We start from the raw sequence: 72,089 nt of genomic DNA, 5'->3' as shown, positions 1-72,089 counted from the left end.
GTAATGAAATTCCCCAGAAGTTGGTATTGGAACTCTCTTTCTTTTCCTGATGTAGATTAACAACCTATAGATCCTGATGTACAGGCCACAATTTCAATTTGCACTCCTGTTTGTAGATAGGAGACTTGGCTGCATAGTAAACTGTGAGGAGAACAGCATTGAATTTCAAAAGGACATGGGCAACTTATCAGAATGGATGGACAGATGACGGATAAGTTCAATGCAGAGAAATATGGCATGATTCATTTTGGTAACATGGAGAGACAATCTAAAATAGAGAGTACAACTCTAAAGGGGATGAAAACGATGAACAAATTTTCTATATACGAGTGTAGGTCATTAATCAAGGCAGGATACGTTGAGAGTGCATTTAATAAAGCATTTGGTGTTGGTGTGTTGAGTACATAAGCGAGCAGGTTCTGTTGTACTTGTGAAACTCGCTAAGCCTCATCTAGAATTTTCAATCTATTTCTGTGCATTGAACTTCAAGAAGGATGTGAAAGCATTGGAGACAGTACAGAAAAGATTCATGAAAATGGCTCCAGGAATGAGGAACTTCATTGGTGATAAGAGACTGGTTGAAGTAAGGCTGATTTGTTTGGAGAAGGGAAGGTTGAGAAGAGACCTGATAGAGGAATTCAAAATCATAATAGGTTTGGTCAATAGATAGATAAGAAACTGTTACCACTTATGGGAGAATTGAGAATGAGACACTACAGGTTTAAAGTAATTGACAAAAGAAACAAAAAAAAAGCAATATAAGAGAAAAACAAAACTTCTTCCTTCAGCATGCACTTAAGGCTGGGAGTTTGCTGCTTGTGAGTGTGATTGAGGCAGGTTCAACTGAAGCATTCAGAAGGGAATTAGACTGTTACTTGGAAAGGAACAATATGCAGGGAACATGGGCACAAGGTAGAAGAATAACGCTGATTGAATTATTCATTTGGAGAACCGATGCAATCTTAACAGGCTGAAAGGCCTTTTTCTGTGCTGTCATGATTCTGTAATATTTAAACCTGTGACTTTTATGCTTTTCAAAAGGCACACTGGCTCATGTTACTTTGCCTGAAATTTTTTGCTTTTATCAGCTTGTGATGCATTTGTCAGCTGACATGGAGGGCATGAAGATGGTGAATATGGTAGCAGACTGGTTAGAAGGCTCACCTTTGTTTTTCCAACACATCAGCCCAGCTTCTAAGGCTCTGTAAAATTAAATCCTAATCCACACTTTACCAACCCATGCCATTCAAATCCATGCCACTCCATACCCACTCAAACCATTGCATCTGATGCCCACCTTGAACATGCATTGCACTCCATAACCCATTAGATCACCAAGTGACCCCATGACACCCTTGGCCAACTCAGAATGTCCATACCATTTCCATGTTCCCCATATATCCTCCATAACCACTCAATTACTGTCCATTGTGTGCAGTTCTCATAAGCCATACAATAACCATATGGAAGTAAATGGACTGGTTCAGAGCATTATTTGTTGTGTGGAAACTGGATAGGCGCAATACTCACTAAATATACTGATACTTGTTAATTGCAGTGATATTGTTGATTGAATAGAACAGTTTCAATTATATAAAACTGTTAATTACAGTAAATCTGTTGAACTTAACAAGACAATGAAAACCAAAAAGGTGATCACAATGAGGTCTTACATCACTAATCCAATGGATGACAATTTGAGAATATGCTAACCAATCAACAACTGAACATCCATGTAAAAATGAATCCACGTCCAGAGATGTTTAAATGAGCCTTTTTAATGTACTGCATTCTGTGTGTAAACTCTAAGAAGGCGCCTGCAGGAGAGCTTAAGAAAGAAGACAGAAGATATATATATAAATGGCAAGAGTCCTGGTGAACCAAGCAGGATGATCTTAGTCATAGATCACTCAAAAGTGAACTTCAGTCATATCTGATTGTCCACCTGAGGAGAAACTGCATGATTAAATTTAAACTTTTGAGTTAGATTTAGTATGAGATTTTGTCCATCATAATTCTTGGTTTCCAAACCACCCACAAGCAATGCAAAATCTTTTGAGATTATTGGAAAGAAATAAACCTCTAAAATAAAACCTAGAATTTCAACCTATCATTGATGCTGCATAGGAAAGAAAATCTATACCAGTATGAAAAATAATTGTGAACCTCTAAACACCTAACAAGTTTGTAAATGAATAAGAAACATGTCAACAGCAGTTTCTGTTTGAAAGTGTCAAACATCCTTCATCAATATATCAGTAGCTGAGCTGGTTATTTTTTAAACCTACACAAGCATTCATAATGGCCACAGCTGTCACAATATTGTTTGAAACTGATAAACACAATGCTGTCCGATTTCCATTTCAAAGCAGTGTGCCTTTCAATCCATGCGGTGGGGGGGGGGGGGGGGGCAGATGCAAAGATTATTTTCAACTTTCAAGAGGAGAGTTTTATGTTTACAGACAGATCTATCAATTGATTTGAATTACATCACAAACCATGACAATGGACATGATTTGGAGAGCTAGTGTGCTTCTAATTAAACCTGTTGAACTAATACCTGGTGTTGTGTGATTTTTAACTCATGACAATGGAGGCTGACAGGACTTGTTATTTTACATTGTTAATGCATTACAGCACTTCTGACAATAGGAAAACTACTGTAGTGCATGTCAACTATGCACAGTGCTGGTCAATGTAAAAGTTCATTTCTGTGACGCATCCCTCTGATGAATCTTTGTGTTAAAAAAAAATCTATATTACAATACAGCAACTAATCGTGACAGTTGGAGCTCTCAAGATACTTTCCACTTACCTGTCAGAATATTTTAACTGATTCCTGAAGAAGGGCTTATGCCCGAAACGTCGATTCCCCTGCTCCTTGGATGCTGCCTGACCTGCTGCGCTTTTCCAGCAACATATTTTTCAGAATATTTTAACTGAACATCAGGTATTGTCCAGGAGTCAGGACCTCTCCAAGGAGACATTATTTAACATTTCCAAAACTTCACATTGTACAAAATGGTTGTGCATAGGGAATTACCGTTGTCCTGTGCTCCTTACAATGTAGATATGAACTTTGGTTTAAGCGCCTGAGTGTTTTACACATCAAGCCTTTCCAATGTGCAAAAAACCTACACAAAAATGGCAAGAAGTACCAAAGCTGACAGAAATTGCTTTTCTTCTAACACAAAATGAATTTTGTGCCCTATGTCCTGCTTCCATTTGGAGATGAAAGTCCAACTTCTATTCTCTAAAGCTTTAAATTAAAGTGATTTTTAACTGATGAAAGTTGTTGTGAACCAATTTTGGTAGCTACTTATTCCAGGTAATAGTTCTCCTGAATCCTTGGGTCAAAATTTTAACAGGAAGCTTGCTTTAACACCTCCAAGTCTGCAGTCCTTCCTGCACCAAAACAAGCTCACATTACACTTTAGGCGGTAGCTGGGAGAGAGGGATGTTGACAATGGAATGTTGAATTTGGGCCTGCTGCCACTTCAGAGACAATCATGGAGGTTGGCAAATGTTGAAGTAGCATATCTAAGTAGCCTAAATTCACCACAGTTCTCTGAGATGCTAATCTTTGTTCATAAAAGACTGTTAAAGACCAATATCCCTCAGGTGCCACCCATAACATGGCCACCATACCTCTCACGATTTCCCTGTTAGTGCTGTAATTCCCATGCTACCTTCATGGTCACTCATACCACCTCATACCACTACTCAGCTAGAATGCACTATACTTGAAAATGCGTTGCTGGTTAAAGCACAGCAGATCAGGCAGCATCCAAGGAATAGGGTGTGGCACCACCACCCCCCCACCCCCCCTTTTCCTCCGCTACCTCGATGACTGTATCGGCGCTGCCTCGTGCTCCCACGAGGAGGTTGAACAGTTCATCAACTTTACTAACACCTTCCATCCCGACCTCAAATTCACCTGGACTGTCTCAGACTCCTCCCTCCCCTTCCTAGACCTTTCCATTTCTATCTCAGACGACCGACTCAACACAGACATCTACTATAAACCGACTGACTCCCACAGCTATCTGGACTACACCTCCTCCCACCCTGCCCCCTGTAAAAACTCCATCCCATATTCCCAATTCCTTCGTCTCCGCCGCATCTGCTCCCAGGAGGACCAGTTCCAACACCGCACAGCCCAGATGGCCTCCTTCTTCAAGGACCGCAGATTCCCCCCAAACGTGGTCGACGATGCCCTCCACCGCATCTCCTCCACTTCCCGCTCCTCCGCCCTTGAGCCCCACCCCTCCAACCGCTACCAAGACAGAACCCCACTGGTTCTCACCTACCACCCCACCAACCTCCACATACAGCGTATCATCCGCCGTCATTTCCGCCACCTCCAAACGGACCCCACCACCAGGGATATATTTCCCTCCCCTCCCCTATCAGCGTTCCGCAAAGACCACTCCCTTCGTGACTCCCTCGTCAGGTCCACACCCCCCACCAACCCAACCTCCACTCCCGGCACCCTCCCCTGCAACCGCAGGAAATGTAAAACTTGCGCCCACACCTCCTCCCTCACATCCCTCCAAGGCCCCAAGGGATCCTTCCATATCCGCCACAAGTTCACCTGTACCTCCACACACATCATCTATTGCATCCGCTGCACCCGATATGGCCTCCTCTACATTGGGGAGACGGGCCGCTTACTTGCGGAACGCTTTAGAGAACACCTCAGGGACACCCGGACCAACCAACCCAACCACCCCGTGGCTCAACACTTTAACTCTCCCTCCCACTCCACCGAGGACATGCAGGTCCTTGGACTCCTCCACCGGCAAAACATAACAACACGACAGTTGGAGGAAGAACGCCTCATCTTCCGCCTGGGAACCCTCCAACCACAAGGGATGAACTCGGATTTCTCCAGTTTCCTCATTTCCCCTCCCCCCACCTTGTCTCAGTCGGTTCCCTCAACTCAGCACCGCCCTCCTAACCTGCAATCTTCTTCCTAACCTCTCCGCCCCCACCCCACTCCGGCCTATCACCCTCACCTTGACCTCCTTCCACCTATCACATCTCCATTGCTCCTCCCCCAAGTCCCTCCTCCCTACCTTTTATCTTAACCTGCCTGCTACCCTCTCCTCATTCCTGATGAAGGTCTTATGCCCGAAACGTCGAATTTCCTGTTCCTTGGATGCTGCCTGACCTGCTGTGCTTTAACCAGCAACGCATTTTCAACTGTGATCTCCAGCATCTGCAGACCTCATTTTTTACCCGTAGAATGCATTATAAGCCAGTTTCAGGAGTCATGCGGAGATGGAAATAAAAGCTTCTCACAACCCAACTTAGCTCTTGCTCATTGATATCTGATACAGCCAAAAGAAAAACCTCTCACTTGTGATGGTTGTCAAAGATTTTAAATTCTATTAAGTGGCCAATCTGTGATAAAAGTAAACATACTTCTATTTAGTAACCACATGAATGGTAGTTAACCCAATAATAGTTTCTCAACACTGTTGATAAAAATGTAAATTTAGTCTTCCTGCTGAAATATGTGGATTTGGAACTTCTTAAAACCAGTCAATCTTTTACACTGGCCTCAGTGGTAACAGAAATTCCATTGAAATTGCAGGAACAGATGGTGATTTATTTCATGTGACACCGACTGGTTTGGCAATCAAAACAGTCCAACAGGGTGTATTTCATTTTTATTCTAATAGATGAAGCTTATCTTTTTTTTCTCTCATTTATAAAGGACTGGGGATTTAAATAACTGCTGATCATGATCATTAACAGACCTTCCCCTTCAAGAGTCTTTATGTCTCCTCCATATGTTAATGACTCCCTCGCTGCAGGTTCAGGCTCTTGGAATAGTGTAAATTGGGTCTGTTTGAACTCAGCGCTATTTAAATGGCCCTATTGAGCTTGGTTTCCCATCTGTCTGATTCATGCCCTGATCTTTTCCACTCCTGGCCGACTGAGTTGACCAGCTCCTCAGAAATCTGACCCTATATTTTAGTCTATGATGGTGATACACTGGATAAATTGCCCAGAAGGTAAAATGACAATAATTTCTGACAGGAATGGTGAAGGGTGATTAGCTGTGTCTGATGGTTCTTGCCTTGATGCAGTTGCACAATACCATGGTCTAACACAGAAAGCCTAATGTTGGTCTTCCAATTCTCTTGAATCAAGTGCACTATTCTGGGGAAACTAAAACAATTTTCATTAATGATAAGGGCATTCAAGAGCAGGTCCAGAGTTAGATAGGCACTGATCTAACTTGTAAACACCCCTTAGCAAATTTTAATGTAGAATATATATCAGTATTACGTATGCAGAAAATGTACTTATTATTCTCTAGCTTCTTTCAGAACATTAATATTTATATAATATTTAATATATTCGAACAAATTCAAATATTTTATGATTGGACATTATTTTCAAATCATGCAGTAAAACACTGGCATAGATTAATAAAGCATTCTGAAAAGGAAACAGGGTAACTTTTGCATCAAAATGTATTTGAAGATGTAATGGTGTTATTAAAATATAAATTAAACAGAGTGGGGAACCTTTTCCAGTTATGAAGTTTATGGCAGTTAATAGAGGAATATTTATCAAAATATACATAGCGGAGTGTGCTCTACTACACCAAATATGAGTTAGTATTAGTCCAAATGTTAAAACAGACATGCACTCTATATATATGGGAAAACAAAGCTCATGGGGATAATTTTAACCGAGAGCAGTATGTAGAATGGGTCAGGTCTTTTTTCAAAAACCGCAAACATTGATCCAGCCTACCATGAGCTCACCCACTTCTGGTTGAATACAGGGGGAAAGGGTGATGGGCAACCAGCTTGCTCTCAGAAGATGGATAGTTTATTTAAATAATTCAATTAAACAGTTGGGTGGCATGGTGGATCAATGGTTAGCACTGCAGCCTCACAGCAGCATGAACCTAGGTTCAATTCCAGCCTTAGGCAACTGTCTGTGTTGAGTTTGCACATTGTGTTTGTGTGGGTTTCCTCCCACAGGTCAGATGAATTGCCCATAGTGTTAGGGAATGGGTCTGGGTGGGTTAACTCTTTGGAGGACTGGTTGGGCCGAAGGGCCTGCTTCCACACTGTAGGTAATTTAGTCTTAACGTGCATGATGTTGGCCTTTCTTTCTACATTTTAATGCATGTTTTTCTTCATTGAATCTTCATTGGCTCAACTGTGGAAAGAATATCTCATGCAGAAGAAGGTCATTTGACCCATTGTGACTAAGCCAATTCTTTAAAAGAGCTAACAATTTGTCAAAAGCCCATGATTCTTTTCCCACAGCCCCTTTTAAACTCACGACCACCTTCTCAAAGGCAGTTAGTAATTACTGGCTGAGACTGTGATACCGATTTGCTGAGTAAAGATTTAAAAGGAGCAAGTTTATTTAGAGTCATAGAGATGTACAGCATGGAAACAGACCCTTCGGTCCAACCTATCCATACCGACCAGATATTCCAACCCAATCTAGTCCCACCTGCCAGCACCCAGCCCATATCCCTCCAAACCCTTCCTATTCATATACCCATCCAAAAGCCTCTTAAATGTTGCAATTGAACCAGCCTCCACCACATCCTCTGGCAGCTCATCCCATACAAGTACCACCCTCTGAGTGAAAAAGTTGCTCCTTAGGTCTCTTTTATATCTTTCCCCTCTCACCCTAAAACTATGCCCTCTAGTTCTGTACTCCCTCACTCCAGGGAAACAACTTTGCCTATTTACCCTATACATGCCCCTCATAATTATGTAAACTTCTATAAGGTCATCCCTCAGCCTCCGACGCTCCAGGGAAAACAGACCCAGCCTGTTCAGCCTATCCCTATAACTCAAATCCTCCAATTCTGGCAACATCTTTGTAAATCTTTTCTGAACTCTTTCAAGTTTCACAACATCTTTCTGATAGGAAGACCAGAATTGCGTGCAATATTCCAACAATGGCCTAACCAATGTCCTGTACAACTGCAACATGACCTCCCAACTCCTGCACTCAATACTCTGACCAATAAAGGAAAGCATAGCAAATACCTTCTTCACTATCCTATCTACCTGCGACTTCACTTTCAAGGAGCTGTGAACCTGCACTCCAAGGTCTCTTTGTTCAGTAACACTCCCTAGGACCTTACTGTTAAGTGTATAAGTCCTGCTTATATTTGCTTTCCAAAAATGCAGCACCTCGCATTTATCTGAATTAAACTCCATCTGCCACTTCTCAGCCCATTGGCCCATCTGATCAAGATCCTGTTGCAATCTGAGGTAACCTTCTTCACTGTCCACCACACCTCCAATTTTGGTGTCATCTGCAAACATACTAATTGTACCTCTTATGCTCACATCCAAATTGTTCATATAAATGACAAAAAGTAGAGGACCCAGCACCGATCCTCATGGCACTCCACTGGTCACAGAACTCCAGTCTAAAAAACAACCCTCCACCACCACCCTCTGTCTTCTACGTTTGAGTCAGTTCTGTATCCAAATGACTAGTTCTCCTTGTATTCCATGAGATCTAACCTTGCTAATCAGTCTCCCATAGGGAACCTTGTCGAATGCCTTACTGAAGTCCACATAGATCACATCTACTGCTCTGCCCTCATCAATCCTCTTTGTTACTTCTTCAAAAAACTCAATCAAGTTTGTGAGACATGATTTCCCACGCATAAATCCAAGCTGACTATCCCTAATCAGTTCTTGCCTTTCCAAATACATGTACATCCTGTCTCTGAGGATTCCCTCCAACAACTTGCCCACCACTGACATCAGGCTCACTGGTCTATAGTTCTCTGGCTCGGCCTTACCACCCTTCTTAAACTGTGGCACCATGTTAGCCAACCTCCAGTCTTCCGGCACCTCATCTGTGACTATCGATGATACAAATATCTCAGCGTGAGGGCAAGTAATCACTTCTCTAGCTTCCCACAGAATTCGAGGGTACATCTGATCAGGTCCTGCATTTGAAGACATCCAGCTCTTCCTCCCCTGTAATATGGACATGTTTCAAGATGTCACCATCTATTTCCCTACATTCTATATATTCCATGTCCTTTTCCACTGTAAATACTGATACAAAATACTCATTTAGTATCTCTCCCATTTTCTGTGGCTCCGCACAAAGGCGGCCTTGCTGATCTTTGAAGGGCCCTATTCTCTCTCTAGTTACCCTTTTGTCCTTAATGTATTTGTAAAAACCCTTTGCATTCTCCTTAATTCTATTTGCCATAGCTATCTCTTGTCCCCTTTTTGCCCTCCCTCTTAAGTATACTCCTACTGCCTTAATACTCTTCTAAGGATTTAAGAGAAAGGATTTATTTGAGAGAAAGATTTTAAAAAGGCATGTGGGGCAGTATTTTTTTTTTACAGAACAGCGGTTTGTGTGTGAAATGAACTTCCAGGGGAAGTGGTGGTTGCAGGTAGAGCTACAGTGTTTAAAAGACATTTGGATCTGTATATGAATAAGAAATGTCTGGAGGGATATGGGCAAAGCGCAGGAAGGTGGGACTAGTTTAGTTCGGGATTATGAGCGACATGGACTGGTTGGACCAAAGGGTCTGTTTCCGTGCTGTATGACTCCATTAAGAAAATCCTACCCTATTAATGAATATTAATACTAAAGTCCCACCTAAATAAATGCAATTGCCCCAGCAACATGTCAGCCTGGCTTGCCCTAGAATGCACAATTGGAGAAGAAGCATCTGTGAAAGCACCAACCACTTTGAGCATTAGCAAGTGGAGAATTTGAATGCCAAGTGCAAGTAGTGAAAACAGTGCTCACAATCCAGAGTCTCACCCGCCTTCCCCCTTTCAAATACCACTAGTCCCTTTTGTAGCAGAGTTTGCAGCTCCAGAATGGGATTAAGCAGCCACTGCAGAACCCACACCCACTCAGAATGGAAGCAAGTCACATTCGATCCTAAGGGGCTTTGTCAAAGAAGAAGCCAGTGGTGTCCACATTGCATGAGTGAATAAAGTAAATCCAGTTTTATTAATGAATATCATTACTGGTCTCAAACTGAGTGGTTTGAGAGAGCCCTGATAAATCTCCCACTGACTTGCCAGTGATCCTGTGGCAATGTGTTTGAAGTCAATGAAGACAAGACTGAAATTGCTGCATTATCAATTCATTATTTGTAAAGTTCAAAAGGTCACAGCACGATGATTATACTGCAAGTGGTTTAAATTGGAAGTCATAGCTCCTTTCTGTTTAAGTCTACTCATCCACTTGAACACAATACAATAAAGGATTTATGTGAAGTCTTACTGACTCTGGGGATGTTCTTAGACTCAAAACTCAATATATTTATGGAGTGTATGATCAGAAAGAGGCTAGACACAATATGATAAGTTGCTAAGGCATTTTAAATATGTAAATGTTTATAAAGGACACAGAGTACTTGGTGGTGGTAGTTTAAGTCTAGACTATTCTCCCTTCTGTACACTTGATATTCCGTAAAATATAGTTATTTATTTCAATAAAAACAAGCCACTACTTGGTTTCCCATAAGACTGCTTTCTTCTTTCTTTAATAAATACTAAAGGGTAGCTTTTCCAAGTTTATTGCAAGGCTTTATCTTTTCATAAACTCCTTTAGATGATTCTTTTCCTCTAAACTCACTTTTTACAACAATAACTTGTACTTACATAACATAATGAAATGTCCTAAAATTTGACAACAACTTGCATGGGTTGCTTCAGAAATAGTAGCCAAATTATTTGTCAAAGAAGCAGGTTTTAAAAACCACCTTGAAGTAGGAGTAACGTAGCAAAGAGATTTAGGGAGGAAATTCCAGAGCTTAGAATTGTGCTCGTTAAGGTGGAACAATCATAATGGAAGAGAACCTGGTCATTAATGGGAGTGAAAAAGACTACAGAAGTAGTGAAGGGTGAGGCAATAGAGGAAGCAAGCACAGGGTATGGAGAAACGGACTTGATGTGAGTAGGATGCAGGAAACAGAGTTCTGGGTGAACTCATATTTGTGGAGAAATTGTAATAGTCAAGCCATAGCAAAGATGATATGATTTCAGCAGCAAATGAGGGCAGAGTTGGGCAGAGAAGGGTGGTATCATGAAGAGAGAAGAAGGCTGCCTTGGTAATAGAATAAATATGGGATTGGATGTTTATATGGGACACTAAAATAGCAAACAGTCTGTCTCAGTATCAGGTTGAAACACAAGCTAAATCATATGTTTGAGGCAGAATTGGGTTTTGTTCTGAATGACATCTAGGATAGAACCTTTTCTCCTCTTTAGCTTATTTCAGTTCTCATCCTTAACATTACCCTCAGTGAGAAGTCCCAACTCCCCAGATCTACCAGAATGTCTTTCCTAACCTTGGAATCCAGGAAAAGTAACAGTCCTGGGTTCACCAAACACAAAATGCAGTTTGTTCATCACATCAATTACTAGACTGAATGTGTATCTCACAGCATCCCTCTTACTTCCAATTAATGATTACAACATGACAACTGTAAATCTGGTTCAAATTGTCAGTTTGCTCCTGGACTGCTGTGTGTTTTACCTGAAATTGAATATGTTTGGAGAATTTGTCCCAGTGGAACTTTGCTGTTCTGAAATGTAGGTATATGTTAATGAGTCTCATATCATATGTCTAGAGGCACAGAACTGTAGGAGAGAAGAAAAGGGATGTTATCCTCAACTGGTACCAAATCTTGGTTAAACCAAACTGAAACCACACTGTGTCCGGTTCTGGTAATCATATCAGAATGTTGATGAACTTGAGAAGTTGCAGCAAACATTTACAATGATGTTACTTGAAATATCTGGGTTTACAGATCAGGAAAGGAATGACAAGATGAGTTTACCTTCTCGTTTCTGAAGTGAAGGCCTATTGAAGGTTTTTGTAATGAAGAAAGGTTTTAATAGAGAGGATACTGAGAGAATGTTTCCTTTTGGGGGCAGGGGTGGGGAGAGCATAACTGGAGAGCATCAGTACAAGATATTGACCAAGAAGCCCAATATGGAATTGTGAAGAATCTTCTTTAATTGGAGAATGTGGAGCTCTCCATAATGGGAAGCAGTTAAATGGAATAGTATTGAAGCACTTAGGAGGGAAAGCTAAACAGAGGGAAGAGGGAGAAGAGAATAGAAGGTTACAGTGGTAGATAAGGAATGATGAGAGCAAAATCCAGTGGAGCATACACATATCCAGTCTTAGGAGGGACTAGGAGCCAGGGCACAGCCTCAGGGTAAAGGGACGATCCTTTAGCACTGAGATAATGAAGAATTTCTTCACCAAAAGATGGTTAATCTGTGGAACTCATTGCTAAGAGGTTAAGAGTATTTATGACTGAAATAGATGGATTTTTGATTAGTAAAGAAATCAAGGATTATGGGGAGAGTGCAGAAAACTGGAGTTGATCATCAGCCATGATCAAATGGTGGAGCAGACTCGATGGGCTGAATGGACTAATTCTGGTTCCTATATCTTATGGTCTTATGATCTAAACACTAACATGAACTGGTTGGGTTGAATGTCCTGTTTCTGTGTCACACATAATTATGCTCAAAATCCAAACAGTGTTATTTCTGCTTGTGCCTGGTGCAGCATGGCATTAAGCTGAAAGTTAAAATCAAATTCTATCAGACTGGTTTGTCCTTCCCACCCAGCTGCATGGTGCAGAATCCTAGGTCTGATATAGGACGAGAGCAAAGCCCTGGGACCTTCCAGTAAACACAGTTGAGGGCCTTGCTGAAAATTTGACAGCACAACAAGTTCACCAGTGGTTGGGCTTGCCTTCATACTGGGCTCAACAGCATGGAGACCACCATCTAGAAGATTCAACTGAAGTGAGCAGACCATATCTCCTACATGGATAATTACAGAATCTCCAACTGGACCTTCAATGGGAACTATTCCCAAGTAACCAACATCAGGACTGCTAGTACAAATGTTATGAGGGGACCTAAAGAGAACAGCATCTGCATTACAGACTACTCTTCCTAGAAAACTCAATGCGGCTGAGCAGCCTATATGGAGACTGAAATTGGATTCAACAATTGGATTCACAACATCCAGCCTACACAGAACACGGCCACAGGCTGCAGAAGATTTCCTAACACCAACTACAACCATTGGAACTGCTAGTGCTCGAGCTGATCCCACTTTAGATTTTTCAGTCATGACACAGTCACAGAAGATGATTCAATAGACATATTCTAACAACGAGCAGTATTCTCTGGTTGGGGTTAACTGTAGCCTGGATGCATCACTGCAGTGCTGTTAATGAAGCCAGTGAAAGACAGACTGTTGTCATGAGCATTATTACCTGCTGTCTGAAACCAAAAGAGTGTCCATCTCTAATTGCCCTTTACAAGGTGATGGTGCACACTGCCTTCTCAGGCCAATGTGATCCCATTTGTTCTAGATACACACACAAAGCTGTCAGGAAGGAAAGGCTAGGATTTTGACCCTTGTTATCTAATACCTCGAGTGAACAAAACAGAGAAAGTTCCCTCATTAGGAAACCTCATATCATTCGTAAATATCTTTCAAATTTCAATTCAGGTTGAATTATTGAGTGCATAACAGTCTATGAAGTCTGTATTGCAAAGTGACCCTAAATCTACACGAATCCCACTTTCTAGCACTGGGCCATAGCCTTGAATGTTATGACATTTCAGGTGCTCATCCAAATATTTTTGAAAGGTTGTGAGGTTACTTGATCAATTACCATTCCAGGTTGTGTGTTCCAGAGTCCCATCACCCTCTTAGTGAAAATTTGTCTGCCAATCGTGGAGTACTCCCTTGTCTTGTTATGTCTTCCAAAGTACATCACCTCATGCTTATGGTTAAATTTCATTGATCTGCACAACTGACCAATCTGTTTATATTCTTCTGCAAGTTAAGACCTTCTACCTCCCAGACAATCTTCATGTAATTTGCAAACATATTTATCATTCTCCCCCAAGTTCTCATTTGCATTATTTGTGATATACATAAACAATAAGGGACTCAGCACCAAACCCTCTGGTGAACTACTGGACACTAGCCTCCAGTCACATAAACAGCCTTCTATCACCATCCTCTGACTCCTGCCACAAATGATCAGGGGTATGGGGAAAAGGCAGGAGATTGTCACAAATCCAAAATGCAGATACTATTATTCAGATGGCTTCTTTTTGCACTGTACTAGTTCAGTTGCCAGGAACGGCATCAAGACAATTGTGAAAAATGGGGTTGTAGGTGCTTCCAAAGCAATTGGCTTCAGTCTTTCCAATGTTATGTATGGCAAGTGAATCAAATATTGTCTTTGAAAATAAGCTTATTTTTACACCTCCAATGTTGGTGTCATCTGCAAACTTACTAACTGTACCTCTTATGCTCACATCCAAATCATTTATATTAAATGACAAAAAGTAGTGGACCCAGCACTGATCCTTGTGGCACTCCACTGGTCACAGGCCTCCAGTCTGAAAAACAATCCTCCACCATCACCCTCTGTCTTCCACCTTTGAGCCGGTTCTGTATCCAAATGGTTCGTTCTCCCCGTAATCTATGAGATCTAACCTTGCTAACCAGTCTCCCATGGGGAACTTTGTCGAATGCCTTACTGAAATCCATTTAGATCACATCTACCGCTCTGCTCTCATCAATCCTCTTTGTTATTTCTTCAAAAGACTCAATCAAGTTAGTGAGACATGTTTTCCCACACACAAAGCCATGTTGACTATCCCTAATCAGTCTTTGCCTTTCCAAATACATGTACATCCTGTCCCTGAGGATTCCCTCCATCAACTTGCCCACCACCGACGTCAGGCTCACTGGTCTTTAGTTCCCTGGCTTGTCTTTATCACCCTTCTTAAACAGTGGCACCACGATAGCCAACCTCCAATCTTCCGGCACATCACCTGTGACTATCGATGATACAGATATCTCAGCAAGAGGCTGGAAGACTGGGGTTGGTTAAAGTGGTGCCACTATTTAAGAAAAGAGATAAGCAAAAGGCAGCGAACTATAGGCCAGTGAGCCTGATAGTGATGGTGGCCAAATTGTTGGAGGGAGTCTGGAGGGACAGGATTTACCTGCATTTGAAAAGGCAAGGACTGATTAGGGATTGTCAACATAGCTTTGTGTGTGGGAAAACATTTCTCACTAACTTGAGATTTTTTAAGGAGTAATGAAAAGGATTGATGAAGGCAGAGACATCATGTACTTGTTCCACAAGACTTTTATGTCCTTTGGGAATAATGACAGCAGCCACACTTCACCAGCGACTATCCAGGACAAAAGACCCCATACCCACAAAATTCAGGATGAATGTGATATATAAAATACCATGCAGCAACTGCGAGAAACATTACACATGACAAACAGACAGGCAACTCGCCACCAGAATACAGGAGCATCAGCTTGCAACAAAATGACATGACCAGTCCTCCCTTATATCAGTACACGCTGACAATGAAGGACACCAATTCAACTGGGGCAACGTCACGATACTGAGACAGGCTAAACAAAGACAAACTCGGGAATTCCTGGAGGCCTGGTATTCATTCACTGGTTCCTTAAACAAACATGTTGTAATAGACCCCATCTACAGACCACTACATTACAAAACTGGAAGTAGAACCACCTGCCCACAACAGACAGAACCGTATAAATTCAGGGCAGAATCACAATGACAGCGCTTCATGTGGAGGCCACAAGCACTGAAGGTGTCACCCTGGAGGGAGACAAAACATTTGCAAGAAAATCAACTGACTTAGTGAACTGTAATTATTCAGCAGTGGCACTGAATTACCTCAGCCTTGCACCTCCCAGTTTCCTATTCTATTTCCCAAATTTTATTACACTTTGTGACTTAAACATTAGAATAAACACAAATTCATTGTAAAAATTAATATAAAATCATAGAAATCTGCACTTTGTATCTCCTCTGCATTCCAAACTTGCTTCTGGTCAAACCGGTGCTTGGTTTTGAATCACTGTTTGCAAGAAGGATTGAGCATTGTACGAATGATATTTTTATTTAAGTTGTTGTGTATCACAATCAGTTGAATTTCCTTGTATTATTGATACATTACGCAAATCACACTGATTCATTACTAACTATTGCATTATTACAATAAAAAACCATAATTGCCTGGATTTTGTTGATCAAGTTCAGATCACATTCAAGTGTCTCAGAGCTACAGCAGCTTATTCTTCAGATTCAGCTCATATAATGACCAATGGAGGGCCTTTTTTTTAGCCCCTCTCCTATGTATCTGTATTTAGAACATCTAAAGATTTTCATTCTTTTAACCTGTGATTCATTCTTTATCCAAAATTTTTTTAAAAATGTAATTATAATAAATGAGAGGATTCACTTCAAACTTTTCCAACAATTACATGTGCAATGAAATGAAACAGGTGAGGAAAATGCTGAGCCTGCAGGATTGTTATTTAACATAGGATTTCTTCAGGGCTGGATCCTGTATGACACAAAGTGCAATTGTTCCTTCAGCTCTTTTCCAAATATACCTTGCATAAAGAAAAGATAGAAAGGTTGAAATGAAATGAACATGCACTCTTTATCTCAGTGCTGAGAATACAGCAAATTGCTTTTTATTTCTAGAACATGGAGAGCAGGAAATTGCAGGAGTTGACTGATCTCAAAGAACAAAGAACAATACAGCACAGGAACAGGCCCTTGGCCACCACGCCTGCCACCAACACATGGTGCCTTTCAAAAGTAAAAACCTTTCGCCTCTCTGCAGTCTGTACTCCTCTATTCCCTGCCTGTTCATGTATCCATCAAGATGCCTCTTAAATGTTTAAACAGTGCAACTGTATCTGCTTCTATCACCTCCTCTGGCAGTGCTTTCTCGACAGTTATCACCTTCTGTGCAAAAAGCCTGTCTATTACAACTCCTTTAAACGTTCGACTTTTACCTTAACCCCATGTCCCCTAATAACTGATATTCCCATCCTGGGGCAAAAGACACCGACTATCCGATGGACTAAGTTTGAAAGTGGGAGAGTTTGGACAAGAGAAAACTGAGGCCTGCGAAGGTGGGGAAGCCTGTTGGATCTTCTCACAATCAGGCAGCTGATTGGTTGCCGGTGAGCTACAGGAATTAGGACCTGCAAGAAGGAAATGCTAGCTGCCAAGAGCTGCTAGCCCATTGACGGCCAGCAGCTCTGTGCCTCCCACATCAGATTCCCATAGGAAAAGTCAATATTTTTGAGAGGGATGGGGAAGGATTCTTGGGTTAGGGGTCAAGAGGAGGGAGTGAGGAGTCAGAAAATTAGGGCAAGGTCTGACTGACTGTCTGCAGACGGCCCCCTTCCCTAACTTCTGCCCTTCCATTGTGCAAACATTATGAGGGATATCCCCATCAGTTGCTCTCATTGGTTAACCATCAGATAGGCCAAAATAATTGCAGACCAGGCAGATGGGGCCCTTCAAATGGTCTTTAACTGGCTTCTGGAGCGTCTTAACTGAAGATGGGGTGAACTTGGGTCTTAATACCCAAAACATAATTACATAAAATCACCACCGCCATCACATCTCACTCAGCTCACTTTCCACTTCCATGGTCAACTATTTTTGTAGCAGGAGGTGCAGGAATAATGAACCAGTAGAAATGCAACTGAGAGGTCTGTTTTCTCTAGTTTGTGATACTGTGACTGTTATAATTGTACAGACCTAACTGTCTTCAGCATATGCACTTACTTAGTATTTAATGGGACGAGAAAGCTATCTCCAGCAGTAAGTTTGGTAGTCTTGCCATCGATCACCACAACAGATTTACCCTCCTGAAAAAGAGAATAATTGAAAAACCATCTTTATGTAAAAGTTATGATTATGCTTGGTTGTGATCTGTCATATATATTAAAAATATATAATACCCTCATGACACACTGTCAAGGCCAATGAGCACTTGTGAACGCGTGACTTTCTAGTCTCCAAATCCAATCTCTGCTGAAACAAAATAAATCAACTGCATACAAAATACAGTCAAGTGTTTGGAAATGGCTTGAAATCATTCCAACTCAGGCAAGCAGAGGAGTTGCTTAAAACATGAGCCATTTCAAGGTTTGTGTGACTGTAGAATAGCAAGAGCGACCTCAGGTGGTCAAATTGTGACTTACAGCCCATGGTTAACTTATGTTCGTAAATATTGTAGTGTGCCAGCAGAGTTCAAGGACACATTTCATGACTCAGTAAGTAAATTCTAAGATCACAATGCTTTTTCATTTATTTACATTTCCTATCACCATTCATTGGTAGAGTGACAACCATCACCATGTCATGCTTTGGTTTTCTTTCTCTACTTGGTTTGCATCTTCTCCTCCTCCAAGGCCTTGTATTGTTCCACCCACTCTTCTTTAAAATCTTCATTTTACTGCTTCCCAAATCTCACCTAGAATCTCTCACTGCTGAACTGAACAACTCCTCAGTGATCTCAACCTCCATCTCAGCCCATCTATTGGAAACTGCACTCCAACATTTACTCACAGCACAACTCCAGCTTTTCACAAACAGTGAGCTTCACCAAGCCGGTACTGCCATTGGATTTTCCTGAGCTCCAGTTTTGCTCAGTTGTACAAAGCAAATACAGTGGGATTTCAAACCCCCACTCTCTGCTGTGCTGGACTAATTGTGGACTGGCTTCTTTTCAGCCCTTCACAGCTTCTTGAACCTCTCTGGGCCCTCGCTATGCAGAGGTATCCAACTGCTCTCTGACTTCTATGTACCCAAATAAACAGAGCCCATGAAGTTCAATGGACTAATCATTAATTGTGTGCAGGCATTACAGAGCTTCGAAGTCTTCCCTGAGGCCTCAAAACACAGATATTCAACTCCTTTAGGATTCATGACACAGCAGTACATAAAACCCATGTAGGTTCAATTGCTTTAGCAGTCCTGCCTAACATGGATAAAAGTAAAATATTGCAGATGCTGCAAATTTGAAGTAAAACAGAAAACGCTGGAGAAACTCAGCAGGTGTAGCCACATTTGCAGAGAGAGAAACAGAGGTAATGTTTCAAGTCTGATATGACATCTAACATGGAATCTGCTTTTCCATCACTCCCACACTGTCTTCTAGTCTCCTTGCTGGTCACCTTTCAAACTCCTCTTCAGTGAACCCTGAACTGTCCTGAGTGACCTATTGAAACGTCTGCAACAGATCCTATCGCTGTTGCTAGGCAGAACTGAACATAACTAATACTTTGGAAGTCAAATATAGCATCTTTTGAATTGCGTCTACTCCTAATGGTGCAATGTTCACTGAATTTTGGTTCCTGCAGCATGAATCGATACAGCAGAAAAAAAGGATTCATCACAATATTCAACCAGATATGAGTCACATATTGTAGACCATTAATGGAAAGTCCAGCGAGAGGTGAAACAGTAGGACAGCATCTCTATTTAATCTTCCAGCTTGCCTGACCAAGGACACTCCAGATATCAGCTACAGATCACAGACTTAAATGCCTTTCGGATGACTTTGTAGAAAAAAATTGATTTGTTTATTTGGGATGTTTTAAAATAGACTTGTGCAATGAGTAAGTGAAAAAAAAACCTCTCAAGAAAATGAATGAACAATTTAGAATGATTGAAAAATTAATAATGGAGTGTGAAAAACTGACTGGAAGTGTGGAAGGAAAAGAACTACTCCAATGCACGTGGGATTTTCTTTTTTGTCTTTGCAACACTTTTTGAATAAACAGAAGAAAAGCCCTAAGGATGAAACTTGTGAAGTTGTGCCAGGTATTCATGTAAACATCGCAAGCCCTTACTGAAGATTTGACATGAAATGCACACTGTAGCACACATGCTACCAGATGAAAACTGAGTATAAAGAATTGGGCAGAAACGTGCCTAAGGCAGGCACACCTCATTTCCCGTCCCGCTGTAAGTAAAGATGCAGGTGCAGCAGCTGTGAAGAAGGCAAATGGTATGTTGGCCTTCAGAGTGAGAGGATATGAGTATGGGAGCAGCAATTGAGCAGGACCTTGGTGAGACCACATCCGAGTATTGTGCGCAGTTTTGGGCTTCTTCTCTGAAGAAGGATGTTCTGGTTCTGAAGGGAGTGCACCAAAGGTTTACCAGGCTGATTGCTGCTATGGCAGGACTGACATATGAAGACAGATTGGATCAGATAGGGCTATATTCACTGGAGTTTAAAATAGTTGGGGACAGGGGGTGATTCTCATAGAATCCTAAGTAATTCTTACAGACCAGACAAGATAAATGCAGGAATGGCATTCTCAATAACTGCAGAGTCTAGAAGCAGGGGTCCTGGTCTAAGGATACAGGATGGCTATTTAGGACCAAGATGAGAACATAGTTCTTCACTCAGAGAGTAGTGAGCCTTGGAATTCTCTGTCAGTGGAAGTGAGGGGTGGCATGGTGGCTGAGTGGTTAGCACTGTTGCCTCACCAGGGACCTGGGTTCAATTCCAGCCTCAGGCAACTGTCTGTGTGGAATTTGCACATTCCCCCCGTGTCAGTGTCGGTTTCCTACAGGTGCTCTGGTTTCCTCCCACAAACCAAAGATATGCAGGTTGGATGGATTGGCCATGCTGCACCATAGTGTCCAGGAATGTACAGGCTAGGTGGATTAGCCATGGGAAATATAGGGTAGATGGTTCTGGGGGAGATGCTTTTCAGAGGGTTGGTGTGGACTTGATGGGCCAAATACTTCCACTCTGTAGGGTTTCTATGGTTTGAGGCAAAAAGTTTGAATGTTTTCAAGAAGGAAATCCATTTAGCTTTTGGGCTAAAGGGATCATAGAGTATGGGGTGCAAGTGGGAACAGGGTACTGAATAGGATGATCATCCTCAAAAGGGCTGAACGACCCACTTCTGCTCCTATTTTCCATGTTTTATGTTGATTTTTTTTCCATGCTCGTGCTTTGCTCATACAGCTGATGAATACCTTAGCTGTAGCTTTTGAAAGTCGTGCCAAGATGACAGTGATTTCATTCAGTGTGGACCATATGATGCCAGCCATTTGTGAACCATTGGCATCTAGACAAAGATATATCTTTAAGCTGCAGTAGCTCTGCCTGCCAACTATAATGCAAAAATTAAACCTTATTCTGAAAGCATATGGAAGAACTGAAAACTAGATTTGATTCATGCTTAAGAATGTCAGAAAAATATTATGAGGTAAACATTAAAGCCTCTTACCAGCTGCCATATCCAGGTGTCTGCACTTTGCTTTTCCTCACTCTCTCCAGTTGCATACACTACTGTCTGTCAGAACCACACAAACAGGCACATCATAATTAACAGGCACACATTGATGATAATATAAATTATTGCAACCAAGCTCAACAAATCTCTAACAGAATTAAACTCTTTCTTTCACCTTGGTCTCAAACTGATCACCAAACATGTCAATAACACACTTTTCTTTAATATCCTGATTGTGCTGGCAGAGCCAATCTTGAAGTGAAAATGGCTTCATAACAGTGCTAATAGTGTTTAGACAAAATGGAAGTTCTTTCTGCAACTTGTCTGTGAATCAAGCAAGAGATAAAGTTACAGTTAATATTGATAATCTTTATTTACCAAATAATAGTTAAATATCACAATTATAACATTGTGACAGAGATTCATTCCAAATCTTGACAAGTACTCAGTGGTGCTGTTAAGTGCAAAAATGTGAAGTCTGCTGTGTTCTCCATGCACAAATCTTATGCTAGGTACTTTACTTGCATGAAAAAAATCAAATAAAAACAAACATTTTAAAGTCAGATGTTATCAATAGTGCAGGCTTGAATTATTTGGATACATTCTGTACCTGGATTTGGTTTCCCAGTTCTACATTCTTCAGAGTTGAAAAATCTGTAAGATAAAGGAAATAATGTTCTCCAACTGATTTGAGCAATACATACTCTGCTTGAAGAAGAGCGGCCAGAAACATTCACATTATTCGACTGAATGAAGAAAGATGGAGTAAGAGCACAGAAGGACCATAAACCCATTAGACATAGGAGAAGACATAGGGGCGGCACGGTGGCACAGTGGTTAGCACTGCTGCCTCACAGCACCTGAGACCCGGGTTCAATTCCCGACTCAGGCGACTGACTGTGTGGACTTTGCACGTTCTCCCCGTGTCTGCGTGGGTTTCCTCCGGGTGCTCCGGTTTCCTCCCACTGTCCAAAGATGTGCGGGTCAGGTGAATTGGCCATGCTAAATTGCCCGTAGTGTTAGGTAAGGGGTAAATGTAGGGGTATGGGTGGGTTGCGCTTCGGCGGGTCGGTGTGGACTTGTTGGGCCGAAGGGCCTGTTTCCACACTGTAAGTCTAATCTAATCTAATCTAAAAGTCTAATCTAAAAAAGAGATTAGGCCATTCAGCCCATCGAGTCTGCTTCGCCATTCAATTATGGCTGAGAAGTTTCTCAACCCCATTCTCCCACTTTTTCTTGACAATCAAGAAGCTATCTATCTCTGTCTTAAATATACTCAATGACCTGGCCTCCACAGCCTTCTGTGACAGTGAATTCCATAGATTCACCACTCTCTGGCTGAAGAAGTTTTTCCTTATCTCCGTTCTAAAATGTCTTCCCTTTACTTTAAGGCTGTGCACTTGGGTCCTAGTCTCTCCTATCAATGGAAACAGCTTCCCACCATCCACTTGGACCATGTGGTACACCAACACTGGCAGAGATAACTGTTGCACCAAATGGTGTTTTTAGTGGAATATGTTATTCAACAACATTACTTGAAATTTTAAAGATAAATAAGCAAGTCTTCATGGAGCAATATCAACAAATGCAATGGAGATAAAACGTAAACAGAAACAGATGTCTATAAAAGGAAAAAGAGGCAACAATGAACATAAGCTCCTGAGAGAGCAAGGCTGGGCAAATCAGATGATCAGACCATAAGACATAGGAGCCGAAATTAGGCCATTCAGCCCTTTGAGTCTGCTCCGCCATTCAGTCATGGCTGATAAGTTTCCCAACCACATTTTCCCACTTTTTCCCCATAACCCTTGATACTCAATAACCTATCTATCTCCGTCTTAAATATACTCAATGACCTGGCCTCCACAGCCTTCAGCGGCAATGAATTCCACAGATTCACCACTCACTGGCTGAAGAAGTTTCTCCTTATTTCCATTCTAAAAGATCTTCCCTTTAATCTAAGGTTGTGCCCTTGGGTCCTAGTCTCTCCTACCAATGGAAACATCTTCCCAACATCCATTCTGTCTAGGCCATTCAGTCTGCTGCATATTTCAATTAGATCTCCCCTCATCTTTCTAAACTCCATTGAGTATAAATCCAGAGTCCTAAAACATTCCTCATATGTTAAGCTTTTCATTCCTGGGGCCATTTGCATGAACCTCCACTGAACACGCTCCAGGGCCAGTACATCCTTCCTGAAATATGGGGCCTAAAACTGCGCACAATACTCCAAATGTGGCCTGACCAGAACCTTATAGAGCTTTAAAATACATCCCTGATTTAATATTCAAGTCCTCTCAAAATAAATGCCATCAATGCAAGATAAATGCCATCAACCTGCAAGTTTATCTTGAGAGAATACTGGACTAGAACTCCCAAGTCTCTTTGCACTTCAACCTTCTGAATTTTCTCCCCAGGTAGAAGATAGTCCATGCCTTTATTTTTCCTATCAAAGTACATGATCTCACACTTTCCCACACTGTATTCCATCTGCCACTTCTTTACCCACTCTCCTAACCTGTCCAAATACTTCTGCAGTCTCTCTGTCTCCTCAATGCGATCTATCTCTCTCCCTCTCTTTGTCTCATTGTAAACTTAGCCAGAATACTCTCTGTTCCTTTGAGATCATTGATGTATAAAATGAAAAGTTGTGATTCTAACACTGAGCCTTGTGGAACACCACTTGTCACCGGCTGCCATCCTAAGAAGAATCCTCTTATCTCTACTGTCTGCCAGCACCCTGCCTCTGATGCCATGGGCCCTTATCTTACTTAGTAGACTTTTGTTTGGCATATTGTCAAAGGCCTTCTTGAAGTCCAGGAAGATAACATCCATTGGCTCTCCTTGGTCTAACCTGTTCGCTATTTCCTCAAAGAATTCTAGCAGATTTTTCAAGCATAACCTCCCCTTGATGAAACCATGCTGACTTTGCCCTAGTTTACCATAAACTTCCAAGTATTCAGAAATCTCATTGTTCACAATGGATTCCAGGATCTTACCCACAACCAAGATTAGGCTAATTGGTCTGTAATCTCCCCTCTTTTGTCTTTCTTCCTTTTTAAACAGGGTGCCAAGTTAGCAATTTTCCAGTCCTTTGGGACCCTCCCTGATTCTAGCAATTCCTGAAAGATCACCACTAACACCTCCACTATCTCTTCAGCTATCTCCCTTAGAACTCGGGCGTGGTCCATCTAGCTCAGGTTATTTATCCACCTTCAGGCCATTCAGTTTTTCTAGCAACAAATAATAAGGAGCAGCCCAGAATAGGTAGAGGTCTTGCACAAATATTGTGTATCAGTCTTCCAGTAAGAGGATACTAATATCATTACAAAAATATCATTACTAATATCATTACAAAAATATCAAATCATCAATGGGCTAAAGAAAGTAGAGAAGAAATAAACACAATAAGTATCATCAGAGAAAAGAGCGAACTAATAGGTCAATAATTTCCCTGGCTCTGATGGGTTGCATCTTAGAATTTTAAAGGAAGTAGCTACAGAAATAATGGATGCACTGGTAGTAATCTTCCAAGAATCCTTAGATTCTGGAAAAGTCTCAAAGACTTGGAAAACTGCCAATATAGCACCTTTATTCAAAAGGGAGACAAAATAAAGGTAAGTATAGGCCCATTGGCTTAACATCTGTCATTGGGAAATGGAAGAGTCTATTATAAAAGATGTAATAGCAAAACATTTGGAAACATATAATATAATCACACAGAGTTTAGCATGGCTTCATGAAAGAAAAGTTACGCTTAACAGATTTATTATGGTTCCTTGAGTCAGTAACAAGCAGAGTAGATAAAGGGTACCATTCGATGTAATATATTTGGATTTCCAGATGGCACTTGAGAGTACCACACAGATGGTTAGTTAATAATGTAAGAGCCAATGGTATTGAATAAAGCCATTGTCCCTGTTATGGACCAGACCAAACCACCTCGAAATATTCAGAAGATAGTCTAGGCCCTAATGTTTTCTTATTTTAAAGATAAATGGAAGGTGTTGCATTCCAGACGCAATTCGATTGGTCAAATTACCGGATTTAAAGCAAAACACACTTTATTCATCTACTATTGTTAAAATACAACAAAAAAGAGAGAAGGAATTGGAATAACAACTCTATTGGAAAACTGAACAGAATAATTGATGCAGTAACTATTACTAATTAACTGTTCCAATATATTAACATCCCATGAACACACTCTAAGCAAAAGGCAAATTCAGACACAGGTTGTCTTACATGCAACTTCTGTAGCGAGCAGCAAGCTCCCAGCTTTTGGCTGTAATTAAGAAAGGGAAAAAAATAGTTTTCACTTCTTCATGATCCCAACATCAACTGCTGAAAGCTGAACAGAAAACCCTGACTTTGTGCGTGGGGGCTTGACTACACACATTAAGGCTGATTCTGTTGTTCCAATTTTTTGAAATTGAAACATCCAAGGCTTCACAAGTTGTTTATCGTCTCGCAGACTGCTCAACATCTCTGCCTCAAAGCCTCTCTTAAAACTAAAGGACAAAATAACCTCTGAAAGGCAGGGTATTGTCACTTCCCAGAGGACCATAGAGCTGCTCTCATTACAGAGAAAGAGAGACAATTGATGGTTAGTTTAATCTGAAGGTCATCACACCTCATGTTGAGAAGTGGTACATTAACATGGCTTGCAAATTGGCTAGCTAATAGAAGACAGATTTCAGATAATGGAAGTATTTTCAGGATGGCAATCTGTAAGTAGTGGAGTGCTACAGGGATGATTGCTGGAGCCACACATATTTACAGTATATATTAATAATTAGGATGATGGAAGTGAATGTGCTGTTGTGTAATAACGCATTATTTTTCAAAGTAGGTGCGTAAGTGACAATATAGATGGTGCCGTCGAAAGGAATGCTGGTGGTTCAGTAGATGTCTACAGTGTAGTGAACTGTACCAAGAATGGCATCTGGTAAATGGGGCAGAAATAAACGATATCCCAGGTGTGTGTCGGGTAATTAATAAGGTCACTTTGGTAAGATAGGGCGAGAGAACTCACTGGACCCCGAAATGAAAACCCACCCCCACGAAAATCTCAATGCAGTTCGGACTTAGCCAAAGGAACATAAGAATCACCACAACACAAGAATTTCACTCTGAATCACAAAGCTATTTGCAAACAACTATTGTGTATTTATTTTGCTGTTAATGGCACAGTTCAGCACCATTTAACTTGCAAAATTGAAGTTCTCTGTCAGAACTTCCCTTATTTTTGAAAGAGTTTTATGAACTGAAATTGCACTTTTGATGAATGGTGAACAGTTACACAACTGTTCTACAATTGATTTGAATTTTAGGTTCAGGTGCAGTCACAGGACCAAGACTAAGCAAATTACATTGTAGATGTACTATCTTATCAACTCTCCAGAATGTGACAGAAGTTGCAAACAAGAAATTGTGAAAGCATGTCTGGTGAGTCAGAGAATACTCAGGTCAGAAATATTTCTGCAGCTATTGAGATAGCGGAATCATACTTGTGAAACATTACCCTGAACTCCCTGGGTGTTTTTTTTTGCAATATTTGTGCATTTTGGGTGTGTTAATGCTGCAGCTGTGGTGCCAGTGTCAAGCTATTGCACCTCACACTAACTGTACAATTAGACTGTAACTGCAAGCTAAATCCATTGTCACTATAGAACTCAACAATGGAACAAAGTAGTCAAAAAATGTGGTGCTGGAAAAGCACAAACGGTCAGGCTGCACCCAAGGGGCAGGAGAGTCGACGTTTCAAGCATAAGTTCTTCATCAGGAATTCCCGAAACATTGACTCTCCCACTCCTTGGGTGCTGCCTGTCCAGCTGCGCTTTTCCATCACCATGTCTTTTTACTCTGATTTCTAGCATCTCACTTTCTCCTAATGGAACAAAGTAGTCGTTTTTTACATATATGAAGTTTAACAACACTCTGCTCCAGAATGGGTTTCGGCCAGAACACATGGTTTATTCTCCTTAGCTTGCACCAATGCTAAATTTATAATACAAATGTAAGAATTTTGCAGGTTTGTTAAAAAGATTTCTGAAAATTGATTTATAGGTTGTGTATGATGCCAACAAAGTCAGAATTAATTGCCCATTCCTATTTGCTCTTGCAGTGTGGGTGTGAGTCACCTCCTTGAAACATGGATACCTGTGGCGAAATAAGTTGGTGGGCAGTTTCAGGATTTGGATTCAGTGATGCTGAAGGAACAGTGATATCTTCCCAAGTTGTGATAATATGCCACTTAGTGCTTCCATCCAACAGTATCTGTCCTTGTCTTTCTGGACAATAGAGGTTGACAGTTTGAAAGATGCCATCAATATATTCTTGGTCAGGTTCTGCATTGAGTCTTGTGTTGGTGGTGAGGGAATATTATGTTGACTAAGTGGGAATCTTTATTGTGTTCATGTGGAACTTAGAATCATACAGCACAGAAACAGACCTTTTGGTCCAACTTATCCATGGCAACCAAACATTCCAGACTGACCTAGTTCTATTTGCCAACATTTGGCCCATATCCCTCTAAATCCTTCCTCATTGTATACTCATCCAGATACCTTTTAAATGTTGTAATTATACCAGCCTCCACCACTTCCTCTAGCAGCTCATACACACACTATGCCCTGCATGAAAAAGATTATTTTAAAATATTCCTCCTCCCACCTTAAACCTATGCCCTCTTGCTTTAGACTCCCCCACCCCAGGAAAAAGACCTTGGCTATTCATCCTATCCATGCCCCCTCATGATTTTATATATCTCTACAAGATCACCCATTAGTGTCTGATGCTCCAGGGGTATAAGCCCCAGCTTATTAAGCCTCTCCATATAACTGAAAACTTCTAGTCCCGCAACATCCTTGCAAATCCTTTCTGCACCCTCTCAGGTTTAACAACATCTTTCTTATAGATGGATGGTCAGAACTGTACGCAGTATTCTAAAAGTGGTCTCACTAATGTCCTGCACATCCACAATATGACGTCCCAATTCCTATACTGAAATGAAGGCAAGCGTGCCAAATATCTTCTTCACCACCCTGTCTACCTGCAATCCCACTTTCAAGGAACTATGGACCTGCACCCCTAGGTCTCTTTGTTCGGCAACTCTCCTCAGGACCTTATCACTAATTATATATGTTCTGCTCTGTTTTGCCTTACCAAGATGCAACAACTCACATTTTTCTAAATTAAACCTCAACAAGCACTCCTCGGCCCATTGGCCCTTCTGATCAAGGTATGTTGATCTGAGGTAATTTTCTTCGTCGTCTACTATACCATCTATCTTGGTGTCAACTGCAAACCTACTAACCATTCCTCCTATATTCACATCCAAATCATTTATGTAAATGACAAAAAGCAGTGGAGTCAACACTGATCCTTGTGGAACACCGCTGGGTCAGATCTCCAGTCCAAAAAAACAACTGTCCACCACCACCCTCTGTCTTCTACCTTCAAACCAACTCTATCCATATGGCTACTTCTCCCCCTGTTCCATGTGATCTAACCTGGCTAACCAGTCTACCATGTGGAACTTGTTGAACACTTTGCTGAAGTCCATTCAGACAACATCTGCTGCTCTGACTTCCTCAATCCCTTTTGTCACCTCTTCAAAAAATTCATTCAAGTTAGTGAGACACGATTTCCCAAGCACAAAGCCAGGTTGACTATCACTAAGCAGTCCTTTGCCTTGTCTATCAAAGCCATGATCCTCCATTCACCACTGTTTTTTCGAGTGTTATTGGAGCTTGACTCCTTCAAACAAGTAGAGATTATTCTATCTCACACCTAGCAGACTTTGGACAGACCATGTGGCAGGCAGAGAGTCACTTGCTGCAGAATTCCCAACAATTCCAGTCAGAAGCAGAACATGATATTTGCCCTCAATGTCTAAACTAATAGACTGTACAAAGCACTGGACAGCATATGGAATCCCTACAAAGTGGAAGAAGGCCATTTGGCCCATTGGAGGAAACCCATGCAGACATGGGGCACATATGCAAACTTCACACAGACAGTCACAAGAGGCTGGGTCACTGGCGATGTGAGGCAACAGTGCTAACTACTGAGCCGCCATGCTGATGTCTTTTTGTTTCGTGTTCTGGAAACTTTAATCACCTCATCCCTCCCCCAACCCCAATCTGTAAATTATTTTACACTCCTTGTGACCCCTTTATTTAGGTTTTCCCAATAGTGTTAGTGGGAATGCACTCCATTCAGAAATCGATGGAGTCAAGAAGGGAATGAGTGAATAAAGTTACACAATTAGTATCCTACAGAAAAAGGGGAACAAAAAAAACATTTGATATTGTGTTGTGTTTTTGTGGAAATCCAGCATCTGAACTTTGGTACATGAAACGCAAAACAAACATCATGTTGTAAATGACGAGTGAATGCTTTTTTAAACATTTTACAAAATTATCAAAGATTTCTTACTCCTTTATGATGGGACCAAGCTGGGTGCCCAGGTCTGCACAGTAGAACCATCTCTCAAACAGTACATCAGTGGAATTGTCTACATAGTATCTGTCAAAAGAAATCTAAGCATTAACCTTGCAGTTGCATCTTTTAGTGACATATGATTGTTCCTCACAGAAATACAAAAAAAACCCCAAGCCTGTCTAAATGGCAATCTTAAAAATGTATAACCAGATTCAGTGGAATGTATAGTTACGCTCAGCTACAGTTACTTCCAGAAGAAGTTGCTTTGAAAGTTTATGAACACAATCCAGCTGGCAAACCCAGCACATGTGGAGTAACTCATTCCAGTTGCAGTGTGAACTACTGACATTTTTCTTCCTATGATAAATAGGACTATTTATTTCATTTCCAAACAACAATAAGAGAATGTTTTCGCAGTGCATTGGATATCACAAAACATATTTATAAAAAGTGATTTTGATTTCATCAATGAAATTATTGTCATTATCGTTCCAAGGATATTACTCTGTGAATGTATTTTTTAAATCTAAATTTCAGTTTTTCTTTTTGAAATCTAGCAACAGAACAAAATATTGGATTAGACACTCTCACTTACCCTATTCCAATGCAGTTTTCTAATTAGCCATTCAAAGGTCTGACAATTTTCTGTTGAGTCTGGCAGAATTCATGAACTCCCTGGCTGACTTCAGCTTTGTGTGTTTTTTTCCCTTTAGGAGGAAGCTCCTTTTCCTGATTTCTTCAGCTTCCAGCTTTCTTTAGCCTATCTTTCTAATCTTTAATCTCTTTGATCTTTCCATTGAGATCTTTTGCACTGCATTACTTGGTATCTGAGTTCTCAGCTGAAAAATGTGTTGCTGCAAAAGCGCAGCAGGTCAGGCAGCATCCAAGGAACAGGAGAATCGATGGTTCGGGCATAAGCCCTTCTTCAGGAATGAGGAAGGTGTGCCAAGGAAGCTAAGATAAAAGATAGGGAGGAGGGACTTGGGGGAGGGGTGTTGGGAATGTGATAGGTGGAAGGAGGTGGAAGGAGGTTAAGGTGAGGGTGATAGGCTGGAGAGCGCGTGGGGGCAGTGAGATTGGGAAGAAGATTACAGGTCAAGAAGGCGGTGCTGAGTCCGAGGGTTGAGACTGAGATAAGGTGGGGGGAGGGGAAATGAGGAAGCTAGAGAAATCTGCATTCATCCCTTGGGGTTGGAGGTTCCTAGGCAGAAGATGAGGCGCTCTTCCTCCAGGCATCGTGTTGCCATGGTCTGGCGATGGAGGAGGCCAAGGACCTGAATGTCCTTAGTGGAGTGGGAGGGGGAGTTAAAGTGTTCGGCCATGGGGCGGTTAGGTTGGTTGGTGTGGGTGTCCCAGAGGTGTTTTCTGAAACATTCTGCAAGTAGGTGGCCTGGGTCCCCAATATAGAGGAGACCACATCAGGTGCAGCGGATGCAGTAAATGATGTGTGTGAAGGTGCAGATGAATTTGTGATGGATATGGAAGGATACCTTGGGGCCTTGGAGGGAAGTGAGGGGCGAGGTGTGGGTGCGAGTTTTGCATTTCTTGCGGTTGCAGGGGAAGGTGCCGCGAGTGGAGTTTGGGTTGATGGGGGGTGTGGACCTGACGAGGGAGTTGTGGAGGGAGTGGTCTTTTCGGAACGCTGATAGGAGAGGAGAAGGAAATATATCCTTGGCGGTGGGGTCTGTTTGGAGGTGGCGGAAATGACGGAGGATGATACGATGTATCTGGAGGTTGGTGGGGTGGTAGGTGAGGACCAGTGGAGTTCTGTCCTGGTGGTGATTGGAGGGGCAGGGTTCAAGGGCGGAGGAGTGGGAAGTGGAGGAGATGCTGTGGAGAACATTATCAACCACGTCTGAGGGGAAATTGCGGTCTTTGAAGAAGGAGGCCATCTGGGTTGTTCGGTATTGGAATTGGTCCTCCTGAGAGCAGATGCGGCGGAGGCAAAGGAATTGGGAATATGGGATGGCGTTTTTACAGGGGGCAGGGTGGGAGGAGGTGTAATCTAGGTAGCTGTGGGAGTCGGTCGGTTTATAGTAAATGTCCATGTAGAGTCGGTCGCCCGAGATAGAAATGAAAAGGTCTAGGAAGGGGAGGAAGGAGTCCGAGACGGTCCAAGTAAATTTGTGGTTGGGGTGGAAGGTGTTAGTTCAACCTCCTCATGGGAGCACAAAGTAGCGCTGGTACAGTCATCGATGTAGCGGAGGAAAAGGTGGGGGTTGTGCCAGTGGAGCTGCGGAAGATGGACTGTTCCACATATTCGACGAAGAGGCAGGCATAGCTGGGGCCCATGTGGGTGCCTATGGCTACTCCTTTGGTTTGGAGGAAGTGGAAGGATTGGAAAGACAAGTTGTTCAGGGTGAGGACCAGTTCAGTCAGTCGAAGAAGGGTGTCAGTGGAAGGGTACTGGTTGGTTCAGCAGGAAAGGAAGAAGCAGAGGGCTTTGAGGCCTTTGTGATGGGGGCTGGAGGTGTATAGGGATTGGATGTCCATGGTGAAGATAAGGAGTTAGGGGCTGGGGAAGTGAAAATCATGGAGGAGGTGGAGGGTGTGAGTGGTGTCCCAAACGTAGGTGGGGAGTTCTTGGATTAAGGGGCACAGGACCATGTTGAGGTTCTCTGAGTTCTCAAAATAAGAATGACTGTAATGTACAGCTTTTAACTTTATTTCTATATTTTTCTACTTTGTATCTAAGATTTTGTCTCTATGTATCTTTGTACCTAAGATGACAACATTATACACTTTCCACCGTAATCATGTATTTCATGGCAGTTGATAATAAAATCTAATTCTGATTCTAATTCCATCTTTATTTAAGCTAATCTAACTACTGTGAACCACTATGCTAATTGTTCAACTTGGTCAAATGTCAAAAGTGCCATATAGTTATTGACAGTGGTGGAAGTGAGGTTCTGCAGTGCAAGGGGTTTTATGTGGCAGAGACACAACCATATAGGTTGTGGTAATGCATCAGTTATACTACTGAATTTGTAATTCAAATTAGCTGGCATGAGAATACAGAAAGTATAAGTTCAAACCCCGTACAGCAACATAAGAAATTGAAATTAGCTTTAAAAAATTGGCAACTGTTGGGTTGCCAGTAAAAGCAAGGGGTTCACTCTTTAACAAGAATCACATTTTTTTTCTTCAAATAGAGCATCCATGGATTTTTCCTCTTACTTTACCTGAGTCCGTCAAACTCTGTCTTCAGCCTTGTCCTTTCAAAAACCAGCCCCACTGTGTTTGCCTGTCGCTGAGGGGAATGGGGTATCCGAGCTGGCAGCAAAAACATCTGAGGTTGGGGTTGAAAAGGAAAAGAAAGATTGCCTCACTTGGCTGGTTTGCAATGCAGAGTGATGCCAACAACATGGATTCAATTCCTGCACTGGCTGAGGTTTCCATGAAAGACTCTCCTTCTCAAACTCTGCTTTCCCCTTAGCTGTGGTGACCCTCAGGCTAATTTGTCTCTGTCGGATGAGAGAGCAGCCTTATGGTCTGGTAGGACTATGGCAATTTTACCTTTCGTTCTCAGTTGCATCCTCCTATTTCCATTTTTAAATGTACTTTCAATGATGTTCATTCTTGTCACCACAAGTGAAACATTACTGGTGTCTCAGGGGAGACCACCTCTTCAATGCTTTCAGGCTCCCTATCAGTGTTTTATTGATTGCAATTTCTTAGATATTCACCATTTCAACTGAGAAATGTTACCCCATCTAAAGGAAGTCAATCTGAGCTTTCATTCACAGAAACAGAAAATTCTCCATTCTATCACCTCTCCTAGAACGATCACCTAAAAAAGCCACTTTGACAAAAACTTACTTTTTCGTCCATGCTTTAAGTTTTCTCATTGTGTAGATTATTCCTTTATTATTTGATAAGATCTCTCAGAAACCATTCAAAACTCTTTAGGCATTGTAAAGTAGAAGACGGTTTGTTAGGACTGTCCTTTTGCAGGGTGGTGTAAGGACTGCATGTTTCCTCAGGAACTGTTTTACTTCCCAAATAGCATTAACATTGAATATTCACTCACTCAGTCTTTCTTATCTCTGAGTCTCACCCAATTGGATTAGATAATAATTGTTGTACTTTTCTAATAAATGCAAAAGGAATGTTTAAAAAGAGAAAAGTTCATACCAACTGTAGTTTCAGAAAAGTCCTCTACCTTGAAAGAAACTCCACTTACCTCTCCTTCCCGAATATGCACATCTTTATGTTTTCCTTTCTCTATGATCTTCAGGCACATGTCACCTTGACATTGGTAAAACAACTAAAAGAGAATTAATTGAAAAATATACCTGATCAGCAAATACTTGTTTTATTTCACAAAACGCTATTAGCTCACTTCAAGGCTGCTACAAGGTAAAATGAATAAGAAAATGGATAAAGAATGGAAAACAGGAACATAACGTTCCCATGGTTTCTTTGAATGTCAAGGTGAGCACATTAGATGGTGATCAACACATCAGTCCCAGCGCCAAGAAAACTTGGTGCCGATTGCTGATGGATCAGTTCTTTTAAAGTTGACGGGTGAGCATGAGCTGACAGCATTTGAATCCTTGGGTCTACGTTTTTGGCCTTCCAGCAGCAAGATAAATATCTTTCATACTCATTTTGTACAGTAGGGTAATGGAGAGAGGAAATTCAGAGGCAAAGACAGGGCTGTGAATTTTAGTTAGGAAACTAGCCACCTTGTTTATAGCTACTGATGACCTGACCAACAACCAGAAAAATGAATGTCATTTACAAAATACCATGCAAGGATGTAACAAACACTACATCGGGCAGACAGGCAGAAAACTAGCCACCAGGATACACGATCACCAACTGGCCATCAAAGGGCATGAAACACTATCACTACTATCCTTACATACAGATGAAGAAGGACACCACCTCAACTACGACAACACATCCATCCTAGGACAGGCTAAACAGAGACGCATACAGGAATTCCTCGAGACCTGGCATTCAACCTGGAACTCCATTGATAAATGCATCGATGTGGACCCCATTTACCAACCTCTGAGAAAAAGATCCGGAAATAATATCACCCACCTTAACAGACCAAAACTCATAAATAGAAAGTGGGACAGAACACCAGTGCTTCACTGGAGGCTCACTGATGATGTTACCCAGCATGGTGAGGAAGTGTCTGAGAACAAACCTGCCAGCTCAGTGAGCAAACTTACAACCTGAACCTCAACCTGAGCTACAAATCTTCTCAAAAATATGTTTATCAGGTGTTGGAGGCTGCTGACCAATTTGCATGTAAACAACAGGGAGCACTGATATGAACACTTCTTAATAACAACAATAACTTATATGTTGTTAATGTAATGAAACATCCCAAACAGCTTCATTGAATTATCTATTATAAAATCAAGTCAGACAGTGAGTCACACACAGGAGTGTTAGGTCAGGCAGCCAAATATTTGGTCAAAGTGGCTCATTTAAAGCAGTGTATTAATAAAGAAAAACAAGATACAATAGAGCAGTTTAAAGTAATTCAGGAGCCTGGGGCTGATACAACTAAAGGAATGGACATAAATAGTAGAACAATTAAAATTGAGGATGGATGAGAAGCTAGAATTAGAGAAGCACACATATCTAGGATTTGTGGAGCTGGACGAGATCACAGAGATAAGGAGGGACAGTACCACAGAGAGCTCAAGAACAAGGATGAAAATTTTAAAGTTCCAATGTTGTTTCAATAGGATTCAATGAGAATCAGCAAGCGCAGGATGAAAAAAGGTCATGTTGTGCTGCAAGTTAAAACAAGACCAGCAGAGCTTTAGATGACCCCAAGCTTTTGGAGAGTAAAATGTGGGAGACCAGCCAGCAATTTGTTGGAAAAATGAAAGCAAAAAATACTGTAGGTGTTGGAAATCTGAAACAACTGCAGAGAACGCTGGAGAAACTCTAAGTCTGGCAGCATCTGCTGAGAAACAGAGTTAGAGACAAAAAAAATGACAAGTGCTGGAATCCAAGGCAGACAAGCAGGAGGCTGGAAGAACAGAGCAAGATAGGCAGCATCAAGAAGTGGAGAAGTCAACATTTCGGGTGTTAGATTTCAAGTTTGAGATGACCTCTTTAGTATGTGTCGAATATAGAGGTAACAAGGTCATATATAGTGAGTTCAGCTGCAAATGAGCTGAGGCAGGATAGAGTCAGGCAGTACTGTGGAGACAAAAATAGGCACCTAAATGACGAATGATGTTGGGAGTTCGTTTTGTGATTTAAATGCAAAACCAAGGTTGAAAGCAGCCTGTTTTATCTCAGACTGAGATCAGAAATAGGGAACGGAGTTTGGAGCAGGGACTGAAAACAGTGGTTTTAGACTTCCAATATTTAGCTGGACAAATTTTTTGCTTATCCAGTTTAATCATTTAATAGCAGTGAAAAGTACATGGAGAATGCACCGATGAGATGATGTCTAACACTTAGCATTGACAAAATATATCTTTTATCAGCAATTCTCAAAACTTATTTTATTAACTTGGATCATCGCTTCAACTATTCAAAACACGGCTATAACAATATTTTCATTAAAAAAACAACTTCCCAGGGAAATTGCTGACTTTCATGCCATCCAGATTTAAAGTTAACACCACATTTGCTGCAGAGGATATATTTGTATTTTCCCAATCCAATTTCTATTGTTTTATTTCCAGACAGTTTAAGTTAATATTTGTGTGAGTGGTGTACTGCAATACTCATCACTGAGTAGTAAATATATGACTGTTCAAAGAGCCTGCACAATACAAGAAGCAAGGGGTTCAATTCTGAGCAGAAAATAACTGGCAAAAGTAGTAAGAAAGAGATTTTACAGGTTAATCAGTAATACTGGATAGAAATTAAAGTGACTTAATCATTTACCAGCCATTAACCCATATTTCTGACTGTCTGGATTTTGAAATCCTGTTGCCCAATATTTTCTTAAGCACTTAGCAAATACTCTGATCTGACATATTTGTGTATTTCAAAACATTTGTTTCAATTTGCTTTATATTAGGTAAATAACCTAAAATTGTAGGTTAATATATATTTATAAATACTTATATCACAACTTTTAATTTTTTCACAAAAATGAATTGAAACATCAAATAAAACATCATTAACATCAACAGCAAAACTATAGTGAGGTCTGAAAGTGCTTATCCAAGCAGATTCTTCAGAAAGGCAAAGAATTTAAGTGTCATGGAACAGGATAGTTTTCTCAGTGAGTACACAGAAAAGGTAAGAAGCATAAAGTAGCACAAAGTTATACAAATGAAATGTCCCAGTTTTAATATGTGCCTGTGTTAACTTAGCTGTTGCCAAGCCGTTCCTCCATAATCAGCTGAGCAAGCAGTTTGTATGCTGCAAATAGCTTCATCAATCCTAATTTAGAGGGGTAACAGTTGAAAATTCCGGTTTCCATTCAGTGACCTGGAATGTACTAGTATGTGGTTCAGCCCTCAATATACATGGGACAATGGGTGAAATCACAGCCAAAAGAAATTATGGGTGCAAGCAAATCAGAAAAATATCACTAAGAAGCCAAGTGACTGGAAAGGTGGTGGTTGGGGGCAGGAGGTTGGGGGTGTTGCCAAGGGGAACCTGTCAACAAAAGCTTAACTAGATGATGGCTGTGGCGGAAGAGTGACAGTGCCCTACCTCTGAGTTCAAGTCCCACCTGTTCACAAAGTTGTGCTATAACTTGTCTGAGCAGGTTAACTTTTTAAAAAAAGCAAATTCCGAACTAATTGGGAGGCAGGAAAACTTCATATGCCATCAAGATGCTAGCAAAGTAGGGCTCCTGAGCTGGGGTTCATCCACTCTGTCCACTTTTCCTGTCTTCATTTTTATCTTTCTCTTTTCTTTTTTTTCCTCTCTTTTTATTTTCTTACCTCTTGTCCTGAGCTTGGATGGCGTCAGCGGTAGCAAGCAATCCCAGAGTGGGGTCATGGCAGCGTTAAGTGAGCCCAGCACAGACCTCATGGCGAAGGCGAGTGAACCCAGATTGCATGTGAGTGGGCACTTGCCTACTTTTCTGGGACAATTGTGAGACCAGGCATTGGAATCCGCAGCTGCTACATTGGCGGAGGTGACATTTGCAAGGCAGGCCCAGCAGTGAAAAATAGAGCCTGAGCATCGACAACTTCATTGTTGGTTGGGTCTGGCACGGCGGTGGTGAAATGGTGATGGAAGGGCATCACAACAACATTGACAAGGTGGGCCCAGCGGTAAAAGATACAACACTAATGTCGGTGAGTCCGCTGCAGGTGGTAGTGATGGAGAAGAATCAGCCCAGAGCAAAATATGATGCCTGAAGTGTGGCACCTTCAACCTTGATTGGGTCCGGTATAGATGGCGCAAGGCAGTGGAAGAGAAATAGTGGCACAGGTATTGTTGATTATGAGTTGGCTCAGGACTAATGGATTCACTCCAAGCTATATCTTTCTATTTTTTCTCTTAGTCTTAACTATTCAAAATGATGCAGGATGATGCCAATAGTGGAAAAGCTTTTCACTGTCTTTTACCTTTTTCCTCACTGTAAAATATATGTGACAATAAAAACATTCATTCAAGGAAGTCACAGGTAGCAAGTTATGCACCTTTTAGTAAGTGTGTGTCAGTTCCTGAACGAAAGTTTTGCTACTAACAACATGTCTTGAAATACTGTGATATCCAGGAAATTTGAGTTTTCCTTGTGTGTTTAAATTTTGTTGATAATTATTGAGGATACAGAAGTCATAAAAACATAAGAACGTAAGAAATAGGAGCAGGAGTAGGCCATCTGGCCCATCAAACCTGCACCACCATTCAATAAGATCATGGCTGATCTTTTCATGGCCTCAGCTCCACTTACCCACCCTCTTACTATAACCCTTAATTCCTTTACTGTTCAACAAATTACCTATGTTATTTTTAAAAACATTAAATGAGGAAGCCTCAGCTATGTCGCTCGGTATGGAATTCCATAGATTCACAACTCTCTGGGTGAAGACGTTCCTTCTCAATTCGGTCCCAAATCTGCTTCCCCTAATTTTAAGGCTGTGCCTTCTTGAACTAGTTTCACCTGCCAGTGGAACATCCTCTCTCCTTCTATCTTATCTATTCTCTTCATAATTTTATATGTTTCTGTAAGATCCCCCCTCATTCTTCTAACTTCCAATGAATACAATGCCAGTCTACTCAGTCTTGCCTCATAAGCCAACCCCCTCAACTCCGGAATCAACTTGTGAACCTCCTCTGTACCCCCTCTACTGCCAGTATATCCTTTCTCAAGTAAGGTGACCAAAACTGCACATAGTACTCCAGGTGTGGACTCACCAGCACACTATACAGCTGCAACATAACCTCCCTACATTTAAATTCAATCCCTTTAGCAATGAAGGACAAAATTCCATTTGCCTTCTTAATTACCTGCTGTACCTGCAGACCAACCTTCTGTGATTCATGCACAAGGACATCCAGGTCTCTCTGCACAGCAGCATGCTGCAATTTCTTTACCACTCAAACAATAGTCCTTTGTACTGTTATTCCTACCAAAATGGATGACTTCACATTTATTGACATTGTACTCCAAATGCTGACCTTTGCCCACTCACTTAAACTATCTATGTCCCTCTGCAAAGTTTCACAGTCCTCTGCACACTTTGCTCTACCACTCATTTTAAGTGTCACCCGCAAACGTTGACACACTACACATGTGCTGTATATTAGCTTGGATAGAGAACTGGCTTACCAACAGAAAACAGACTCAGGATAAAGAAGTCTTTATTGTTGACAAGTTATAACTAGTGAGGTGCCACGGGGTTCAGTCAGATCTTAGGCACCAGCTATTTATAATATTTGGATGCAGGGATAGAAGGTACCGTAACTAAATTTACAGATGACACTAAAATAGGTGGTAAAATAAGTTGCAATTAAGAAATGAGAAACTTACAAATGGATATGGATAGTTTAGGTAAATGATCCAAACTTTGGCAGGGATTTAATCATAATTTGTTATAGAATCATTGAGTTATACAGCATAGAAACAGACCCTTCCTTCCAACTTGCCCAAGCCAACCAGATCTAGTCCCATTTGCCAGCATTTGACCCATATCCCTCTGAACCCTTCCTATTCATATCCTTTAATTGTTGTAATTGTCCCAGCACTACCTCCTCTGGCAGCTCATTCCACACACGCACTAACCGCTGCATTCAATAGTTGCCCCTCAGGAAACTTTTAAATCTTTCTCCTTTCACCTTAAATCTATGCCTTCTAGTTGGTCAGAAGAATAAAAAGGCAGCACATTATTTAAATGGAAAGAAACTTCAAAATGCTTCAATGCAAAGGGATCTGAGTATTGTGGTGCATGAACTGCAGAAAGCTAGTATGCAGATACAGCAAGTGATCAGGAGGGCAAACAGAATTTTGGTGTTTATTGCTAAAGGAATGAAGTATAAAAGTAGGGAAGTGCTGTCACAACTGTACAAGGCATTGATGAGACTGCATCTGGCGTACTGTGTACAATTTTAGTCCACTTACTTGAGGAAGGATGCAATTACTTTGGAGGCTGTTCAGAGAAGGCTCTCTTGACTAATTTTAGAGATGAAAGCTTTGTCTCATGATGGCAGATTGAGATCTATACTCACTCAAGTTTAGATGAATGATTGAAGATTCAATTGAGACATAAAACATGCTAGTACAGGTGATTGACTAACGTAGAGGTCGAGCAGATGTTTTCCATTGTGAGGCAATCTAGAATGAGAGGTCATAGTTTTATATTAAGGGATGGTAGGTCTAAAACAGAGATAAGGAGGAATTATTTCTCTCAAAGGGTTATGAAGCTTGGGAATTCACGATCTTGCAGTACGGTGGATGTCGAAACATGAATAAATTTAAGGAGGAGATAGACAGATTTTTAATTAGTAATAGTAATGGGGAGCGGACAGGAAAGTGGAGTTGAGGCCAAGATAAGATCAACCATGATCATATTAAATGGTTAAGCTGGCTTGAGAGGCTGAATGGCATTTTCCTGCTGTGAGTCCTGTTGAATTCTTCTCATTTTGCTCCTGTAAGAACAAATGGTCCAGAGAGCAAGAGAAGTACAGAAGGCATTGTCACTAAGTGACTGCATCACCCAATGGAGGAGTTCGAGAAAATATAAAGAAAGTTTCTGAAAATCAAAATGTAGCCCTCAAGAAAATTTCAAGAAGAGCCCTCAGGAGTATAAAAGCCATTTTGACTTCTGGTGTGAGTATTGGGTGAATACAGAAGTGAAATAGGTACATACCTTCATTCCACTGAGAAAAATGGAATGAGAAGGATATGAAAGATTTTCTGATCTCTTAAATTCCTGTATGTACAATGACCATGGAATAATTATGTTTTACCTCTTCTCCTTCTTCTATGTGGTAATCTTTCCTTTCATTAGGTCCTCCAACAAACATTACTTTTAACTGGCCACTGTGCCTGGAAGGCATTATTATAAAACACAGTATTAGCCAAAAGCCTTCAGATTTTAAGAGGTAATTGAGAATTAATAACATGCTAAAACATACGTCAATAATGATGATGTTCATTTAATGAGTGTTGATTTACACAAAATTTAACTAATAAATTAATACATAATGACAATGTATCCCTTCTGTTTCCGTGTCAGCTCCACCTTTGAAGCAGTCGTCAATGACTATTGAATGATACAGGAGTAGGTTATTTGACCCAGTTGTGCCTGAATCTATCTACTTAGAAAAATAGCCTGCATTTGTATTTTACTGGATGCAATTTTGCTTTTCATTTTCACTGTTTCAATATACCCCTCCCCCAATTCTAATTAAATGCAACACAGAGATCAAGACAACTAAGTAACTTCTAATGAAGAATATGTAGCCAGTACTATACTATAGGAAAGCATAGTAGCCCTCAAGAGTTGCAAAGATAACATCCCTTACCCTCTTCAAATTGTGCTTAGACCCTGTTATTCTGCCTGCAAAGACAAATAGGCCTCAACTTACTGTCTTATCCAAAACATTAATGATGCAGCACCTTACAGTACTTCACTTAAGTGCCATCCTATATTGTTTAGAGGGAGGAGTGGGATTGAAACTTATAAGTTTCTAACTCAGCAGTAAAACTGTTATCACTGAACAAAGCCTGGCACCCTCATGCATATATCCATGGTGATTACTATTAGATTGAAATTTCCATTCTGCTGCAGGTACAGTTGGAATGGGTATAAAAATAACAAGATTGTCGCAATGGTGCCCTCTTTCCCTGAAGGTTTCTTTTTACATGGTGCATACTTTCAAGGGTATACATGACGTAAGCAGTTACTTTTGGTGACATTTGGGAACCAAATTGAAGGAGTGGTCTTGTGGCGGCCATCCATTAGGACATGTGCATACATGTCCCTGAACTCTAGCCCTGAGCTCACGAAAAGGCCTTAAATAAGAATGTCAGAGACCATTTCCACAGCGGCCCCAGTCTCAGGTTTTGTCCCAAGCTCTCACGTTCCATTCTTGAACCTCTCTAACTGTCGACCTTCTTTATCAAACCTGTCTAAGCATCATTTATGTGTTTGACCATCTCTGCCAAGTGCATTAACATTGTTGACTTATTTGAGGGAACTATATAAATTCAAATTATTGCTGGTGGTAGCCCTTGCTGTAATTTGTTTCCTGGTAGGGGTGAGCTCTCTGCTTTGTGATGCTAGTGGGAGCCTCAACTCACGAAAATGGTTTGGGGGGAGAGGGACAGAGCAGTGGGTGGAAGTTATCTCTCCAACCACCTTTGGTACTGCCACCCTGCTCCAAAGGACGGCTCAGCACTACCTATCAGGTGCTCCAGGCTGAGGTCACCATGTGGGTCCCACCTTCTCCACCTCACCAACCCCCCACCTGAGGTGTGGTGACCCTCAGGTTAAACCAGCACCTGTTGTCCTTCTTAATGAGAGAGCAACCCTATAGTCCTTAGGATCAAGAAACATGACCTTGCTTTAACTTAGAGCAGTGAGATCCAGGACATACACGATCAAAGGTCAGCTCACTGGTTCAGAGACACAGGAACAATAGTGACCTCTGAACATGGATTTGAAGTGCTTCCAAATAAACCTGTTGGACTATAACCTTGTGTTGTGTGATTTTTAGCTCTGATCATGGACCCATGGTATTATGATACATGTGAAATGCAGACTATACAGTACCTGACATGCAGCAATGCAGATTATATTTGATTTGATACACAGCAGTCTGTTTGCAATCCCATTATTTACTGTTACAATATTGCAATGTGTGTAACATTCTTCACTTCCCATGAAAAACCCTACATATTCCGCCCTAAGGTACTGAGTTCGAACTGAACTGTCCTGCCGAATTAAGGGCTATATGAGGGGAAATTCTTTAATTGCTAATGAGTGCCCGAAGAACGATAGCAAAACTAAGACTTTCATAAAATCCAAGCTTTTTCCAGCATTTAATACTGTCAAAATCATGCATTGTTTTCTTTCAACCAACATCGAAGTTTGAAAGTAAAGGATTGAATCTCAAAGGGGGCTGAAAGCTGCAATACACAACTGGAGAACCCCCGTTCAATGGAAAGTTGTGAAACAGGCAGCAGTGCGCTGCGTTGAAATGTTCAACTTGCAGCTTTACCGAAGGAACTCACTCAGTTTTCCCCATGTGGGAAAGGCATGCACGGCAGTTTGACTTACATGAGCTTGTTGCAGACAGGGGGGTTAAAGTACTTCTTGTTTTCTTCGATCCATTTGTTAACGTTGTAAAACAGCCCCATCGTTCGGATGTGGTGAGTTAGATATGTTAGTACCTGAGAAACAGAAATATTAAATCGCATGCACCTCTTGGTATCGTCGTACCCCAATGCATTGTAATAACTCTCTGCCCATTTCTCTAAAGCAACCGGTTCAGAGATAGTATTACACACCTCTGGAGCAACGACTCTTGACGTTGAGCCTCCAAATTCACACACAGGCAGAGGGCAAGTGAGTTCGGTCTCGTTTTATTGACCATAACCAGGGGTGGGTGCTGCTAAACGCGTTTTGATTGGAAATTTACAAGCTGGGGAGAAGGAAAGGCTGTCGTTTGGGAAGAACCTGGAACAAATTTGAATAAGTTCCCTTTATTCGACACCATGAATCCCCCGACGCGCTCCCTCTCCCCCCAAAAACATTCCCACAATTTCGAAAGATCTGCTGTATGCGGAATAATGATGTGGAGGAGCCGGTGTTGGACATCGGTAGACAAAGTTAAAATGAACTCAACACCAGGTTATAGTCCAACAGGTTTATTTGGAAGCATTAGTTTTCGGAGCATTGAACTCCATCAGGCAACTGGTGAGGTCGGACCTGCTCCATAGCTCCCTGACAAAGGAGCAGCGTTCGGAAAGCTAGTCCGCATATCCATATATATTCACTTCACTATCTCCATCAACCTCTCATCAAATAATTCGGTCTGGTTTGTCAGCCACCACTTTCCTTGAGTAAATCTCTGCTGGCTGTCTCTCAGTGTTGACTTGGGTTTGACCAAGTTTCCTCTGGTGTGTTTCAAATGATTGAGATCTTAAATGATTGAGATAAGATGGGGAGGAAATGACAGGAATTTGTTTCACCCAGAGGGTTGTCAAGATTTGAAATTCTCTTGTTAGAAAGAGTACTGGAGAGGATTCATTTGCTGTGCTATGGGAGTAGGCTGAGGTATGAAACTAAATTTAAACATTGTTAAAATGTTTTTTTAAAAATGTTGTGTATTTTCCAAGATGGAGGAGAGGACCATAAGTTCATGTCATCCTTCTCTTCATGTTACTTGGCACCCTTTTTAACAATATGAATACGATATTTGAGATTTGTAATTCAGGTTGGGGTTCAGGTTGTAAGTTAGCTCGCTGAGCTGGCAGGTTTGTTTTCAGAAGTTTCATCACCATGTTAGGTAACATCATCAGTGAGCCTCTGGTGAAGCACTGATGTTCTGTCCCACATTCTATTTACGTTTCTTGGTGACACATTAAGGTGGGTGATATCATCTCTGTTTTTTTTCTCAGAGGTTGGTAAATGGGGTCCAAATCGAACTGTTTGTTGATGGAATTCCGGTTTGAATGCTAGGTCTCTAGGAATTCCCATGCGGGTCTCTGTTTAGCCTGTCCTCGGATGGATGTGTTGTCCCAAAGTGGTATCCTTCTTCGTCTGTATGCAAGGATACTAGTGATAGTTGGTCACGTCAAGTTGGTGATCGTGTATCCTGGTGGCTAGTTTTTTGCCTGTCTGTCCGATGTAGTGTTTGTCACAGTCTTTGCAGAGTATTTTGTAAATGACATTAATTTTGCTGGTTGTTGTTATAGGCTCTTTTAGGTTCATCAGTAGCTGTTTCAATGTGTTGGCAGGTTTGTGGGCTATCATGATGCCAAGGGGTCAGAGTAGTGTGGTAGTCATCTCCAAGATGTCTTTGATGTATGGTAGCATGTCTAGAGTCTCTGGGCGTGTTGTGTCTACTTGTTTTGGTTTGTTGTTTAAGAATCAGTGGACTGTGTTTATCGGGCACCCATTCTTCTTGAAAATGCTGTGTAGGAATGTTTCTTCTGCTGCACGTAATTTCTGTATGCTGCAGAGTGTTGTGGCCCATTTTAAAATGTCCGTTTGTGGGTGGTTGGGATAATTGTTTCTGCAGTTAAGTATCTGGTTTGTGTGTTGCTTTCCTGTAGACACTAGTCTGCAGTTCTCCATTAGCTGTTCATTCCACTGTGACATCTCCGAAGGGCAGAGTGGTAGATGGGATCTATATGGACTTCAGTAAGGCGATCAACAAGGTTCCCCATGGGAGACAGGTTAGCAAGGTTAGATCTCATGGAATACAGGGAGAACTAGCCATTTGGATACAGAACTGGCTCAAAGGTAGAAGCAAGAGGGTAATGGTGGAAGGTTGTTTTTCAGACTGGAGGCCTGTGACCAGTGGAGTGCCACAAGGGTTAGTGCTGGGTCCACTACTTTTCGTCATCTATATAAATGATTTGGATGTGAGCATAAGAGGTGTAGTTAGTAAGTTTGCAGATGACAACAAAATTGGAGGTGTAGTGGACAGCGAAGAAAGTTACCTCAGATTACAGTGGGATCTTGATTGGATAGACCAATACACTGAGAAGTGGCAGATGGAGTTTAATTCAGATAAATGTGAGATGTTGCATTTTGGGAAAGCAAATCTTAGCAGGACTCATACACGTAATGGTAAGGCCCTCGGGAGTGTAGGTTCATAGATACTTGAAAATGGAGTCGCAGGTAGATAGGCTAGTGAAGAAGGCGTTTGGTATGCTTTCCTTTATTGGTCAGAGTATTGAATACAGGAGTTGGGAGGTCATGTTGCGGCTGTACAGGACATTGGTCAGGCCACCGTTGGAATATTGTGCGCAATTCTGGTCTCCTTCCTACTGGAAAGATGTTGTGAAACTTGAAAGGGTTCAGAAAAGATTTACAAGGATGTTGCCAGGGTTGGACGATTTGAGCTATAGGGAGGGGCTAAACAGACTGCGGCTGTTTTTTCTGGAGCGTTGGAGGCTGAGGGGTGACCTTGTAGAGGTTTTCAAAATAGATGTGCATAGATAGGATAAATAGACAAAGTCTTTTCCCTGGGGTGGGGGAGTCCAGAACTAGAGGGCATAGGTTTAGGGTGAGAGGGGAAAGATATAAAAGAGATCTAAGGGGCAACTTTTTCACACAGAGGGTGGTACGTGTTTGGAATGAGCTGCCAGAGGAAATGGTGGAGGGTGGTACAATTGCAACATTTAAAAAGCATTTGGATGGGTACAGGAAGGGTCTGGAGGGATATGGGCTGGGTGTTGGCAGGTGGGACATAGTTTGGGTTGGGATATCTGTTCGGCATAGATGAGTTGGACCGGGGTCTGTTTATGTGCTGTACATCTCTATGACTCCACGTTAAAATGATGATCTTTTAGTGTGTCTTTCTTCTGCTTTTGACGTTTTCACTCTCATTATTTGATCTTATACCGCTAAGTTAACAATTTTCTTTAGTAAATCCCTTCACAATTACTTTAAGAGTTTAAAGAGAGCTTCTTTTTCTTAAATGTTTTGGAAACATGACAGAAAAAAAAATCTTAAGTGATTATAATGATGTACATTTACTAAACACAGCAATTTAAGTCTTTTAGCTTCCCATGCTTTAATGAGAATTTTTATCCTTCCTCAAAGGAACTAATGTCAGGTATCAGATATCAACTGCATTACATGTCCAGCTTTATGATTTGTAGCTTTGATAAGGCTTTGTGATCTTCAGTTTTCTAATGTATTTTCTACCATTTATAACAGTGTTCAACTTCTACAGACAGGCTGAGTACTGCTATTGCTTCTGCACCTTTTCTAACTGCCAGTGTGCTGCCTTCACAGAAGCTTACTGGTTGTGTGTGCCTTTAAATTGCTAATTTTTTTTTAAAAATTGGTTTTCATACTGCCATGTTTTCCTTCTTTCTTCTCCTTGGATGGTACTGGCTTTTGTACTGCTGAAGATTTCTGTCAGTATTTGATATAGTTAAAAATCACACAACATCAGGTTATAGTCCAACAGGTTTATTTGGAAACACTAGCTTTCAGAGTGCTGCTCCTTCATCGTGTAGTTGTGAAGCAAGACCATAAGACACAGAATGTATAGCAAAAGATTACAGTGTCATGCAACTGAAATGATATATTGTACAAGCTTAGATTGTTGTTAAGTTTTTCATTTTTTAGAATGGATTGCAGGTATCAGTTCATTAATATGTAAATCCACAAACTTCTTTTAACTCACATTCTCAAGATAGCTTTGGGTTTTATTTTAAAAATGTGACGTCTCAGCTCAGACAATGCATTAAAGGCGTGAGGTTAGAGTCTGTCTGTATTCCAATCTTGAGTCAGACTGGTTCTATTTCCAAAGTGGAATTTACAAAATATTACATAGATTGACTGTCTGCAGGTTGTGCTATTTTTGAGCAAATTAGAATGCATCTGTAAATATAATTCTGCAAATACAAATTCACCCCATTGACTTATGTGTGCGCGTGCTTGCAGGGGAGAGAGAGAGGGAGAGAGAGAGAGAGAGAGAGAGAGAAAGTGTGTGCTTGTGAGTGTGAGTGCACATAAGTGTGTGTTTGTGTGTGCAAGGTTGGTAAAGAGTGCGTGTGTGTGTATGTGATGGGGAATAAGCCTGTGAGAGGGTTTGTGCATGGGTCAGAGTGTGCGTGTGTGCGTGGGGGGGGGGGTCTATGTGTGCGTGTATGAGACTGTGTGTATGTGAGAGTATGTATCGTGTGGTGGGGTCACCTGTAGTATGACATGAACCCAAGGTCCTGGTTGAGGCCATCCTCATAGGTACCAAACTTGGTATCAGTCTCTGCTTGGCCACTTTGTGTTGTTACATGTACCGAAGTCTGTCTTGGAGGATGGTCACCTGAAGATCCGAGGCCCAATGTCCCTGACCACTGAAGTGTTCCCCAACTGGGAGGGAACATCCCAATCTGGTGACTGTTGCGCAGTATCCATTGATACGTTGTCGTAGCGTCTGCTTGGTCTTGCCAGTGGACCATGCCTCAGGGTATCCTTGCCTGCAGCATATGCGATAGACAACAATGGCCGAGGCACATGAGTACTTGTCGTGTACAGGGTGGCTGGTGTCCCCAATTGTAATGGCGGCATTTTGCTCAAACAACACACAACCTGCAGGCAGTCAACCCAAGTAATATTTTCTAACTTCATCTTTGGAAATAGAAACAGCCTGACTTCAAGATTGGGATACAGGCAAACTCTAACATCACACCTTTAATGAGCTGAGATGTCACAGTTTTTTTATAAAACCTGAAGTTATCTTGAGAATGTGACTTAAAAGACGTTCTGGGATTTACATATGAATGAACTGAAACCTGAAACCCATTCTAAAAGATGAAAGGCTTAACAGCAATCAAGGTTTGTTCAATATATCATTTCCGTTGCATGACACTGTACTCTTATGCTATAAATTCTTTTGGTCCACAACTATCTGATGAAGGAACAGCACTGTGAAAGCTAGTTCTTCCAAATAAACCTGTTGGACTATAACCTGGCATTGTGTTAATTTTAACTTGGTCCACTCCAGTCCAACACCACTCCTCCACTTCATAGCATTTTATATGTGAGAACGGTGCTGCCATGGTACATGTGCTAATTTCCACTGGTACCAACAATGTGTTTGAGGCAGATTCACTGCCACAAATCATTCTTAATTGCATTAGTCCTATGTTACTGATATTAAATGGGGAGCAATGCCCCACACAAAGTTTTTGACACAGGACAGGCTCAATCTTGATAAACTAAACAGTTGTATTACAAACTTCTCAACAGCTAATTACATTACATCTGAATTACAGGATAGGCCCTTGTGAGACCTTGAGCTAGGTTTAAAAGTACACATTAACTTTCATATACATAGAGCTTTACTGAACTCACACCTCAGAGGTGCAGTCCTCTGAGGACTGACTGACACTGCAACCCCCATCCTCTCCCCATTATAGACACTGCAACCCCCCTCCTCCCCCAGTATAGACACTGCAACCCCTCTCCTCCCCCATTATAGACACTGCAACCCCCTCCTCTCCCCATTATAGACACTGCAACCCCCTCCTCCCCATTATAGACGCTGCAACCCTCCCTCCTCCCCCCATTATAGACGCTGCAACCCCCTCCTCCCCCAATATAGGCGCTGCAACCCCCCTCCTCCCCGCATTATAGGCACTGTATCCCCCTCCTCCCCCCAATTATAAACACTGCAACCCCCCTCCTCCCCCCATTATAGACACTGCAACCCTCCTCCTCTCCCCATTATAGGCACTGCATCACCCTCCTCCCCCCATTATAGGCATTACATCCCCCTCCTCCTCCCCCCATTATAAACACTGCAACACCCCTCCTGCCCCCATTACAGACACTGCAACCCCCCTCCTCCCCCATTATAGACACTGCAACCCCACTCCTCCCCCGTTATAGGCACTGTATCCCCCTCCGCCCCCATTATAGACGCTGCAACCCCCCTCCTCCCCCATTATAGGCTCTGCAACCCCTCTCCTCCCCCATTAGAGGCGCTGCAACCCCCCTCCTCCCCCCAATATAGATGCTGCAACCCCCCCTCCTCCCCCCATTATAGGCACTGCAACCCCCCCCTCCCCCCATTATAGGCACTGCAACCCCCCTCCTCCCCCCATTATAGGCGCTGCAAACCCCCTCCTCCCCCATTATAGGCGCTGCAACACCCCTCCTCCCCCAATATAGGCGCTGCAACCCCCCTCCTCTCCCCAATATAGATGCTGCAACCCCCCCTCCTCCCCCCATTATAGGCGCAGCAACCCCCCTCCTCCCCCCCCATGATAGACACTGCAACCCCCCTCCTCCCCCATTAGAGGCGCTGCAACCCCCCTCCTCCCCCAATATAGGTGCTGCAACCCCCCCTCCGCACCTCCCATTATAGACACTGCAAACCCCCTCCGCCCCCCCATTATAGACACTGCAACCCCCCTCCTCCCCCATTAGAGACGCTCAACCCCCCTCCTCCCCCAATATAGGCGCTGCAACCTCCCCCTCCGTCCCCCCATTATAGACACTGCAAACCCCCTCCACCCCCCCATTATAGACACTGCAACCCCCCTCCTCCCCCCATTATAGACACTGCAACCCCCCTCCTCTCCCCATTATAGGCACTGCATCACCCTCCTCCCCCCATTATAGGCACTGCAACCCCCTCCTCCCCCCCATTATAGACACTGCAACCCCCCTCCTTCCCCATTATAGACACTGCAACCCCACTCCTCCCCCATTATAGGCACTGTATCCCCCTCCTCCCCCATTATAGGCTCTGCAACCCCTCTCCTCCCCCATTATAGGCTCTGCAACCCCTCTCCTCCCCCACTATAGGCACTGCAACCCCCATCCTCCCCCATTATAGGCGCTGCAAACCCCCCTCCCCCCATTATAGACACTGCAACCCCCCTCCTCCCCCAATATAGGCGCTGCAATCCCCCTCCTCCCCCCATTATAGACACTGCAACCCCCCTCCTCCCCCAATATAGGCACTGCAACCCCCTCTGCCCCCCCATTATAGACATTGCAACCCCCTCCTCCTCCCCCAATATAGGCGCTGCAACCCCCCTCCGCCCCCCCATTATAGACACTGCAACCCCCCTCCTCCCCCACTATAGGCGCTGCAACCCCCCTCCTCCCCCAATATAGGCGCTGCAATCCCCCTCCTCCCCCCATTATAGACACTGCAACCCCCCTCCTCCCCCCCATTATAGACACTGCAACCCCCCTCCGCCCCCCCATTATAGACACTGCAACCCCCCTCCTCCCCCATTATAGACACTGCAACCCCCCTCCGCCCCCCCATTATAGACACTGCAACCCCCCTCCGCCCCCCCATTATAGACACTGCAACCCCCCTCCTCCCCCCATTATAGACACTGCAACCCCCCTCCTCCCCCATTATAGACACTGCAACCCCCCTCCTCCCCCCATTATAGACACTGCAACCCCCCTCCTCCCCCATTATAGACACTGCAACCCCCCTCCTCCCCCCATTATAGACACTGTATACCCCCTCATTCCCACCCCTTCCCCAGTTGCTCTGTGCAGACTCTGTCTCCACTCCCCTCTCACACAGACCCGCCGTGTGTCCCTTCCTGCTGTTCATGGCTGTTATTGGGGCGGGGATTGTGGCCCTTTGTCCCGGGTCTTTTCCTCTCTCAATTTATTTGGGGGGGGAGCCGAGGGTGAAAGAAGGAAAACATCACTGAGAAAGCCGAAACATTTCAGCCTGAATATTTTCCCCCCTGCTCTCGCCTACCTTCCCTCGGTGTTCCCTGAGGACTGTGAGGCGGGGGCGGGGAGGCCTGGCCCGGAGCCGGGGCCTGAGGGTGGTGGCCGCGCGAGGCGGCTAACGCTCGCCCGCCAAGCGGCCTTCGGAGCGGGGGGGGAGGGGAAGGAGAAGGAAAGCTGTCGCCTCCCTCCAGGCCGAGGGTAGATGGGACATTTCTCGGGCGTTGATGTCAGAGCTCCAGTGGCGCAATCGGTTAGCGCGCGGTACTTATATGACAGTACAGAGTGAGCCATGCCGAGGTTGTGAGTTCGAGCCTCACCTGGAGCACATGTTTTATAGGCAACCCGAAAAAGCAATAAAAATCACCGCTCCCACCACATCCCCCCGCCAACCTCCCTCCAACTCCAAATTAACTACTAACTCAAATTAAAACCCTCTGTTTTGGGGGGAAGAATTATATTGAAAGTGATAAATAAATCAATCCGCAACTAAAGATACGACCAGTCCCTCTCCCCCGGCACTGCAATACTACCGGTAATGTTAATATTAAACATATTAATAAATATATTATTCATTTGCAATGTTCTACTTTTTAGCATTTAAACCGTTCTGTTTATTTACTTTTTGGGGAATGGAGCTCAAAAAAAAGTGTCGAAAAATTAAGTTTACAAAACAAAAAGCAGTATCTGAAATGTATTCTGAGCGGTTTGCAGTACAGAATATGTTTAAGCTTTGCCTTCATCGTTGCAAAAGCTTTTACACACCAGCTTATTATTACAAATCTCTGCAGTTTTAAAACTGCAATGACCTTAGGATAGTCTGCTTCATTGCAAATCTGATGGTCTTGCTCAATAATGCAAACTGTATCAAGGCAGATTTTTGGTTTCATTTTCTATCCATGTGATAAACTAAGTAATGTAACTTTTTCCCCCTTATTTTTCCTTTATTTCTCTATTTTGTATCTAAGATCTGCACTTACGTAATTTGTACCCAAGATGGCGTCATGTGAGGCAACATTATAAACTTTTCACTGTACTCGGGGACTTTCATACTTGAGTATACATGACAACAAAGGATATTCTATTCTATTCTACTTTCTGATGCTGAATTATTAATTAGATTTTTTTTAGAGACAAAAAAGACAGACGTTTACTACAAACCCACAGACTCCCATAACTAACTGGACTACACCTCCTCTCATCCAGTATCCTGCAAGAACTCCATCCCATTCTCCCAATTTCTTCGCCTCTGCCGCATCTTCTCGGAGGAGGAGACATTCCACTAGAGAACATCCCAGATTTCCACCTATTTCAAACAATGTGCTTTTCCTCCCTCTATTATCCAGACAGCCCTCCACTGCACCACCACCATTCCCCGATCCACAGCTCCAAAACACCCAACAATGCAATAAAGACAGATACCCCCTTGTTCTCATCTAACACTCCACCAGTCTCCACATCCAACGCATCATCCTTAAAAACTTCCGCCAACTCCAGTCGAGTTGGGGTAGAAGGCAAGGCTATTGACGAAATAACTCAATATGGCTGGGTCTAAGTAATAAATGATATCTTTACCAATGATGCGCAGATCCTCTGCATTAATAAAGTAAATGGAAGCAATTCCATGATAAAAACTAGCTCCTAATGGAAAATAATGCGATTAAGTTAAACTGAATGTAATTTAGAAATGTCAAGATGTGCCCAAAGCGCTTACTTTATCTCACTGTGATGAAATAGTTAATCACATAAGCAGGGTGCAGATACTTCATTAGGAAGATCCAGGTTAATCCCTGTTCCACAATAAGTTTTTCTGAACTATCTCTCCAACATGCTGGACTCTGCACAGAGACATCACTCATCTGCCTTGAACTGAAAATTCTGTTCTTTGTATGGATGTGTGAAAATTTCTAATCAGAAAAGGGAATGTCTGCTGATTTTACATAAAAAAAGGACCTCAGGAGTAGGCAGGACGAAAATAATCAGCCAGGGTTCCTGCTTGTACCCAACTGGCTACTGTCTGAAAAATGGACAGAACACACCACACAGTTTCTCTTCAGGGAGGCCAAAACTGACCTGTGTGCAATGATAGAGAATAAATGAACCCCCTGAGAATTGTGTGTACTGATTTGGAGGTGGTGAAGGTCAGAGTGGTACTGAATGTCTGCACATCACCATAATTTGTGGGATCCCTGAAAAAAATGTAAGTGAATTCCCCAGGCTGTGTTGTTCATTGTAGATAGTCACTAATGCCATGTTCTGGAGGTCCACCTTTCACACCAGTCTACACACTCAGAGGGAGAGGACTATTGGATTTGAGTCCATCACAGGAACTTTCCCAGGTGCAAGGTAGGAACTGTATGCTTCTGATCAGCAAGGTTTTCACTGAGCGGCTAGCAGCTATCATTAACAAGAGGATTCTACTCACACCAAGTACAGCTGACATGTAACCATCACAGCACTCACTTTTGATGTGCACACGGCCTCTGGAAGGCAGCTACAATGACTACACACTACACACAGTTCTGTGTACCTTCTAAGATGGATATTGTGGTGACAAGGGCTACCCATTGAAGAGCTGAAAATGTGTTGCTGGTTAAAGCACAGCAGGTCAGGCAGCATCCAAGGAACAGGAAATTCGATGTTTTGGGCCAGAGCCCTTCATCAGGATACTACCCATTGAAGACCCAGCTATAAACGTTTGACTACTATGACTACTAATGTATGTATGAAGCTTCGCACTGATGCAGAGGAAAGATACAACATGCCATGGCGTAACTTGAACAAGACATAGGGCTTCTGAAGATGTGATGGAATCTTACAGTCTTCACAAGCAAAGGTTTCCTGCACAAACATAGTATTCTGTACCCTGAACAGCTTGATGCTACAAAGAAAGAGCAATTACACACTGAGGGTATTGTTCAGCACGGTGAGGAATTTGAGAATAAGGATGATGATGACAGGCATTGGACTGTGAAGAATTACAGGGACTACGTGCAAAGCACCAAGAGATACTGGTAAGAAGTTCACATGACCCTTACTCATAGATCCATGCAATCCAATACAGTTTCAGAACACAGTGGCCCACTGCTGCCTCACTCATTAACCTTAGCGCAAACTAATCTGAGTTACAGTGGCTGTAATGGAAAATGTCTGAAACTCATGATGTATTCCCAATGCAAACACTTTAATGGAGCCAATGAGCTCCCAAGCTCCAAACAGTGTCCCAAAAACATGAAAAGGATTCTGGTTTGCCACATCATAAGTGTAATGGTGCTACAAAGATTTTCAAGCCTTCACGAGTGCAAAAGTTGTGAAATCTGTGAATCCAGAGTCCAGATAGGTGCTGTTTCTCAGTTTATAATGCGTGGACTTATGTGGTACTCACCCCATCCCTCACACGTTTAGCTGAATGTGAGTTAGACTGAGGACCTTACTGACCCATGGCCTTGGTTAACCTTGGTCATTGGTCTATGGCTGTCCGAGGCCTGGAGGGTCGTTCCATGTTCAGGGTCTGTGGTACAGGTGGGAGCAGTGTCACTGCAGAGGCAGACACAAGTCATGTGTCCTGGACCAAGTAAGTTAACACAAAATATTACGGGGCTGAAGGCAACTCCTCTGGAGAAGTCATTGAGGCACGAGGACTGCTTCGTTTTCCTCCTTTATATCTCATGAAACCATCCCCTTTATGATGCTGCTGAGAGGCCATCTCCATATACCTGGACCTCTCCATGGAAATGCCCATCTCCTTGGCTTGGGCAGCCAGTCCACTTCTTTCACTAAAATTTGCTAAGTACCCAGAGGACAGTGTACTCCTGCTATTTCCTAATATCGATTTTCACTTGTTGTAGTGTTTATCCTACTTGACCATTTTGTAAGGGGCACATCCTGAACACTTGTTAATCTCTCTATGAAGTTTTGTTCTATTTTCCTATCTCTGCCAATGTAACTGCATGATGTACCTCCATCTGACCACATTTAGTGTTCCTTGCAGAAATGCCACACTTCGCCTTAATTTTCTTGGCAGCAAAAAGAATGTCTGACATATTCAAGATAATACGAGAGCCACAATTCAGAAAAAAAATTGCCTAAACCTGGCACTTAGTGATAAGAGGGAGATTTAGAACAGTATGTAATTTGCATATCCATGGTTCATGGGACCAACGGCACACAAAAACGAGCACTAACTCTAGGCTTCTCTATAACTGCACATCTGTCTCAGAACCACATATTTATCTTGCCTAAATTCTCTCCATGCATGTTGCCTCTATTTACAACCAGGTAAAGAAGTATGATGACTCCCCTCTTTGATAACCCCTATCAGTCAATTACAACAATTTTTTAATTTCTTTTTTAGCACATAGCTTCTCTTAGACTTAGTTAACCAGATCAAAAATGAAGGACAGCCAATGGCAAAGCTTTTCTGAGTGAAACAGAATGGACAATTGTTACCCAAGAATGAGCTGCCAGAGGAAGTGGTGGAGGCTGGTACAATTGCAACATTTAAAAGACATTTGGATGGGTATATGAATAGGAAGGGTTTGGAGGGATATGGGCCAGGTGCTGGCAGGTGTGACTGATTGGGTTGGGCTATTTGGTCGGCATGGAGGGCTGGACCGAAAGGTCTGTTTCCATGCTGTTCATCTCTATGACTTTATAACCACAAATAGAAATACATGGAATGAGATTATAAAGGAAGTAAGGGGAAGAGTATCTGGTACAGACAGGAAGTAACAGCAATTGCAGTTTACAGTTTTTTTAAAGAAACTTTGAGTTGTGAGAATGAAAATATCTGAGTCAAACAGCTTAGCTCCTATTTTGAGACAGAGAATTAGGCAGAGGGAATGCCATCTAGTACTCGATCATAAATTAATTTCCCTTCTCTATCCTCTCTTGTTCACAGACAATTGGTGATAATGTCCATTTTGGGGTGAAAAGGCTGTTGGAGATATTAGAAATAGTGCTCGCTAGTTGTGGTCAGAGAAAGATTTAATGATGAGGAGCAAGATTCAAGATTTAATGTGTCGCTTGATGAATTGTCTATGCAATTGAGAAATACGAGGGTGTTAGCGAGCTGGCCCTTTGTGCAGAATAGGAAATGGGTAGTAGGAGTTTGGATGAGTTGGAGTTAATGAGCAGTGGACGAAGAGAGGTTAGCCAGAAGATCTTTAGAGTAGTGAAGTATGTGTAAAGGTTTGTGTTTCGATTAGCAGAATGAAGGTGAAATAACAATAGTGAGGGTGTGAGGTTGTTGAAGTGGTGGTTTGATGTTTTGATGGTATGGAAGATAGTTACATCATTGGAAAGTTTTGGATAGAGGGATGGGACCAATTTTGATCAGCTGAAGGGCTAGTTTAACAGAGTTTCTTTAAGAGGATGGAAAGTATGCTGGTGCAAACATGAGAGCGTGCCCAGCCTGTTATCTTGCTGGCAGCTGTGTGACTTCTTGTGGCACTGCTCTGGGGCTAGGAGAGTTAGCAGTGAACAGTTGCATGACACTGTAATCCTTTGCTATACATTCTGTGTCTTATGATCCTGCTCCACAGCTACCTGATGTCACAAAGCTGGTCCCTTTTTTTTCTAAAAGCAGTTCCTTTTCTCAAGGATTCTGTGTCCTTGGTTTTCTTCAGAGGGGTCATAAAACACTCCTGGCTCTGATTCGACTGGTCTGGTTCAGAGATTAAAGGGTATTGAGAGGCCTTTTTCTTTATATGTAAACAGGTCAGACTTCAGGCCAAAGTGGTCATGTTTTAGAAGTGACCTGTATAATGAAAGGAGAGTGGGCAGCTCTGTAGCCGCACAGTTCAGTCCAGAACCAGTTGGGAGCTCAGCTGTGTGGAAACAGGTTCTCTGTCTTTCTTTCTGCTCTTCTAACTTCAACCTGTAAGCATCTGTTCCATTTTTTAAACATTTTTTAGTGGGGTTTGCTTATTGGGATTGTTGTATATGTTTGGAACAGCATAATTAAGTCTAGTTTGGGGATAGACTGAGTTCTGTGGGGATTCGTTATCCTGTTCTTTGTGTTTCATTGTGTAATTTTGTGAATACATTTCTGTCTGTTTTAAAACCTGGTAGTCAACCCAGCTAACTTACTCCAGGTAATTTTCACTGTACACTTACTGAAACAAATTGCAAAGTTATGGTGTGGGTTGCCTGCTCAAGTATGTTTTGAGTGGTTTGGTCTAGTCCATAACAGATTGGGGGCTCTTTGCGGGATTTTAAACAGCAAGTGGTAGATGCTCGTGTCTTTATTTTGGGTGTTGATTTGGTTGGGTAGGCAAAGCTTTGAGGTAGTAATGGTCCTTTCTCTTGCCAAAGGTTTTCTGAAAGTGGATGCGGTGACTTTGGAATTTTTGCAAAAGGTGAATAAGACCAAGCTGCAGGAATAGGAAGAGAAGCTGGAATTGGACCTGCCTGCTTCTGTGAGGAAAGGAGAGATAACTCTAGCAGTAGCTCAACATTTAAACTTGCTGGAGAAACCTTCAGATTCTATAGAGATGGCAAGAGTTCAATTACAAATGAAACAGCTTGAGTTAGAGGTGAAAGATAAGGAAAGGGCAGCAGTAATGAAACAGTTTGAATTACACAAAGCAGAAGAGAGAGAAAAGGAGAGCAACAAAACAGAGAGAAAAAGAGAGAGCACTTCAACTTCAGAAACTGACACTTAAAAAGGGAAGTCAGCTTAAAAGGCTGGAGATAAAGGCTGAAGGTAACCTTAGCGACGAAGTAGTGTGAACTCATGTGGAAGAGCAGAGAGTTAAAATGGCGAGGTTAGCAGCTGAAGTGGCTGATGATTATGAACTGGTCCATAAGACTCAATTTGGCTTCCAGAATCAATTTCAGTCCATGAGGGATAGAAACTGGGGCAAAGAGAAATCCTCACTGAAGATCACAAGGGTAATTTACCACAGGCTAAAAAATAAACCCTTGAGGGGGACAAAGAAGTTAAAAAGCTCCAGTGTTTTCATTGTAATAAAACGGGCCACATGAAATCACAGTGTTGGTGGGCTAGGAGAAAGCCAGATGTAGGAAAACCAGACAAGCCTTGAAGTTTTGTTGGACTAGTAACAAGGGAAGTTAGACAACTGCCTCAGAGTGTACAAGATGATCAGAGGTTGATTAAGGAGGAAGTGCCAGATCTGCTTAAAAAATATACATGCAAGAGTAAAGTTTATTCACACAGGTCAGGAGTAGCAAGTAAAGAGGTTGCACATTAAGGGACATAGGGTCTTCTCTGTCTGTAATGCTGAAAAATGAGGAGATATGTACTCCTGAAGGAATATTGCCGGAAAAGGGTCTGGTAACAGAAATTCATGGTGAGACAAAAGTGCTCAATTATGTAAAGTGAGGCTAGAGAGTCCAGTGAAGAGTGGAGAGTTAGTGGTAGGAGTACTGGACAAACTCTCAGCTCCACGATTACAATTTGTCCTTGCAAATGATATGGCTGATTCACTAGTAGGTGTGCTGCCTACTCGAGTTGAAAAGCCAGTGGAGATGCAGGCAACTGAAGAAATGAAGGATGTTTTTTCAGGAATTTTCCCAGATTGTGTGATTACAAGAACACAAAGGCACAAGCACAAGGGAGGTCAAAAGGCACAGATAAGGAAGCTGACAGAGCTTTATCCAACAAGTTTTTTGATCAGATAAGTGGGACAAAGCAGGAGCAAATAGGTGAACGTGCAAGTATCTTTAGCTCTGCTAAGCTGATAGAGTTACAGAAGAAAGATTAGATTAGATTACTTACAGTGTGGAAACAGGCCCTTTGGCCCAACAAGTCCACACCGACCCGCCGAAGCTCAACTCACCCATTCCCCTACATTTACCCATTTACTTAACACTATGGACAATTTAGCATGGCCAATTCACCTGACCTGCACATCTTTGGCCTGTGGGAAGAAACCGGAGCACCCAGAGGAAACCCATGTAGACACGTGGAGAATGTGCATACTCCACACAGTCAGTCACCTGAATTGAACCCGGGTCTCTGGCACTGTGAGGCAGCAGTGCTAACCACTGTGCCACCGTGCCACCCACGATGAGAACTTAAAACAGTTGTATTAAAAAGCATATACAGAAGAGGAGAGTGAATGCATCACTGTGTGTTATTACTTAACAAATGAGGCCTTAATGAGGAACTGGAGACCATCACATTTAACCAGATGTGAAATGGGCAGAGAATCATCAAATTGTTTTGCCAGTAGGGTATAGAAAGGAAGAGCTGCGAGTAGTGCATGAGCTACCATTTGGAGGTCATTTAGGGGTAAGGAAAACAGAAGCTAAAATACAAAGACACTTTTACTGGCCTAGGCTACACAAGGAAGTAGTTGAATTTTGCTAGACGTGTCACACATGTCAGCTAATCGGAAAACAGGTAGTCATAAAACCTGCACCTTTAATACCCATTCCAGCATTTGAGGAACCTTTCACAACAGTCTTGACTGATTTTGTAGATCCCCTACCTCAAACAAGAAGTGAGAATAACTATTTATTAACAATAATGGATGTTTCGACTAGATTTCCAGAGACAATTCCATTATGTAACATCGCAGCTTAAAGGGTTGTAGAAGAATTACTTAAATTCTTTACTAGATATGGACTACCAATAGAGATCTAGTCAGATCAAGGATCAAACTTCACATCCAAACTATTCCAGGACGTTATAGATAACTTGGGATACAGCAATTCAAATCTACTGCATACCAACCAGAATCGCAGGCAGCGCTAGAGACTAAAGACCATGTTGAGGGCTTATGATTAGGATTATTCAGATGATTGGGAAAAAGGGAATTCTGTTTGTACTTTTTGCAATTAGAGATACATTAAATGAATCAACCAAATTCAGTCCATTTGAATTAATTTTTGGGCATGAAGTAAGAGTTAAAATTGATTAAGGAGAAATTAATAAGTCAGAATTCAGAGACCACCCATTCAGACTATGTGACACATTTTAGAGAATGATTAAATAGAGTTGGAGAGTTGGCTAGACAGCATTTAAAAGTATCACAGCATACAATGAAACAAGAAGCAGATAAGAAATCACGGCTGACTGTGTGGAGTTTGCACGTTCTCCCCGTGTCTGCGTGGGTTTCCTTCGGGTGCTCCGGTTTCCTCCCACAGTCCAAAGATGTGCGGGTCAGGTGAATTGGCCGTGCTAAATTGCCCGTAGTGTTAGGTAAGGGGTATATGTTGGGGCGGGTCGGTGTGGACTTGTTGGGCCGAAGGGCCTGTTTCCACACTGTAAGTAATGTAATCTAAAGAAAAATCATAATTTTGCAATTGGGGATAAGGTCTTGGTGTTACTTCCAGTGACAGGTGAGCCTTTAAAAGCCAGGTTTAGTGGACCTTATCAAATTGAAAGGAAATTGAGTGAGGTGAACTACTTGATAAGGACTCCAGACAGGAAGAAATCTCACAGAGTGTGTCATGTGAATATGCTCAAAAGGTATTTTGGTAGGGAAGGAAAGCAAGAGAAGAAGGTGTTAATGATTACAGAAATGAAGGAAGAACCAATTTCAGAGGATTCTGGATTGGACATTCCTCAAATCAAATTGGACAATGAGGAAGTTGTCAAAAATTGGGATAAATTATTGAGTTACCTTCCACAAGAAAATCGAAATGGCCTGCAAGAGTTATTACTATCACATGAGAGATATGCAGAAATAAACTGGGAAGTGCTAATCTAATTCTGTGTGATGTAGAGGTAGGAGATGCTGTTCCGATTAAGCAACATCCTTATAGGCATAACCCTCTAAAGTTGGCGCAGGTTCAGAAGGAGATAGAGCCCATGCTCCATGATGGCAAAATTGAAGTGAGTTACAATGACTGGAGTTCACCCATAGTCATGGTGCCATAGCCAGATGGTACCCATCGGTTATGTGTAGATTATTGCAAAGTCAATGTTGTTACAAAGACTGATGCATATCCAATTCCACAGTTGGAGGACTGTGTCGAAAAAGTGGGACAAGCAACTTACATTTCTGAGTTGACTAGCAAGTACCTCTGTCAGAGAGAGCAAAGGCAATTTTGGCTTTTGTAATGCCAAATGGTATGAAAAATGCTCCAGCCACATTTCAGAGGCTGACTAATAATGCCATTTCTGGGTTACCCAATTGTGTGGTGTACATTGGTGACCTGGTGATTTTTAGTCACTTATGGAAGGAACATTTACAGCCTTTATCGGACTTGTTCGATTGACTTCAGAAGGCAGGCTAGGTGATATACCTGGCTAAAAGTGAATTTGCCAAGGCCCAAGTCACCTTCCTGGGCCATGTTATTGGACATGGACAAAAGGCCCCACGGGATATGAAGACAAAAGGAATTGGGGAATTTCCAACACCATCGATGGAAAAAGCAGTACTACGGTTCCTGGGATTGAATGAATTTTACCGAAAGTTTGTGCTGAACTTTAGCAGTGTGGCTGCTTCACTCACTGAACTGTTAAAAAAAGAGCAAGAGGTTTCAGTGCACATGGACTGTCAAAAGGCATTTGCCAGCCTAAAAACTGTGTTAACCACTGCCCCAGTATTAGCCACACAGGATTACACAAAGCCTTTCAAGGAAATTATCGGTGCCAGTGATATGGGTGGCAGTGCAGTGCTCCTGCAGGAGGATGACAAGGGAATAGAAAGACCCACCGAGTCTTTTTCCAGGAAGTTGAATGTTCATCAACAGAAATATTCAGCGGTGGAGAAAGAGACTTTAATCTTGGTGTTGGCATTACAACATTTCAGTGTTTATATTACCAGCAATGCATCTGAAACAATCGTATAGACTGATCATAACCCATTGACATTTGTGGAAAAATTTAAGGACAAAAATGCCAGACTTTTTAGATGGACCTTGTTGTTGCAGCCATTCAATTTGACAATTGTACACGTGGCAGATCGCGAAAACGTGATTGCCGATGCATTATCGAGACTGGAATGAGATACGGAGGTGTTTAGTGGCGGGGGTCCCATGGCCTGAATTCACATGTAGTTGTGCATATTTGCATGTTTATTGTTAGTATAGAGTATATGTGTGTTTTAGACTACTAACCAGTTTGTTTTTGGAGGGTTTTAAAAATGAAGCCATCTTTTGATATTGATGGTTCATTTTTTTTAAGGAGGGAGGTGTCACAAAGCTGGTCCCTTTTTTTCTAAAAGCTGTTCCTTTTCTCAAGTAAACTGTAAAAAATGAGGTCTGCAGATGCTAGAGATCACAGCTGAAAATGTGTTGCTGGTCAAAGCACAGCAGGCCAGGCAGCATCTCAGGAATAGGGAATTCAACGTTTCGAGCATAAGCCCTTCATCAGGAATGAGAGAGAGTAGCCAAGCAGGCTAAGAGAGAGTAGCCTGCTTGGCTACTCTCTCTCATTCCTGATGAAGGGCTTATGCTCGAAACGTTGAATTCCCTATTCCTGAGATGCTGCCTGGCCTGCTGTGCTTTGACCAGCAACACATTTTCAGCTTAAGTAAACTGTGTCTTTGGTTTTTTTTCAGAGGGGTCATAAAACATTCCTGGCTCCGATTAGACTGCTTTGGTACAGAGATTAAAGGGTTTTGAGAGGCCTTTTTGTTTATATGTAAACAAATGAGACTTCAGGCCAAAATGGTCATGTTTTAGAATTGACCTGTATAATGAAAGGGGAATAGTCAGCTCTGTCGCTGAGCAGTTCAGTCCAGAACTAGTTAGGACTTCAACTGTGTGGAAACAGGCTCTCTCTCTCTCTCTCTTTCTGCCCTTCTAACTTCAACCTGTAAGCATCTGTTCCATTTTAAACTTTTTTTCAGGGAGTTTGCTTATTGAGATTGTTGTGTATGTTTGGAACAGCATAATTAAGTCTAGTTTGGATAGACTGAGTTCTGTAGGGGTTCTTTATTCTGTTCTTTGTGATCATCATGTAATTTTGTGAATAAATTTCTGTCTGTTTTAAAACCTAACAATAAACCGAGCTAACTTACTCCGGGTTATTCTCACTGTACACTTACTGATACAAATTGCAAAGTTATGGTGCTGATGGCCAGCTCAAGAATGTTTTAAGTGGTCTGGCCTAGTCCATAATATTGATGAAGGAGCAGCACTCTGAAATTTGGTGCTTCCAAATAAGCCTGTTGGACTATAACCTGGTGTTGTGTGATTTTAACTCAAACAGATTAAACAGAGAGTAAAACTGTAAGTCATATAAAACTGGATGGCTGATCAGCTCATGTCAGTCTGGCTGACAAGTTAGCTTAAAGTGATCCTCTTAGGTTTGTTTGGGAAACATTGAAGTAACTCCCCCTGGAGGCTAGTTACAGAATAAACAGATGTTGTTTTTGCAACATTAACTTGGAGTAAATTCCATTGTGAAAATTCCAACCCATTATTCTATCTTTAAGCTAATCGATTAGCAGAGAGTTTTCACATCTCCTCATCCCTATATTTTATCTGTCTTCCTCATTTGTGAACATATGACAGCAAACACACCCCACAGTCATCATCTCAGTTTTCCTTTGTTTGGCATTTTCTCTTTCTTATTATGTACGTCCCGTTGCTCCCCTTTTCTTTTAATGTTTAAGAGTTTAATGACTTCCTTTCAATTTTATTTCTGCCTGCACCTTTATTTTTAGGTTTACTTTGCAGTCTTCCCTTCGCTCAGACATTGTTCAGTTTGGCTGATCTTGGCTGGTTTCCTTTGTCATCTGTTACACATTGAATTTCTCTATTAGTTTAGTTTCTCTTTGCTGCACCCTTAAACTCTTTAGGTGTTCTCATTTTAAATAACATCTCCTCAAACACTTTTAAAGAAAATACTGAGAGTTACTGATATCGTTATCTTGTGCAATTCATACATAATCATTCTAAAGCCAGTTTTGGACTTCATTGGGCTTTGATGTGCATCATTTGATTTGCAGTAATTTTGATTTTGGTCAATAATATAAAATGAATGATCTTGGATAAATCACTCATGGTATATATCTCCTGATTTCCATCAGGAATGTAATACAGATGTTGTTTGACAAGTTGCAATGGCGCATCTATTTTACTTGATAATGGAAATTATATTCGATGCATATACATTTCCAATTGTTATTTCCAATTAAGCCAATGAAGTCAAAATTAGAAATGTTATTTGATGGACAGCTGACCCCAGACTGCTCGCATTATGCTATTAGACAATGTTAAAATTACCTCAGTTCTGAAGAAGTGCTGCTGGACTCAAAACATTAACTCTGCTTTCTCTCCACAGATAGCATCACATCTGCTGAGTTTCTCCAGGAATTCCTGTTTTTGTTTCAGATCTTCAGCATCGGCAGTTCTTAATTTTATTAAAATTATCTCCATTCCATTTAGAAGTTTTCTGCTCTTGTGTGTTAATCCATTGATGGCTGATTTGATAAAGTATTGCTTCGATGTGCGGAATTCAATGTTGGCAGCTTGGATCTCACTTACTGGCTGGAAAATCTGTGAGGGCTCTGCATCACCTTCACTTGTGCTAAGTCTGCTGTAAGTAAATGCCTATAAGCTACTTAATTAGGCAGTGATGTGCTACCCCTAGGTATAGCACCTCATAGGCAGAGATTTGCCCCAGCGAGCTATCAGTTAATTGGTTGCTGGCAGTTTCCTGTTGTCCAACAACATCACCGATAGCAATTCTTAGGATGAAGTGCGAGATAGTCGAGAAGGAATACTGGGGGACGGGACTCAGTGAGTCCCTCCTTTCTAATAAAGAGCCAAGTACTGCAGATACTGGAGCTCTGAAATAAAAGAGAAAGTATTGGAGAAAATCAGCAGATTTGACAGCATCTGTGGAAAGAGAAAAAAAGTATAAAGACTGTATCAGGATTTTATGTATTAAAAACTAATGACTACAATGAGAAAGGCCTGTTCTAAAAATAGGGATTTTCCAGGTTTGCTGCACATTTAATATCAAATAATTTGATACCTGTTGGGAACTATGCCTTTGTAGCTTTGTGTTTCTGCATTGAACAGACAGTCAAGATGTTTTACAACTGATTGGTTCTAAACTGACTGAACAGATTGGAGCTGGGAACAGGTTATAGATACACAGGTACATGTAGAGAATAAGACACATAAGGGTATGCTGTGTTTGCCCCATCAGAAGCTACCTATTCTCTGCAGTAAAATCCATTCATTTAAACCTGAAGAAAACCAGTTACCTCTCCCACAGCAGTTTCTGTGAACTGTGACTTTTGAGTTGATAAATCAGAGACATTTTCCAAGTGAATCAGTCATCTTGCACTTCTTCCAAACCAATGGAAGGTTCAGAAAAAGAAACAACAAAAACACTGAGGATCTTGCTGGCTGAAGTAGGAGCATCTTAACATTGGAATTGGAAATCTAAGATCACTGTTTATCTGTTTCTTGTTTATCTCCACCTCTGCCAATAATCTAGCACAAAGATAGATTGTTGCGGTTGTTGAAAGTCAACCATCACATCCTAGGACATCACTGCTGGAATTCTGTAGGGGAATATTTAGCTCCAACAATTGTCGTCTGCTTCACCAATGATCTTCCCTCTACCAAAGATCAAAATTGGGATGCTCATTGATGATTACTCAAAGTTGACCACTATTCACAGAGATACTGAAGCAGTTGATGTCTATTTACACCTGGACAATATTCAGGCTTGAGCTAATAGGTGACAAGTTATATTTGTGCCAGGAAGTAGCCATTTTGGACAACAGAGAATCCAACATTATGATCCTGACATTCAATGGCATTGTCATCACTGAATTACCTACTATCTATTTCCTGGGGATTATCTTTAACCAGAAACTGAACTGGAGCAGCCATTCCAGGCCAAAGCAGCTCTCCTCATTGGGACATGATCTACCATCTTCACCAGTTACTTCCTCTACCACTGACATTCTATAGTAGCAGTGTGTACCATCTGCATGTTCTGCAGCATCTCACCACCTCCTCCCAAAGTTACACTGCTGCAATCGAGTGGGCAGCAGATCCATGGGAATGCAATCACCCCAAGTTCACTTCCAAGACACTCACCACCCTGACATGGAAATATATCATTATTGCCTGACTATCACTGGGTCAAAACCCTTAAATACCACTTCTAGTAATGACCTCCACGGACTACAGAGTCTCAAGAAGGTGGCTCACCACTATCAACTCATGGGTAGTGAGGGACGGACAATAAATGAAGGCCTAGCCAGTGACGCCTGCATCCTGTGAAAGAACACTAAAGAAAAGAATAATAACTTGGACATTAATTGGCCTTACAGTGCTTCAATTAGTGTCCAGGTGAAAAGTCTGTCCACAAGCCTTCTCATGTCGGACTTAATTGGGTGAAAGTGGCAAGGTAGCAGGGTTCCAAGCTGATATCCTTCTGTTTGAGTAAATATGAGCATACCTGTATGTAAACATACAAAGCAGGGGCAGAAATAGGCTATTGACCACTTGAGCCTATTACACTATTCAGTAAGGTCATCACTGATCTTTCTGTGTTTCAAATTCGGCATTTCCATCTAATCCTGATGACCTTTAATTCCCTTGCCTTACAAGAATCTATGCACCTTTGTCTTTAAAACATGGAATGACCCTGCCCCATCATTATCTGAGCAGAGAATATCAAAACCAAATACTCCACTGAAAGAAAAAAGTCTCCTCCTCTCCGTTCTAAAAGGGCCACCCCTAATTTTAAAACAGTGCACCATATTTCTGGACTCACCTACGAGAGGAAACATCCTTTGATGCATTGATGTCTTTCGTTAAATAAGGAGACCAACATATACGTATTATTTGAGAAGTGCTCCAAAGTCTTGTATAACTAAAACTGAAAATCCTTAGTTTTAAATTCAATTCTTCTTGCAATGCAAAATAGCACCCCATTAGCTTTCTTGATTGTGTTGTTAGTGGATACTAACTTTTTGTGATCCTGTTCTGGAACACCATGATCTCTTTGCACTTCAGAATCCTACTGTTGTTTTCTGTTTAATTTGTACTCTGCCTTTTACTCTTCCTACCAAAGAGACATTTTGACACATGATACACCATCTGTTAGATTTTTGTCCTCTCATTCAATCTATCCATACCTGTTCACATGCATCCTGCCTCCAAACCACAAAGAGAGTATTTCTCCACTTTGTTACTCATAACTTAACATCATTATAGACTAGTACTGACACTAGACAGTGTTGATATGGAGATACTGTTGTTTAACAGGAGTGGACAAAGTTAAAAATCACACAACAACAGGTTAAAGGCCAGCAGGTCTATTTGGAAGTACAAGCTTTCAAGCACTGCTCCTTCAGCTAGTGGGACAGGATCATAGGACACAGTATTTATTATGAAAGCTCAAAGTGTCATTCAACTGATGCGATGTATTGAACAAAGCTAGTGTGTGTTAAGTCTTTAATCACTTAGAATGGTTGCAAGATTTGATTCATTAATATGTAAATCCCAGAACTTCTTTCAAGTCACATTCCTGAGATAACTTAAGGTTTTATTAAAAAAAGGTGACATCTCAGCTCAGGCAGTGTATTAAAAGCGTGAGGTTAGAGTCTATATTCCAACCTTGAGTCAGACCAGTTCTAGTTCCAAAGTAGGAATTTATAAAATGTTCCATGGATTGACTGCCTACACATTGTATGCTTTTTGAACAAAATAAAATATATCTGAACTAGACAGTGTATTCTTCTTATTATTATTGCTAGCGATCTGAAACCAAAACAAAAATTGGCGGAGAAACTCAGCAGATCTGGCAGCAATTGTGGGAAGAAAGAAGAGTTAATGTTCCAGTGGCTCGTCATCAGAATCCAGAATCATCAGACTTGAAATATTAACTCTGCTTTCTTCCCACATCTGCTGCCAGACCTGCTGAGTTTCTTCGGAAATCTTTGTCTTTCTTTCAAAAGCCTGATTCGGGGGGCGGTAGAATTGGACAAGTGCAACATGTTTAACTGCATTGCAATGTCAATTTGCTTCAAGTTATAGGCATGCTTTTGGACAGAATGTATTTTGCATGTTTGGTAAATTATGTTGTTATGTGGTTTACTATATATTAAACAGCATAACATATATTAGGTTCTTGAGTCAGATATCTTAAGTTTATTTGCAACACAACTCTTTACCGTGCTATAATATCACAGACTTACACAGTAACCCTGGTTCTATACTCATTGCTGTTACTGTACATTACATATATAGCTGACTGACTTCACTGACTCCATTAAACAGTGTGTGTGACGTAGGTGAGACAGGTATCTTTATATCACAATGTCACATAACATTGTACTGAGACAGCCTGTCTGGTTTGGACTGGGTGCCACAATTCAACATTTGTTTCCCCTTTCTCTTTAAAGAATGTGAATCCTTGGCTGTCAACGCACATAAGCATCCACATTACACGTATGTGAGGAATAAGAGAATGATCAAAGAAAGAGTAGGGCTGCTCAGGGATAGCATAGGGAACTTGTGTATAGAGTCTGAGGAGGTAGGGGAAGCCTGAAATGAGTTTTTTGCTTCTGATTTTACTAAAGAAAAGGACCTTGTAATGAATGAAACCATTGAGGAGCAGGTAAGCTCGCTGGAACAGATAGAGATTGAGGAAGCTGATGTGCTGAAAATTTTGACAAACATTAAGATTGACAAGTCGCCAGGGCCAGACCAGATTTGTCTTCGGCTGCTTTGGGAAGCGAGAAAAGTGATTGCTTCGCTGCTTGCGAAGACCTTTGCATCCTCGCTCTCCATCGGAGTCGTACCTGAGGACTAGAGGGAGGCAAACATAATTCCTCTCTTCAAGAAAGGAAATAGGGAAATTCCCGGCAATTACAGACCAGTCAGTCTCATGTCTGTCGTCTGCAAGGTGTAAGAAAGGATTCTGAGGGATAGGATTTATGACCATCTGGAAGAGCATGGCTTGATTAAAGGCAGTCAGCATGGCTTTGTGAGGGGCAGGTCATGCCTCACAAATCTTATTGAGTTCTTTGAGGATGTTACTAGACAAGTTGATGAGGGTTGAGCGGTGGATGTGGTGTATATGGACTTCAGTAAGGCATTTGATAAGGTCCCCCATGGTAGGCTCGTTCAGAAGGTCAGGAGGAATAGGATACAGGGAAATTTAGCTGTCTGGATACAGAATTGTCTGGTCAATAGAAGACAGTGAGTGGTAGTGGAAGGAAAGTATTCTGCCTGGAAGTCTGTGGTGAGTGGTGTTCCACAGAGCTCTGTTCTTGGGCCTCTGCTCTTTGTAATTTTTATTAATGACTTGGATGAGGAGATTGAAGGATGGGTTAGCAAGTTTGCTGACGACACAAAGGTTGGAGGTGTCATTGACAATATAGAGGACTCTTGTAGGCTGCAGCGTGACATTGACAGGATGCAGAGATGGGCTGAGAGGTGGCAGATGGAGTTCAATCTGGATAAATTCAAAGTGATGCATTTTGGAAGGTCGAACTTGAAAGTTGAGTACAGGATTAAAGACAGGATTCTTGGCAGTGTGGAGGAATAGCAGGATCTTGGTGTGTAGTTACATAGATCCCGTAAAATTGCCACCCAAGTGGACAGGGTTGTTAAGAAAGTATATGGTGTTTTGGCTTTCGTTAACAGGGGGATTGAGTTTAAGAGCCTGAGATCTTGTTGCAGCTCTATAAAACTTTGGTTAAACTGCACTTGGAATACTGTATTATAAGAAAGATGTGGATGCTTTGGAGAGGGTTCAGAGGAGGTTTACCAGGATGCTGCCTGGGCTGGAGGGCTTATCTTATGAAGGGAGGTTGACTGAGCTCGTATTTTTTTCATCGGAAAAAAGAAGGAAGAGAGGGGACCTAAATGAAGTGTACAAGATAAGAGAGACCTAGATAGAGTTGACAGCCAGAGACATTTTCCCAGGGCAGAAATTGTGAACACGAGGGGTCATAGTTATAAGCTGTTTGGCGGAAAGTATAGAGGGGATGTCAGAGAGTTGTGAGAGCATGGAATGCTTTGCCAGCAGCAGTTGTGCAAGTGAGGTCATTGAGGATATTTAAGAGCCTGCTGGACATACATATGGTCACAGAAATTTGAAGGTTCATACATTAGGTTTACCTTACATGAGGATCAATGGTGAGCACAACATCGTGGGCTGAAGTGCCTGTTCTGTGTTGTACTGTTCTATGTTGTATATTTAATTGTCTCTATATATTCAGACAAGGTCCACACCTACATGGGTGTGCGACAGGACTAGATCTGTTCTTTATACAGGCTTGATGGGATAATTTAATTGTGTCGTGTGTTGTCTGTTATCACAGTGTATCATTTGTCATAGATTGTGGTTTTTGTCTGGCATGATACTTTCAATATCCAAGTAATCATCCTATGTAATTAATGGTACAGAGTTTGGATAGGTTGTCTACTTCTTTCCAAGATTTGACCATTGATCATTACAACATCATATGATCTAAACTGGATATACAGCATAGTATCTTTCCCTGAACCGAGAGATTTGTAAGGAAAGATCTAATTTGTGCCCTTTGATCTGGTTCAAGTTATGATGAGTGTCGGCGTGCTCACTGATCATGATGATGTACTATTTTCTGCTTTGTTTTCAACAATGTGTCAAATACATGAAGGGACTGGGGGCATTCTGGCGAAGTTCGCCAATGATACAAGGTTAGGCAGACAGGCAGGTAGTTCTGAGGAGGTGCAGAGGCTGCAGAAAGATTTAGACAGTTTAGGAGAGTGGTCCAGGAAATAGCTGATGAAATTCGATGTGAGCAAATGCGAGGTCTAGCACTTCGAACAAAAGAATACAGGGACAGACTATTTTCTAAACGGTGAGAAAATTGATAAAGCCAAAGTACAAAGGGATCTGGGAGGGCTAGTCCAGGATTCTCTAAAGGTTAACGTTCAGGTTGAGTCTGTGGTTAAGAAAGCAAATGTATTGTTGTCATTTATCTCAAGAGAGTTGGAATGTAAAAGCAGCGATGTGCTACTGAGACTTTATAAAGCTCTGGTTAGGCCCCATATAGAATACTGTGTTCAATTTTGGGTCCCACACCTCAGGAAGGACATACTGGCACTGGAGTGTGTCCAGCCGAGATTCACACGTATGATACCTGAATGGTAGGCCTAACATATGATGAATGGCTGAGGGTCCTGGGATTGTATTCATTAGAGTTTAGAAGGTTGAGGGGAGATCCAATAGAAACTTGCAAGATAATGCATGGCTTAGAAAGGGTGGGCGCTGGGAGATTGTTTCTGTCAAGCAGGAATACTAGGACCCATGGGCATAGCCTTGGAATTAGAGGAGATCAATTTATTTAAAGGGAAATGAGAAGACATTTCTTCAGCCAGAGGGTGATGGGCCTGTGGAATTGATTGCCACTGAGCACAGTGGAGTCCGGGACGTTAAATGTCATCAAGGCACGGATTGATAAATTCTTGATTATGGGTGCTGAAAAACCACAGCAGTTCAGACAGCATCTGAGGAGCAGGAAAATCAACATTTCGGGCAAAAGTCCTTCATCAGGAATAGAGGCAGCGTGCCTGCAGGGTGGAGAGATAAATGAGAGGAGGGTGGGGATGGGGAGAAAGTAGCACAGAGATCCTCGGATGCTGCCTGAACTGCTATGCTTTTCCAGCACCACTCTAATCTAGAATCTGGTTTTCAGCATCTGCAGTCCTTGTTTTTACCTAAATTCTTGATCATGCCAGGAATTAAGGGTTATGGAGAGAGTATGGGTAAATGGTTTAAATGTCCATCAG

At 41.9% G+C, this 72,089-nt stretch overlaps 1 protein-coding gene and 1 non-coding gene across 3 annotated transcripts; one reads left to right on the top strand and one right to left on the bottom strand.

Moving 5' to 3' along the window:
• Positions 1-15,996: 15,996 nt before the first annotated feature.
• Positions 15,997-51,547, bottom strand: haao (3-hydroxyanthranilate 3,4-dioxygenase). 2 transcript variants are annotated; one of them, XM_060830875.1, is made up of 12 exons: positions 51,436-51,547; positions 43,520-43,688; positions 43,290-43,402; positions 40,975-41,053; positions 33,794-33,877; positions 32,793-32,899; positions 29,602-29,691; positions 21,770-21,813; positions 21,335-21,483; positions 21,154-21,219; positions 17,687-17,769; positions 15,997-16,491 (listed from the first exon to the last, which is right to left on the bottom strand). In XM_060830875.1, exons 3-12 carry the CDS (start codon positions 43,367-43,369, stop codon positions 16,410-16,412), a joined length of 864 nt encoding a protein of 287 aa, XP_060686858.1. In that variant the 5' UTR covers positions 43,370-43,402; positions 43,520-43,688; positions 51,436-51,547; the 3' UTR covers positions 15,997-16,409. The 2 variants fall into 2 exon arrangements, with proteins under 2 accessions (XP_060686858.1, XP_060686857.1); XM_060830874.1 differs by lacking the exon at positions 43,520-43,688.
• Positions 51,548-51,642: 95 nt separating this feature from the next.
• Positions 51,643-51,735, top strand: trnai-uau (transfer RNA isoleucine (anticodon UAU)). Its single transcript is given in 2 exon segments — positions 51,643-51,680; positions 51,700-51,735. It is a non-coding gene; the product is annotated as a tRNA-Ile (tRNA).
• The last annotated feature ends 20,354 nt before the right edge of the window (positions 51,736-72,089 follow it).

The sequence above is a fragment of the Hemiscyllium ocellatum genome, chromosome 10, assembly GCF_020745735.1.
Source record: "Hemiscyllium ocellatum isolate sHemOce1 chromosome 10, sHemOce1.pat.X.cur, whole genome shotgun sequence".
In the NCBI taxonomy this organism is placed as follows: Eukaryota; Metazoa; Chordata; class Chondrichthyes; order Orectolobiformes; family Hemiscylliidae; genus Hemiscyllium; species Hemiscyllium ocellatum.
The sequence above is the reverse complement of the archived record's forward strand: the minus strand, read 5'-3'. Positions and strand labels throughout refer to the sequence as shown.

Excerpts from the sequence above, each read along its gene's own strand:
- haao (XM_060830875.1), bottom strand. The coding sequence starts at position 43,369 with ATGGGGCTGTTTTACAACGTTAACAAATGGATCGAAGAAAACAAGAAG. Across the intron at positions 41,054-43,289 it reads CCTGTCTGCAACAAGCTCAT|GCACAGTGGCCAGTTAAAAG; the intron begins GTAAGTCAAACT and ends AATGCCTTCCAG. Across the intron at positions 33,878-40,974 it reads ACATAGAAGAAGGAGAAGAG|TTGTTTTACCAATGTCAAGG; the intron begins GTAAAACATAAT and ends ATTCTCTTTTAG.